The 71604-nt window shown below is 45.2% G+C and overlaps 2 protein-coding genes across 2 annotated transcripts; one reads left to right on the plus strand and one right to left on the minus strand.

The window, feature by feature from the left end:
• Positions 1–2728: 2728 nt before the first annotated feature.
• On the plus strand, positions 2729–26137 carry ARHGEF5 (Rho guanine nucleotide exchange factor 5; the record flags this gene model as incomplete). The annotated part of the gene is made up of 16 exons (XM_046668985.1): positions 2729–2884; positions 9341–9984; positions 10234–12785; positions 13321–13378; positions 13798–13862; positions 14077–14330; positions 16789–16949; positions 17465–17617; positions 17924–18053; positions 18327–18401; positions 18826–18915; positions 20084–20241; positions 20850–21011; positions 22481–22551; positions 24578–24682; positions 25410–26137. Coding segments are annotated over 16 exons (4992 nt in total), but the record flags the coding sequence as incomplete, so codon positions are not given.
• A 12644-nt stretch (positions 26138–38781) lies between these two features.
• On the minus strand, positions 38782–44415 carry NOBOX (NOBOX oogenesis homeobox). The gene is made up of 8 exons (XM_046668986.1): positions 44294–44415; positions 42233–42834; positions 41667–41846; positions 41280–41415; positions 40920–41005; positions 40458–40689; positions 39829–40109; positions 38782–39083 (listed from the first exon to the last, which is right to left on the minus strand). Exons 1-8 carry the CDS (start codon positions 44413–44415, stop codon positions 38782–38784), a joined length of 1941 nt encoding a protein of 646 aa, XP_046524942.1.
• Positions 44416–71604: the final 27189 nt, after the last annotated feature.

Raw genomic sequence — 71604 nt, forward strand, 5'->3', positions numbered from 1 at the left:
CACTGTTAGGAAAGGAAACCAACCCGTATCAATGACCTTCTGCACTGGGACTAAGGTGATGTCTATACACTACCTTATTGAATCACCACAACAACCCAGTGAGGCAGGTGTTGTTAAATATTATTATCCTCACTTAAGACATTAAAAAACGAAGCATAGGAATATTCAAATGAAGCAAAGGAAGGTTAATATGCCAAATTTTTGCATTAAGTAAGTGGTGAAGGTGGGATTCAAATCCACCCATGTCTGAATTTAAATCTCATCCTCTTTCCGCTGTATCACTCTCTCCTCTCTAGGAGTTTATAGAGGAAATATAAGCCCAGATAAAATTTCAAAATCTCAGGATAGGATGACAGGCCTGGTTAAGAGGCCCACACACTAAGAGTAAGCACCGAGAAATGGAAAAAAAGAAAACAATGAACACCGCAGTTTGCAAAGCGAAGGGAAGAGGAGCCTGGAGTGCTAGATTGGTCCCCATATGCAAACACCCTGCAGACAGGGACACTCCACGGGAAGAGCCAACTCCCTAAGTGGTAAGTTTAACTTTCCTACATCTCACTACTAGTTGAAAAGTCAGGTCAAGTCTTGTATGCTTAACACGCTGGACAAGAGCCCAGGGGTCACTGAATCAAGCATGGTGACTTAAAAAAAAACAAAAATGCTGATAGGCCGGAGTTGGCAGAACAAGAGGTCAAGTCTATGACACCTGACATTCAGAGAAAACAAAGGGATAGAGAGCTGCAATCAAGGAGAAACAAGTGAAGCCGGAGCAGAGCAGAAAGAATAGGCTGGTTCAGGAGGCAGTTGCAGCACCTCTGACCACATTGCCCATTCCCAGGAGGCACTATGGAACATAGCAGAGGTCAGCAAGTTCTGCCCAAGGATCAGAAGTTTACTAACCTTGCTCACCCACTAGAAACTGTGGACAGCGATCACAAAATGGAGTAACATATGTCAAGGCTTCTAAAATGGAGCTGGGGGGCCATTAAGGAAGTGGGGCTTATGCATGCACTCCACATCTCAACCCAGAAGGAATGTAACTTCGGAACTGTGCTTCACTGTTGTCATCCTGACCTTCTTTCAAGAAATATGCTTGCTCCCATAGATAAGAACTTTCTGTTGCTGCCTTAGAGATGGCCTTAGCAACCAATCGCATATAGCCAAGACGGAACAGTTGTTGCCAGCACCAATCATAAATTTTGCAAAACAACCCATGTGATTTCTCTCTTTTTGCCTTTATAAACCATTGCCTCTTTTGTCCTCCTTGGAGCACATTTTGGGTTTCTGCCTGAATCTGAATCTCCAGAATTGCAATTCTAATTTCCCAGATAAATATCTGCTATTTGAACTGTAGTGAATTTTTCCCCAGTCAACAAAATCAAGGGCTTTCATACCCTGGACTGAGTTCTCTCTCCCAGCTTAGAAATAGACAGCTCTAGCTTAAACTTTTTGACTTACTGCTTTTCCCATTCTTAGCCCCTTGCTGAGCTTATGACACATGCTAGTCCTGCCCTTACATACCTGAACCTCTAGTCCCGGTTTTGTCCATTGCTTCCCACACCTTCCATGGCAGCTTAGAGAATCCTGAAGGCTGCTGAACTGTTTAGGGCTTAACCCCTCTGGCCAAAGTAATATGGCCAAAGTAGCAGATTCTTTGAACATAGAGAGGCTTCAGGACTCTACTGGAGAAGAAACCACTCTATCTTAATGACATTCTATCCTAAAGTCCCTTTGGAAAACCTGGTAGGTGTGGTCAGCCAGGACCAATGCAGTAGCCAAAGGGCATAGTAATCTGGAAACGGTCTAAGTGACCAGCTGTTGGGGCTTCTAGATCATGGTATCCCCAAGAACAAAACAGCGAGAAAGCCCACTAAGATTCTACCTGACTTACATCATCATGGAAACCTCTGGAGTCATGACTGGCGTTGGGGGCTGAGCTGACTAAAATGAACATATCAAGGATCTTTGTCCCCTAGGTGAGGGATTCTTACGGTGTGTGTGTGTGTGTGTGTGTGTGCCTGCACCATAGAATATTTTGGCATTCTTTGAAGTCTACGGAGAGGCACAAAGATAGACCCCCTCAGCCTTGACTTCAGAAACCAACAGAACACAGGGTTTTCCTGAAGGAATCAGAAAAAAATACAGGCGGGAGAAAACATACAGGCCTGACACAGAGGCTTAGATACTTAAATACAAACACACACAGGTCCTGGGAAGACCCCAGAAGGCACACATACCCTGAGATATATACTCATCCTCAAATGAACTCCGATAACATAGAGACGCACATTCCTAGGCCCTAAGAGATGGCCTCCTAGGGAGACAGAAAAAGCGAGCAGGATACACCCTTCCTCATATAGGGAGAGACAGGGAGACATCAGGGAAGAGAAATGAACAGCGAGGCCCCAAGGTGAAGACGCACGTACAGACAAACAGAATCTCAGAAACTCAGACACTGAGAGCCACAGACCAGCCAGTGGATCAGATCAGCATGGGCCCGGGTCAGGCGCAGGTGGAGACGTGAGTCCAGGGGCGAAGAAACACCCAGGCGGCCTGCAGAGACGTCCGAAGCCACGAGGAGCCCCGCTGTCCTCTCTCCCGCCCGGCCGCTGGCCCGCCGGCCGGCACTGCCCGGCCCAGACGCGGGAGCCGCCTTCGCCCCGGCGCGGCGCGGCCCGGCGCTGCCGCCCCTCCCCCGGGAAGGTGTGTCCCCGCTTGCCTCACCTGAAACTTCCGAGGAGGCCCAGATCCCTCCCTCCCGGCCGGGCGGGCAGGGCGGCGCGGGTGGGGCGGCTCGGCGGCCGGGCCTGCGCGGGGGACTGCCGGCCGGCGCCTGCGACCCGGAGGGGACTCTTGGGCCGAGACAGCATGTGACACTGACCAGGTGGGTGCCCTCGTCCCTTCGCAGCTCCTGGCTCCGGGCGGCCGTGGGGCCCCGGCGGAGGGAAGGGAGGGCCGGGCAGACGAGGAATCGAGGCCTTGCCCCGGGACCAGCCCCAGCCGCGAGCCGGGCGCAGGCTCCGGAAATGGGGGGCTGGGCAGAGAGGCGGGGTTCGCGTGTGTGACCGAGTACCCTGGTCAGGAAGAGGAGGGAAGCTGGAGGAAATGCTCTTGCCTGGAAAATTTGCTTCCGGCCTGCTCCCCGCCTTGGAAATGGGCACCCTGCCCCCAGATCCCGGGCCAATAATCAGGGCTCGTTCTCCAAAGTTTCGGCCCTGGGGAAAGCTAACCCCTAGAATAAGGGGTAACTGAGATTCCCTGTGAACGCACTCCCTACCTAGAGATGTTTCATTGTCTCCTTCTTCTTAACCAGGCCTGGGCCTGCCTGCCTTTATCTTCCTATGGGTTCGCAGACTGTATGTCTAAGTACACACCTCCCCCCGGGTCGCGGGATACTTTCACCTGTAAAATGACTCCTGCCCCGCCCCCCACCCAATTTCCCCATATGTAGGGAGTACTTCCAAAGCTTCATGTTAATCACAACATTGCATTCCGGAACTCCGGGAGGCCGAAAGGGAGCTTACAGTTTACAGTTTGGGGTTGGGGTGGGGGTGCCAGAACCCATTTCAAGCTCTAGTTCTGAGCATCGTTTATAATTGCCTTCCAGCAAGACTGCCCTAGGAGAGCTGATTCTGATGCCACTTGGTTTTCAGATCTCAATCCCTTCTCCCCTTCCTGGATCCTGGGTTCCCAAGACAGATTGGCTCTCCTGTCTACCTAGGAGTGAACTCTGGTCAGGACTCTTGTCACATTGAGGGGGAAGGGTGTGTCAAACACATAAGGGAGAGAGTGACTTTCCTTTCTAGCTTCCTCCCTGTTTTGCCCCCCCACTGCATTCTGAGTTCTTGCATCCTTGGCCTACTCCAGAAATCCTAGCTCCTCACTAAACAGCCCTGGATATGGCCTCTTTCTCAGATTTCCTGTTCTATGTACACCTGGAGTAGCCTAGGCCCTAGCAATGTGGGATCATTTGTTAACCAATTAGTGGGCCTGAAACTGAAGCCATGTATATTGAGGGGGCTGTTGGGGCATTGGGGAGAGGGAAGGCTGGGGGGTGTCAATTCTGAGTGAGGCTGCCCTGTAAGAGGAATGTATGTCGTTCTGCTAGTGTGGAAAAGAGAGGCATCAGGACGTACGCAGAGGAATCCCTCTTATGAAAAGAATATGGTGCTTCTAAATAGAGGCAAGAGTCTTCTTATCTTAGGGGTCCCTGGAGTGTGTGGCTGCCCACAATGTGGTCTATCTGAGGTTGTCTGTGGCCACATTAAGCATGGCGGCTATGCAATAGACAGGAGCATACCATTCGTGGTGTCTGGCGTGGTCAGTCACTGCAGGGTGTGGACAAGAACGAGGTCACTCACAGGGTCATAGGTTGAACAGGAGGAGTGTTACTCAAATGTCAGTGGTGTAGACCCAAACAGGTAACAACTCGGTGTGGACAGGCACTGAGTCACTCACTGTAGCTGTTGAGCGAACAGGAGCTGGTCATTTACAGTATCTGCAAGGTGGACTGGAACAAGGTCACCCTCATGGTCTGTGTGAAGGACATAAACAGGTCACTCATACTTACATTATCTGTGTGGATGGCCACAGGTGGGCTTGTGAGGTGTATGTCAGCATTAACACTGATGATGTTCTGTGTAAGACCAACGGGTATACAAGACAGTGGATGAGGCGATATTTTTGGACATTTGGGAATAGATAAGAGATGTATATTACAGTTTTCACTGGGATGGCAAGACTTTCCCAAAGTGGGTAGAACACAGGTGTTAGCAATTAGTAGTCCAGACAGTTACTTTTGTTTAGATATCATTGTAGCATTGGGGCCAATAATGTCAAACAGTGAATAAAGACATACAGCTATGTGATGGTGTTATTTTCTAAATTAAAATTAGAACATATCTTTTGATTTGGGTGATGTTTTCCTAAGGTGAGCAGCAGTATAGACGATATAGTGTAAATGCAGAAGTATTATAAGTCTCAAGAATATTCCAGCGATTTGTGGTGCAAGTCAGAGTATTCAAAACACACTGCTGGAAAATCCAGGACACATCGTCCTCAAAAATACACATGGCACTTGACATCAGTTCAAAGAATAAGTAGTGTGATGAGGGGGAGGTGATATCTTTGAATACAGTTTTATGTCTGGTGCCTAGAAATAGACAAGAGCTAAGGTGTTGGGGGTCTCCAACAGAGATATTGAGCTCTGTTACACACTGTCAATTGAGTGACTTGGAGCTTTGTCTCCAAGGAAGTCGCCTGTGGATGGGGTCAGCAGATGTAAAATGTCTTTTGTCTGGAAGAAGACCAGATCACCTTGATGCCATGCTTGGTCCTTGGCTGTGCTCAGTGATTATTCACCCCCAGTGGAGAGGAGATGAGCAGCAACTCTATGATAATGGACGGTGCAAAAAACCTCTCTCCTGATGTCTTTATGTGAGTAAAACTGTGTTTTACAGATTTCCTTTAGCTTTGTCACCTTCTGGGTTTGTATTGCCTGATCTTATTAGTATTACTAGGATGGGATCAAGTATAGGGAAATAGTGGCTGAGCCGGTGACCACCAGTATTTCCAGATGGATAAAGATAGTGCTAGAAATAATGTCAATGGGGTTGCAGGAGACAGATATGCATTGTGTCACTAGAATGGAACTCAAGATGTAAATATAGCACATGGTGTATACAGATATAGCCTAAATAGAGCAGAAACACGCTTATATACTGAGAGGCTGCTTGTTTTGAGGACGTGGCAGTGTATATGGGTACAGGGCCAGGACAGTACAGATGGAGGGGTGAGAAGAGACTACAGGTTTAGTCCCATGGTCTTCTTAGGCAGGTAGGAGCCAAGTTTCAGAAAGTGTTTACAGAGAGCAAGTATATTGTTTAATGTGTGGTTGAGAGAATAGGGTGATGTCACAGATTCATCCATAGTGATTACAGTATTTTGTACTTAGGGCTAGAGTTAGGGAGCAAATCACGCACTGTGTCAATTAACTGGAAAAGGCCGCAAAAGTTATTCCCCACAGGGACACTTATGTTAGACATGGCTCTTTGCCCCATATAGGTGGAACTTGTCGCATACTACATCTGCAGGGTGGCTAGGGACCTGCCTGTTTGGTTATGTCAGGTTCCATTACATAGAAACTGCAAGGGTGGCTTATTGCATGTGTGTGTGTGTGTGCCTGTGGATGTATGCCTGTGAAAGCATGTATGCGTGTACAGTATCTCAGCAGGACAATAGGCATTTTGGGCAGGGGGCTTCCACTTTAAGCCTGGACCAGACAAGAAAGGTACGGGTCCAGGTGCCGCTGTGGGTTCCAGAGGCCCCTGGGAACTTCTGCAGGCTAGTGACCTGCCAACTTTTTACAGCTGGGCTTCTGGTTACTCATAGTAGACTTCAGTCAGGAGAGCTTGGTTTGAGTTCTCCTGTACTATTTGCTTAGGAAATTTGAGCAAGTGACCTTAGTTTCCTCATCTGTAAATTAAGCAAAGTTTTCTGTGTATCTCTAAAGGTCCTTCCAGCTCATAAGTCCTGTTTCTCTCTTACATTTACTCTCTGTCTCTCTCCTCAACAGCAATTACAGTCCCTAACATTTCTATGATCCTTAAAGTTAACAATGCACTTTTTAATGTTATCTTATTTAATCTTCATTAGAACTCCTTGCAAAGGAGATATTTTATCCCCTTTTTAAAGACAAGAAAATGGGGGCTGGCCCCGTGGCTGAGTGGTTAAGTTTGCACGCTCTGCTTCGGTGGCCTAGGGTTTCGCAGGTTTGGATTCTGGGCACTGACAAGGCACCGCTCATCAGGCCACCTTGAGGCGGCGTCCCACTTGCCACAACTAGAAGGACCCACAACTAAAAAATATACAACTATGTCCCGGGAGGCTTTGGGGAGAAAAAGGAAAAATTAAAAAAATTTTTAAAAGATAGGAAAATGGATGTCCAAATAAATGATTTCTACAATTGTCTTAAAATTAGCAAGATATAAAACAGGCAGAACTGAAAATTGAACGACATTCTTTTAACTCTCTGTTCTTCCTTCCTACATTCACACAATAAATCCTTGTTGAGGGCCATTTGAGCCTCTGGCAGAGGAGACTGAGCAGTTAAGATGGCACTGTTTGTGCCCTCATGAAGCTCCTGGTCTAGCCCAGACAATAGACACGTAATTACAAGTGCAATGAGTGTGAGAGAAGAAGCCAAGTGTTCTCTGGGGTGGGAGAAGAGGATTCCAGGCCGAGGAGCAGCATGTGTGAGGGCTACAGATGAGAGAGAGGGAGGTGAGCTAAAGGACGGAAGGCCAATGGGGTGCAGGAGGTCCTGCCACGTGATGAGGCTGCTGGAGAGGAAGGCAGAGGCCAGGTTGTGGAGGGCATTTAACCCAACTGGATATTTGTGTTTGATCCCAATGGCAGTCAGAGGCTACCGAAGAATTTAAACTAGAAGTGGGTCTTTAAGGATCACTCAGGTGCTAGGTAGACAATGCCTTGAAAATAGGGCAAGAGGAGCTGTGTGGAGGCCAGTGGCAACGCTGTGCCCCAGGTGCAGTGGCCTGGGTGGGAGGACAGCAGCATGCACCAGGGCCTAGCAGTGGAGATGGAGAGAAATGGACTGACTTGAGGACTATTTAGGAGGTGGGGTCAGTAGGACTTGGTGACTGATTAGCTGTGGGGAATGTGGGCCAGGAAGGAAAAGAGAAAATTATTTTGTAATTGAAAAAGATTTATTGAGCACTTAGTATGGGCCAGGTATTGTGCCAGGTATAGACAACTGAGCAAGACAGATGTACTTCTGGATCTCGTGAAGCTTACCACCTGTTGTTTGAGATAGATGATAAATCAAAATACACACATAATTGTATAATTATAATTGTATAAATGCTACAAGGAAGAAGTCAAGTGAACTATGGTTGATAAATGTACAAAGAGGAGTACAGTAACCTAGTTAAAGGATTGGGGAACTGAAGGGGTTAAACCAGGAAAAGAGAGTCTCACAAGTAACAAGAAAGAGAGTTTTTCTAATGTCAGTAGTGTCAAATACCGAGAAGAACCCCCAAAATAAGCATCCTAGTGTCTCCTTTGGAGTTAGCAACTTGAAGATGGTAGGGAGGTGGGCAGAGTGGTGCTACTGAAGCTTGCTTGGAGGTAGGTAAGATGTGAGGATATGAAGACAGCAGGTGTGAACAGCTCCTTACACGAGTTAGGAAGATGAGAAAGACATGAACAAGATTCAGTTCTCGTGGGGTGGTTCTAACAGAGAAGGTGAAGGAGTGAGAGAGTTGATCCATAGCATAAGGTCCCTGAGAAGGCAGGCTAAAGAAAATAGCGCTTGGAGAGGAAGGACACCTCTTGAACGGTCAGAGAAGGAAAGACGGAAAGGGCAAAATGCAGCTCACTGTGAATTGCAAGAATCTGAAGCAGTTCCTCTCCATCGGTTTCTAAATTCTTTGCAAATTAGAAGATGAGGTATTCTGCTGGAAGTGAGAAGAGAGAAGGGAAGGTCAAAATTTTGAGAAGTAATGAGAAAAGTTCACAAAGTTGTTGGGGAGAAGGGGGGAGTAATATAACGAGGGTAACACACTTTTATGGACCTAGTCAAAGTGGGTAACCCTTGTATCTACTACAGTTCTAATAAGTCTAGTTATCATTCCACGTTACAACAGCTGCCTCTATAGTTGAATGCAGAATTGTTGACTAATTACAAGGCTCTGCTGGACACTATGGAAAATAATATGTAGTAAAATACAGACCTGTATAAAGGAGATCACACAATGCTTAGTACCTCAGGCATTGGCTATAATGGTCAGGCCTATTTTAATCCCCTGTCAACAGCTTAGGAAGAAGATCCCCCTCCAGACACTGCTTCTCTGGGCTGTTAGGTCTAGGGTGTGTCACTCACAGTGTCTGGGAGTTATGAGACTGAGTCACTCTTGGTGTCCAGAGAGTATACAGGGAGCGACCATATGACATAATACCATCTGGGGAGTCATGACCACTGGGAACACTTGTTACTTTGACCATGGTCTTGTGCTCTAATTTAATTATTTATTATCTGTCTCCCCCACAAGAGTGCAGGCTCCATGAAAACACCATCTTTGTCCATCTGATCCACTACTGAATGCGCCACACTTAAAGGGGTTACTTGGAAAATATTTATTAAATGAATAAATAAATGATAAGTTTTAGAGAGGCTATTGCTTATTTTGTTGAGTACCTTTCATCTCAAAGAATGTCTCTAAATGGAACCAAAAAAATATCCCACTCTTATTCTTTATGGTCTATTCCTCTGATAGGTAAAACAGAATAAGTGATAGGAACTTTGTCTTTTATTCCCCTTTAGGATTCAGCCCTGATTGAGAATGAGGAGCCCCAACATAGAGCCTTGACTTCCATCCCTGACATAGAGGAATTCAGTCTTATCCCTGAAGCTCTCATGAGAAGCAGCCATATCCTTGCCTTGGGACCCGAAGCTCAAGAAGGCCAGGACTTATCCTCTAAGCGGGCAGAGGGACGCAGACTCTTGGGGACCCAGCCGAGAGATTTAAGGGATGTGAATGATTATGCAACTGAGAGTATGACTTCTTTCCCCAAGGAAGCCTCTGCAGATGTGGAGACCAACCAGGACAATCTTATGGCTGAGGCCTGTCACACTCTAGAGTGCCAGGAGACAGTGCCCCAGAACCTGGCAGACAGACAGGCAGGGACACTAGCTCCCTTGGAGCTCTGGTCTTGCCCCATCGAGGGGGACCATCTAGACATGGTCCCCAAATCCAGTGAACTGGGCAGCAGAGTGGAGGTGGAATTTAGATCAGAGCTCACTTCTTTGATGTTGGGAACTGAACAAGCAGAAGAGAAGGAGGACACTTCTCTAGACACCTCTGCTCAGACCAGATTTTGGCCTTCCTGTGAAGAGCACCCTGCAGAGACTAACCAGCTGCAGGACTCTGAAAGTGGAACCATCAGGCAGGGGGAAGAGCTGCAGTCTACGGAGAGGGGAGAGCTACCATCTGCGGAGGGGGGAGGACTACAATCTGCGGAGGGGGGAGGACTACAGTCTACGGAGGGGGGAGAGCTACAATCTGTGGAGGGGGGAGGACTACAGTCTACGGAGGGGGGAGAGCTACAATCTGTGGAGGGGGGAGGACTACAGTCTACGGAGGGAGGAGAGCTACAATCTGTGGAGGGGGGAGGACTACAGTCTACAGAGGGGGAAGAGCTACAATTTAAAGGGGTGGAAGAAAGTCAGGGGAGAGAAGGGGTCATGTGTCCCCAGAAGGCCGAGGGGCAGGAGGAGCAGGGACAAGAAGAAGTGGGAGTTCAGGGGGAAGGAAGTCTGGGGGAGGATGTTCATACTGATGGGCATTTAGGGAAGCAGGAACAGATGGGAGAGCAGGTTAGTGATACAGATGAAGAACAGAGGCAAAAACAGGAGCAGATACAAGATGATGTGATGCTTGCCGAACAAGAAGAAAGAGAGGGCCTTAATGGGGAATTGGGAAGTCTGAATTACGGCGAGTGGGAGACGAGAACTCAGGGCCAGGCAGATCTAGAACAGGGGGCACAGAGGCAGAGGGAGTTGAGCAGGCCAGAAGAGAGTAGGGTGGATGTTCAGTATGAGGAAAATCAAAGTTTAGCGGGGAAATCAGTGAAAGTAACTGGAAAGCAACAAGAGCAGTGTCTATGGGGGAAATTGATGCCAGTTGAGGGCCAGGAGGAGGAGGTGGGGTCAAGTGAGGAGGAACTATGGAATTGGGATTGGGATGCACTGGGAGGAGCGGGAGAAGAAAGGAGTCCAGAAGAGGAGGAAGAGCATGATGATTCTTCCACACTGACTCTGGTAGCCCCTGAGGTCTCTTCTCCCTGTGACTTGTTTCCAGACGCCTGTTATCCCATGAGCAGGATTCCCGGGACCCACACAGAGCCTGGGGCTGAGGAAGTGTCCCCTGTAGCTCTGACTCCTACACTGGAGCCAATAGGATGGTCCCACCAGCCCGTTTCTGTACCTAGTTCCTTTCCTGCTGGGGAGTCACCTGACCAAGAAGCAACTGTGGACGGCCAGCAAGAAGGATCCAAGCTGGGGAAGGGGACAGCATCCAGCCAGAGGACTGAAGTGGTCTCTGCCAGGACATTTGTGACTCCTCCAAGGACACCAGATTCAGCTCCTTCCAGTCCTGCTGAAGTCTCCCCCAGCACCACTGCCTCATCATCTGCTAGCCCGCCAGTTGCCTTTCCCAGGAGGGATCCATCCATTGCTGAATGTTCTCCAGAAACCTCCAGAGCCTCTCTCTCAACCAACAACCCATCTCCCTGTGTGGCTTCTGAGACTCCCCTGGTTTCCCTCCCTGGCTTCCCCTCTGCAGAGGCCACCCTGGACCCATGTGCCAGCTCTGACTGGGCCAGCCCTCACAGCCCCCTAGCCAACTGCACAGGGGCTCTCCAACACGTAAGGAGCAACTCCTTCCCAGGCTCTCATAGGACAGAGCTGATTCCAGACCTTGTGGGACTATCATGTTCCTTCTCCCATTCAGAGTTGCCCCAGAGGCCCCCCAAACCTGCCATCTATGGCTCTGTGATCCCAAGAAGGGACAGGCGAAGCAGTAGGGACTGCAGTATCCTTCCAGAATCTTCTAGGTCATTATCCACTCCAGGGCAGGACTCTCAAGAATTCACCTCAAATCCAGAAAGGCCCAGCAGTCCCCACAGCAACCAGCGATGGGGCTCCCCACATAATTCAGCCTTCGCCCCAGAGTCTCTTGCCTGTGCCTCTTCCCCACCCCTTGTCTCCATAGATATGAGGATCCATGAACTTCCGCCCCCTCCTCCCCCAGAGAAGAGGCACGTCCACCCCTCCATGGTGGAGAGGGATGGCCGTGCAGTGGTCCCCACACTGAAGCAGTGTAGCCATCCTCCTCCATTAGCCCTAGGTTTAGGGCCACATGACCCCCACAAAGGGCCACTTCCCCAAGTTCCTAACTCCCTTGTGGCAAGGCAGTACCGACCTCTGCCCTCTACTCCAGACACTCCCCTCCATGCTCAGACCTCTTTCCCCGCCAGGCTGAGATACAACAAGCCATTACCCCCAACTCCTGACTTGTTGCAGCCCCACCATTCTCCCATTTCTTCTTCGAGTACCGCAAGGGTCTACAGACCTCTACCCCCTGTCCCTATCATGGATCCTCCCACTGAACCACCCCCATTACCCCCAAAGTCTAAAGGGAGGAGCAGGAGCACCCAGGGAGGACTCATGAATTCAGGAGTTCAAGCCAAGCCACGACCTCTTTGTCAAGAGTGGACCATCTCCACTCCTCATTCTGCCGGACGCACTTCCTGGCCCCCAGCCACAGGCAGGTCAACAGACTCTTTGGCCTCCACCAGTAGGAGTAAGAGTGAAGTGTCCCCTGGCATGGCTTTCAGCAATATGACTGCCCTTATAACTCCCTCTCCCCCAAGCACCCCCTGGACTCTGGAGCCCCAGGGACCCACCTCTGAACCAGGGCCCTCAGAAGGCTCTGAGACCCTGGCCAGAGGATCTTTGAGAAGAACATCCCAGCAGGAAGGAGCCAATGGCCTGAGGAGGTCGGATCTAGGCCAAGCAAGGCAGCCAGAAAAACCCAGCCATCCCCATCTGGAGAAGGCATCCAGCTGGCCCCACAGGCGGGACCCAGGGAGACCACAGGAAGGCAGCAGTGGACAGACTGCCATCCCTGATGAGGGCTCAAATAAGCACAAGGGCTGGAACCGGCAAGGCCTACGCAGACCTTCCATCTTGCCCGAGGGCTCTTCAGGTGAGCAAGGACAACAGTGACACTCACTTCAGACCAAGCTTTCTTCATCTCTTACCATCACATCCATCTTCTGTCCCCAGGGCTCCTGCCGTTCCCTCTGCTGGTTTCATTCACCCACATACCCAACCCCAGCATAGAGGGAGCTCCAAGAGCCTCTCTGAGCTTGCTGATGCTCTTCCTTCTCCTTCCCTTCTATCACCCAACCATGGTGTTCTTTAATTGTGCATCTCTTTTTCCCCGGGTTGTTCTGGACCTCCACTTCTTTCCAGTTACCAACACCTGCTTGATGTCCTCCTAGTAGTAGAGAAGACATCTCTACTTGTCCGATTCACGTTCTGACATGAGGGATGGGACGTATCTGGTACTAGCGTCCTCAGATGCTTTCTCCTTTGGTGCTTCCTTTCCTCCCAGATTCCCAATGGAGCCCTTTCATCCCCCCCGGATGCCTGCATCTCCCTCTCTAGATCTTACCTTATTCCGCTGTCTCTGAATGTCCCTCTAAAATCTCAGTTACTTCACCCATTTCCATTTTCAGATATAAGAGGTCCAGCCATGGAAAGATCCCCTGGCCTCTCAGACACCATTGTTTTTCGGTGAGTTACCCTCTCTCCTAGCGGACACACTTGTACTCTCTTTTCTTAGGATTCTGAAATTTCCATCAGTTGGTTCTGGGACTGTCTCTTCTGGGGGTAGGGAGGGGAAGAGACAGACACCAGGATTCCACAGTAGAGAGATCTTTTATCAACGTTGTTCTGTCTGCTGAGTCCGCGTCTCCCGTCCTCCTAGGCCCTTTGGCTATTTACTAAACCCCCTGTAAAAGCTCAACATGACATCCAAAAAAACTCCAAACTATCCAAAAGTGCATCAGGCTACAACTTGCCTCTTCAGGGGATTTGGCCCTGATATCCCAGGCCATGTCCCAGAGATTATAGACTACCTCCTCTGCTGTCACCTGGGGCTTCTCCATATCTAATGCCCAGCAAGCACCCCAGAGCCCTTCTCTATTCCACAGGGAAAAAAAGCCAAAGGAGCTGATGGGAGGCTTCTCAAGACGCCACTCGAAGCTCATCAACTCCTGTGAGTACCTGGAGACAGAAACAGAGACCCTTGTGGGTATTCTGCCCAAGACTGGAGAGGGGCTCATGGCTCTCAGCTGTGGGCTGGTGATATCTAAAGGGAGAGAGAATTGCCAGGAGAGCCAGAGCAGTTTGGTGGCTTCTGTCTGTTTCTGTGGCTCAACTCCCCTGTCTCCCTAACTCTCTCCCTCTCCCATGTTTCTTCACCCCTGTAGCTCAGCTGCTTTACCAAGAGTACAGCGATGTGGTTCTGAACAAGGAGATTCAGAGCCAGCAGCGGCCAGACAGCCTGGCAGAGGCACATGGGCACGCCTCCCTCCAGCATCGCCGAAAGCCCCTGGCCTCCTCAGAGTCGTACCTGCAGCGCTTCTCCATGGCCTCCAGTGGCTCCCTCTGGCAGGAAATCCCCGTGGTGCGCAATAGCACCGTGCTGCTCTCCATGACCCACGAAGACCAAAAACTGCAAGAGGTACTCAGCAGGGCAGAGTGGGCAGGGGATGGGGATACAGGAGGGAAAGCAGCCTCATCTGTTTGCGTCCTTGCCTCCTACTCACCACCACCGCCAAGAGCAGGCTCTACCCACCACACACTCATGCACACCACGACTATCGGTCATCTCCACTCTGATGGATTTGAATTGCTTTCTGAATGTCACCACCATCCCTCCTGTGCACCTCCTCATGCCATGGGCCATTTACTCCTGCCTCTTATTGGTTTGGGCTCATACTAAGTGACCATACCTCTGAATTTGTTGGAAAGGGTGTGGAATTAATCCCAGCACTGCTGCTTCAGGCTAGACTGAAATTTCCCTCGTCAACCAGGGCTTCAGGCTACATTGAAGTTTCCCTCTTCAAACAAGGCACATGCAGGGCTTAGAACCTTTCTTTCCAGGAAGACAATATGGCACCATGGAAAGGGATTAAGGAATAATGTTTAAGTATTTAGGTTCTGGAGCAAATGACCCGGACGTGAAGCCCACTTTAATATTTACTAGCTATTTAACTTTGGCCAAATTACTTGATCTTTCTAAGTCTCTGTTTCTTCATTTGTAAAACTGGGTTACAAAAAGTTACTTGGAGATCAAAAAAAAAAAAAAGTAAGTTCCTAGTACATAATAATCACTCAAAAACTGTGTACTAATTTAATGTCAAGTCATGCTGACCTGGGTTTGAATCCTGGCTTCACCATTTACTAGCTATGTAACCTTAGGCGAGTTATATAACTTCACTAAATCTCAGCTTCCTCATCTAAAAATTGAGGGTAATAATGCCTACCTTTGAGGACTGCTGTGCTGTTTAAATGAAATAACATATCTAGCTTTTAGCATAGCGTCTGGTGCAGAGTGTGGTACATAGTAGTGCCGTACTCTCTCTTTCAGAGATGAGAGGGAGTAAAGTTTTGGCCAGAAAGATTTATGGATAAACAATGCTTTTACCAAGTCAAACAGAGACAGGCATAAATTTTTAGCTATTTTGGAGTTCAGGTTTGGGGGCTCTGTTCCGATCTCAACTTTCAAAGCACGTGGAGGATATTTAGAAAATCACTCATCTGCCCCATATTTATGGACCAAACAATGGGGAGATGACATGAACCCTAGCTCTCTTTCACCAATTCTAGCACACTAGGAAGTCTGCCAGGGCTCCCGGGCCAGCTCTGGTCTCACTTTTCTGAGAAGAGAGACCTCTGCGCCTCAACCTCTTATGCACACATTTTCCTTTCGTGAATAGCACTTCTGGCATCTACAAAGTGCTTTCACTGACTCCGTTGCTTTTGATTGTCACAACATCTTTGTGAGGTGAGGGTCATTCTATCTACACAAGAAGATAAGAAAACTGAGGTTCAGAGGTTAAATGAGGCCCCCAAAGTCATACAGTCAGCAAAAGTTAGAGCCAGGATACAAATGAACCTTCAGTGTCCCTGTTAGTGTTGTTGTGTGCGAGGGTCATCTGGCTGTGTCATCCATTATCTAAGTCATCACCAAGGCATGGGTGTCTTCTTTTTTTTCTATCCATGCATCGATCTTGAAGCTGCATGCTTGGATGAGAAGCATGACCAGCCTAGCTAGAGAAGGACAGGGCTGTGAGTCATTGTGCACCCTGCAGGAAGCTCCAAACAAGTTCTCAAATGCTGGACTATCTCCGTGAAATCACAACTGCATCATCTCATTCCCAAAAATCCTGCTTCTTTTCATTTCTCCTCAAACCTCAAATCACCTTTATTCCTTCAATCTCTTCCTCTTTCAAAGTTCTCTGACTTTGACTCCATCATTCACCTAGTTACTGAACTCAAAAACTGAGGCATTAGCAGTTACTATTCCTGCTCTTTCAGCCCCCATTTCTAGCAAATAACCAAGTGCTTCCAAATCTCCCTCCTCAATAATCACGAAATTGTCCTACCTCTCTACATCCCCTTGGCTATTCTCATCAGGAATCATTACGAAGTTTCCTAACATGGCTGTCTTGCCCCTTCCAATCTTTTTTCAGACTGTGCTCAGAAATATGTTTATAAAAAAGAAATGTAATCAAGTTATTCCCCTACATGAAGTCTCTTTTTGTTTTCCCCATTGTTGTACATTCAAACTATTTTACCTTGTTTGCAGAATCCTCCAGACCTCATCTCTATTTGCCTCTCCAGCTTCCTCTCCTGCCACTACTTTAGTATGCTTGGTTCCAAAATCACTCAATTTCTTTCTTTCTCGAAAGTGTCTTTTTCTCTTACACCTTTGAGGGCTTGCACATGTTCTTCCCTTGGCCTCAAATGCTGTTTTCCTTTCCCTCCAATATTAAGTTAGGTTCTGGTGTGACTGTGAGCGATAAAACAATCTGTCTTGTTCATCGGTCTACCCCTGAAACAATACACAGGGGCTAGCATACACCAGGGACTCAATAAATGTTTTTAATTAATCTTCCTCCTCCCCAACCTCCTAGGCCAAATTTGAGCTGATTGTGTCAGAAGCCTCATACCTGCGCAGCCTACATATAGCAGTGGATCATTTCCAACGTTCAACCCAGCTCAAGGCCATTCTTTCCAACCAGGATCACCAATGGCTCTTCTCTCGTTTACAGGATGTGCATGATGTCAGCACCATGTGAGATTCCTCTTCTCCCAAACACCACTCAGTCTCACTATCTCATCCTATAAACCTTTGGTTGTTTTTTTTCTCTCTCAGAATCTCTCTCATTGCTCCCTCCATGATTCCCAGTGGCCACACGGATAGGGAAAGCAAAGAAAAGGAGAGGGTGTGTGGGTAGATAGATCCACTAATAGATAAGCAGGTGAATGAGAAATGCTTCCTGGGTTGAGGTTTTGGATGTACTGTGGACCACACTGCATTGGAGATGAGATGTGGGAAGCATCTAAAGATCAGAAACCCTGAACAGGATCAAAAGAAGACCAAGAAATGGAATATTAGGACCAGAGAGTTAGATCAGTGGTAAACTGGGGACAGCCTAGTACACAGCAAGGGTCACAGAACTAAGGACAGTCAATAGAAGTTATTTACTAATAAAGAGAAGAAGTCACAAGCTCAAGGTATAGCAGGGGTCAGCCATCTGCTCACTTGAGGCCCACAAGTCTCATGAGACTTGTTTGAATCCTGTACAGGTTCCTTTCAGACCTGGAAGAGAACTTCGAGAACAACATCTTCACCTTCCAAGTGTGTGATGTAGTCCTGAACCATGCCCCCAACTTCCGCAGGGTCTACCTGCCTTATGTCACCAACCAGACCTACCAGGAACGCACCTTCCAAAGACTGCTGTAAGACCCGATCCCCATTCAGTCCGCATGTGGGCCCTGCAATGCCCTTCCACCAAAATCCCCGATCCCTAACCCAGGGTGCTGTCACGAGAGCACATGTTCTTGTGCCTGCTCTGTGATCTCAAGTCCCACCTTTCCTTCCAGATCAGATGCCCTCAGCCATCACATCTGGGCCCCCTGTACATTGGATCCCACCATTCTTTCCTGACCCACAGACATTCCACTGAGTCTCCACTCCCCCTGCCTTCGCTGTGTCCTCCAGTACTCCCCACATCCCTCCTTACCTGAGGCTCGCTGCCCATGCAGGAATGCCAACAGCAGTTTCCGAGAGGTCCTGGAGAAGCTGGAGAGTGACCCCATCTGCCAACGCCTTTCCCTCAAGTCCTTTCTGATTCTGCCCTTCCAGCGCATCACCCGTCTTAAACTGCTGCTTCAGGTACAGCAGATCCTCCCTGGGTCCTCTCCCCTTAACTCAAAGGGATGATGTCAGGAAGCCCCAAAGTAAAGGAGTGTCCATTCTTCTTGCCACTCTTCCACAGCTTGTGGGTGATGTGAGCAGTCTCCCCACTTCCCACATTCTTCTTTCTCAGGGTGAATTTGCTTCTAAAATTTTGTTCCTTGACTTCTCCATTAGCCCACCCCCAATCACCTCTTCCTGTTTTCCCATCCCATCTTTCCATCTGGCTCCTGGCTACTGTTTGTTCTATAGAACATTCTGAAGAGAACACAGCCCGGCTCTTCAGAGGAGGCAGAGGCCACGAAGGCACACCACGCCCTGGAGGAGGTAAGCAGCCACCACCCTGACTCTGATGCTTTGATTTGCCTTCACAGAGAACTCTTCCCTGCCCAGGCCCATGACTCCAGAAAATGCAGGACTCTGCTAATGGCCTTGCTCAGTCACCTCACTGCATCCACCAGACCTCCAAACATGCACACCCCACAGCCTCTTCTCCCACACTGAGGGCACTCCACACCAGGGGACTACACTCTCCCTACCACAATCCTCTGATTAAATCTTAAGTTCACTTAGCCCAGAAATGTTCTATCAGGTCATACCAAGTATACCAGAATCCTAGACGTCAACTTAATGCTGGCTTCATGCAATTCTAGCCTATTAAAACTGATTTCCAGACTTCTTGCAGGGGACCCAAAAGTCAAAGATTCTAACACAGTGCTCTTCCTCTTACCCTACCCTGCTCAACACTCAGCTGATCCGAGACTGCAATAACAATGTCCAGAGGATGCGACGGACAGAGGAGCTGATCTACCTGAGCCAGAAGATTGAGTTTGAATGCAAAGTGAGTTAGTCCCTTGGACCCCCCACCCCCATCCCGCTGCTGCCCATGAAGCTCTTTAGCATATCCCACAGGTCACCCTCAAACATAGAACCATCTTGCTCAAACAATCCTAGTCTCTGACCGCATTTCTGCATGCCTTTTATTCCGTCCTATTTCTGCGATACCTGAATACCTACTTCAGTCTCCATCATATATTGTTAAATGAAAAGGGAAGATAGAGAACTGTGTGTGTTATAATATATTACCTTTGGTGAAAAAGTAGGAGGACACATATCAGTATATGTATTTGCTTGTGTATACATAAAGAAAATCTGGAAGGTTACATAAGAAATAAAGGACAGTGTTTACTTGAGAGAGAGTGTATGCATTTGGGAACTGGGCAGATGAGGAAGAGCCTATCAATATAAGCCTCTATAAAGATATATTTTTGTGGCTAGAACGATTCAGTATTTTATCAAGGCTCTATCTAGTCTAACCAAAGAAATATAAAACTGAATCCAAATATAGGGCCAAAATCTCCTATCCAAATACAAATCTACAATAGACATTCCACACTCAAATTCCATCTCAGAATAGACACCATCGTTAGCTCCCTGGAAGAGAGGGAAAATCCCTTATGCACATGTTAAACATAGTCCAGTACCCTTATCTTTACCCAAATTCCAGCTCTAAGCAGACCCTACCTAGTTCTCCTTACTCTCACTCCCACATGTGATTCCAACTGCTCCTCTCATGTCTCTGGTTATAATCAAAGAAAGAACAGATGTCAGAACTGCTCAAATCTTTTAACTTCTAAGACATACATCATGCTGTTCCCTGCCTTGTTCCTCCACATGCCCTAATTGGGCTCTTCCATCTCTTTTTCCGTTTGGGCTGCTAGGGCTGAGCTTTCTCATATAGTCACTATCCTGGTTGGGACCATAGGTACTTTTCATTGCCTGAGCTATGGACATGAGAGCTGCCCAGCAGTAGACAGTAGTAGTTAGAGGGTTCAGAGAGAAACTGAGTCTAAGTGGATGGGTTATGAGCAAGAGGGAAGATGTGGAAGAATGGGTTGTTAATGGTGGACCTTACAAATAGGAGGCACGGGGAGGAGGGCAGGACTGAGAGGAGGCCTCAAGCTGTCCTGTCTGTGACACTGCCTTCTCTGTCTTCCCCCACCCTGTAGATATTCCCGCTTATTTCACAGTCACGCTGGTTGGTGAAGAGTGGAGAACTGACGGCCCTTGAGTTCAGTGCCTCCCAGGGGCTACGGAGGAAACTGAACACACGTCCAGTCCACCTGCATCTCTTCAACGACTGTCTGTTGCTGTCTCGGCCCCGAGAGTCAGTGACTGGAATGGGAGGCCAGAGCACAAGAGGGAAATGGGATGAGGCAAGAGGGAAGAACTAAAAGGGATAGAGAAGGGTCATGTTCTTAGAGGAACCCTTCTCAGTGGCTCAATCCATCGAGTGGAGGCCATGGCCTAGAGAAGAGAACAAAAGATCCAAAGCAAAAAAGGGGATCCCACCAAATTATGTCATGAGGTCACATAGTAGGACCCATATCATGTTAGAGAGACAGAGCAAAATGGAGCAAATTAGTTTATCAGATTCTCAAATCAGTCGATTTGGGGTTTCTTTGGGCTAGCCTCTGCCTACTGGCCTAGAGGTACTTAGCCAATTCCAGATCTTAACTCTTTGGTCCTAAGGACCTTAGAAATTTTATATTAGTTCTTTCTCTTCAACTCTTTAAAGTGGCAAAGTGTCCATTGCACTACAAATCCCTGGGGACTCTGGAGCTACCATCTTGGGAGCAAGTTAGCACCATCTTATGGTTTTTATGAGAATTTGCAGGCTGCAGATGTTACAACAGGGATTTTGAATCCACAGATATGAGGGTGGCTAAAGCGTGACAACTACAGAATCAGATTGAAAAGCCTTGTATTTTGCAGGGGTAGCCGATTCCTGGTATTTGACCATGCTCCCTTCTCCTCTGTCCGCGGGGAAAAGTGTGAAATGAAGCTACATGGACCTCACAAAAACCTCTTCCGACTCTTCCTGCGGCAAAATACACAGGGCACACAGGCCGAGTTCCTCCTCCGCACTGAGACTCAGTGAGATGGGGCTGGGCAGAGCAGTTGAGGGGAGGAGGGAGGGCAGCTTGGGAAGGAAGTGGGACCAAGGCAGAAAATGGGTCCAGAAAACAGCCACTGCACTATTTCACCCATTCTGGACTGGTGAGCATCCACAGAGAAACCCAAACCCAAACTAGAGCTGATAGACAACTCCGCAGGAGACTAGAGGTGGGGGAGGGTGTAAAGTCACTACCAAAGTTTAGCATCTATTTTATACACTTTAGTCAAGAAGGGCAAAGTCTGTGAGACACCAGTAAGGAGATGGACTGGTATGGAGTAACTAAAGAATTGGATTACTGACATCACGAGCAAATGCCCACGTGTACAGAAATTCCTCAGTGTCCAAGACTGGTGGGCATATACATGCCTAAGACAGGCACTGGGTTGCCTTTAGCTTTCCTTTCTCGCACCTTCCAACCCAGTCCTCTGTTGAGCAGAAATCCATAGTGTTGAGAACTTGGATTTGCTCATCTTTTTAATAATAATTTTTTTAAAAATACATTCACACATACATACATTTGAGAGAGTATTAAAAATAATACCTATAAAATCTGGTACACGTTGCCTACAACATATAATAAACAGCTATAAGACTATAGCTCTTATTGCTGTTATGAAAGAGATAAGAAACGTCTTTTAAAAGTTCAGTATAATATCTGATGGTCTGAAGATCCTCATGTTGTAGACACTGTTCAGTTTTGTCCCACCCTTCAGGGTGGGATCAATAATGCCTGTTCTCACTTACGGAACAGAGGGCCTGGTGCCGGGGTTTGTGTGCAAAACGTCACCTAAGTCAGGTAATCAGATGGAGACTCCTGCTCTTTGCTTAGTGCTTTGGGCAACATCTTCCAGGAACAGTAATAGTGTCAGCTCTCAATTACTCCAGCGTGTATGGAAGCAGAGGCTAAGATAATGCAAAAACCTCCAGATAATTACAAAATTAGGCTTAGATTATATTACATGACCAAAAAAATAGTAGATATGTCTCCCTGATCTAATTATGATTGCAGAATAATTTTCATCTCTGAGATATTTGATTGAAGGGAGGTGGCAGAGGAGTGTCAAGAATTATGCAAATTGAGAGAGGGAATCTAAACTGAGGTGAACATTTTGCTCGGTACAAGTCCCAAAATGGAAAATCTACATGTGTATAATTGACAGTTGACTTTCTGCCCCCACTTGAAAGATACAAGAAGCCATTAGGAGGATAAGCTTGGAAAGAGAAGGGAAAAACAAAAGGTGACAAGACACATTAACATATAGTTCAAGATCGTGTCATACTTCCAACCAAGCAGAGTCCTATGACTTTTGTCCTAGACACTATGGAACTACACAACTTTTCGAACTAGGCAAGTCCTTCCCACAGTCATTTCCCTCTGCCATCATTGGCCCTTATCCTACACCCCCAGAGCTGCAGCTGAAGCAATGACCCTGCTTTGTTTCCTCAGAAGTGAAAAGCTTCGATGGATCTCAGCCTTGACCATGCCAAGAGAGGAGTTGGACCTTCTGGAGTGTTATGGTGAGTGAGGGTCTAAGAGGGACAGAATAATGGCAGGGTCAGAAGTTTCCTTTGGCTGCAGGGGTTTAGGAGGCTGGGTGGTAACTGGGAGGCTTTCTTTTATTGCTTTCATCCAGAATTTCAGGATAGAAGACTGGCGTCTGGAGCTTAAACACCTGAGATGCATCTGCTTAAACTGCTCATCACCTTGGCAATGCCTCCTTCCCATACTCTCCCTTCCTTGGGCAATAGTTTGCTCTTTTTAAATATATGTCTCCTTAAGTCTGTCCTGCTATTATTTTGCTGAGATTTTATCTGCTTAAAGGTCTCAGTCCTTGGTAGTCTAGTGTTGAAGATTTAGCGCTCTCACGGCTAGGGCCCAGGTCTGTTTCCCAGTCAGGGAACCACACCACCCATCTGTCGGTTGTCATACCATGAGGGCTGCATGTTGCTGTGATGCTGAAAGCTATGCCGCTGGTATTTGAAATACCAGCAGGTTCACCCATGGTGGACAGGTTTCAGTGGAGCATCCAGACTAAGACAGACTAGGAAGGACCTGGCCACCTACTTCCGAAAAAATTGGCCATGAAAACCCTATGAGAAGTAGCAGAGCATTGTCTGATATAGTGCTGGAAGGTGAGAGGATGGAGCGAAAAGACTGGGCAGGGTTCCGTTCTGCTGTCCCTGGGCTCACTAGGAGTTGGAATCAACCTGATGGCACTAACAAAAACAAAAATGTCTTAGAGAAATCCAAGGAGAAAGTAGGGCTGGAGTGGGAGTTGCAGGATGATTAATAACATAGTAGATTTGTCTGGACCACACCCCCTCCTGTATAACTTGACCTGAGACCACTACCCCTTACCTCAGGCTTCCACATACCCACGGGCACTCATGCATTAAGAATGCGTCTGCATTCATGCCAAGACTGGACTTCTGAGTCTCAGATAAGCCCCGCAGTTGTCATCCAGCAAGGATTCCTTAATTCGTGTCCAGAGAGGAACTGAACTCAAAGGAACACTGGGCCTGTAGTGACTCAAAAAAACAAACAAATACAAGGAACCCTGGGAAAGGAAGTAGGAGAGCCTGACTGTAAACAGTTCTGTTCTGTAATTTGTTCACTGTGCGATCCCTCTGCTGGCCTTCAGTTCCCCGGCGGGTAAGGAAGGCAAGATAATTCTTCTCCTTCTCTGTGATCTTGTGAGTGGCACATGTGGATGAGCTGGAGAAAAAGATGTGCAGATGATATTAGAGTGTTCTCTTTGTTTTCTGAGAGAACTAGGGCAGTGTGGTAAAGTAGAAAGATAAACCCCTGAAAGATGGAATGCTTATGAGTCAGGAACACTCTGAGACTTGTTATCTTGAGCTTCAAAACTGGATTTCCCCTGGTTCACAAAAATCTAGAAATATGGAAAATCCAGAATTCCCTCAAGAATCATCTTGATCAACCCAGTCATTTATAGATGAGGAAACTGAAGCTAAAGGGAATTGAATGCCTTTCTGAGATCATACCTGGAACCCTGCTGGTTAAGTCTTTTCTAGCCCCATATCTGGTACCGTGAAGAAAATGAAGAATGCGTCACAGACTCAGATTTTACAATCCAGTTGGAGAGACAGAATACATACTTGAAACAATTAGTTAAGATAAGAAGATAGTGATGTGACACAAACAATCACTTTTAAAGGAATTCAGAATCCATTGAGGTCCAAAGAGTCAGGAAAGGTTTCAGAGGGAAGATGGGTCTGTAGCTGAATCTCAAGTATTTTTAATAAAGAGTCACTGAAGGTGGTTGCAACATATTTTGCAATTCATCTTCCCTGGAGAAGTAGCATTTTTGATTCATTTCAATTCTGATCTTTCTGTTTCCTTATCAACCATTTTGTTCCCTGGTAGAAGCTAAAGACTTTTCCAGTTGTGTCTTTTGTCTGTAACTTTCAGCAGCCCAAACTTTCTCTAGCCCAAGTCTTCCCAGCCTCGCCCTGCAATTCCTTCTCCATGTTCCAGTCATTTCCCTTTCCTAACCTCTCCTCACACTCTTCTCTTCCAAAGACTCCCCGCAAGTACAGTGCCTTCGAGCCTACAAACCCCGAGAGAATGACGAGTTGGCGCTAGAGAAGGCCGACGTGGTGATGGTGACTCAGCAAAGCAGCGACGGTAAGAGGGAGACTCCAGCAGCAGGAGGCTGGGCGTTGGAGGTGGGACGCTGCAGGTGGATGTGTTAGTTTCCTAGGGCTGCTTAGCAACGTACCACAAATTGGGTGGCTTACAACAATAGAAATCTATCCTCTCCCAGTTCTGGAGGCCAGAAGTCCAAAATCAAGGTGTCAGCAGGGCTGTTCTCCTCCGAAGCCTCTAGGGGAGGATCCTTCCTTGCCTCTTCCAGCTTCGTAGTCCCAGGTGGTCCTGGGCTTGTGGCAATCTCTATCCTCAATCTCTACCTCCATCTTCATGTGGCCGTCCTCCGGTGTGAATGTGTGTGTCCAAATTTCCCTCTTTTTATAAGCAGGCCAGTTATATTAGATTAATGGCGTACTTTACTCAAGGATGACCTCGTCTTAACTTTACTAATTACATCTGCAACCACCCTTTTCCTTAATAAGGCCACATTCTGAGTTATTTTGGGTTAGGACTTCAACATATATTTGGGGGGGAGCACGATTCAACCCATGAGAGTGGAGAAGGCCCAGGAACAGGCAGCTATAGACTTTACCAGAATTAGAGCAGCCAAGGTTAGTACACTGGGAGGCTGGACTTCCCATACTGTGGGCTCTCCAGTCCACTGAGCCTTAAGATTAGAAAAGTTTCCAGGAAGGAAGTCCAGCAGGAATTATTGCAAGTCTTTCCCAGGTAATTCTTCTTCCCACCCACCTTGTGCCCTTAGGCTGGCTGGAAGGCGTGAGACTCTCAGATGGGGAGCAAGGCTGGTTCCCTCTGCAACAAGTGGAGTTCATTTCCAACCCAGAGATCCGTGCACAGAACCTAAAGGAAGCCCAGCGAGTCAAGACTGCCAAACTACAGCTAGTGGAACAGCAGACCTAGCTGTTCTCTGGGAAGAACACCCTGAGCTTAAGGACCACGTGTTCCTGGAGAGGGCTGGCCCCAGAACCCCGCGACAGAGGCCTTCTGTGCACCAAGAACTAGACCTTCTGAAAACCCACGGACAAAATCCGGCTGCCCATGCTGGTCCCAGGCCTCCTTTTTTGTGCTTTGTGCTTGGTGGGGAAATTTTGAGGGACTTTGCACTGGACTATGGGAACCTTTTCTCATAGGAAAGGGACCAACGGGGTCTCAGCCAAGGAACTTTACTTGTACTACCATATAGTCCTTAAACACTCTCTGCTTCAGAGTGCAGATTCAGAGCTAACCAGTTTCCATCATGGCCACGTGTTAAACAGAATCTGACCTCAGTCCACTGGAGGGAGATGTTGAAGGAGGATTAACACATCAGATGGGAGGGTAAACCTTGTGACCTCTAAGGTATCTTCCAACCCTAGAGATTTTCCGTAATTATTGGTGTGAGGTCAGTGCATGCATCTCTGGAATTTATGTCTATTGGTGGCGATGTGAGGGTAATACTCTCTCACTCTAATAAACCTGGCACTTCTCTGAGTGTTTTCTTTTCAGACTCAGCGCTGAACCAGGTCAGAACATGGAATCACTTGAGGATTTGGATTCAGGTGTCATGAAAGACCAAGATGGTGCCTAGTTTATGGCCGCTGCTGACTCCTGCTTTATCACTCCCAAGAGTTTGGGCAGTTTTTCTGCTTCTTTTGGCCTCAGAGGTTGTATAAGGAACTAGAAAGAATTGAAGGAAGGCTAGTTTGGATGGATTTGGGAATCCTGCTCAAACTTTCATGACTTTATATTTTGACGAATTATTGCGAAGCTATCTTCCCAGCAGTTTCATCCTCTTGGTGAAAGGTAGAATGGTGGAACGGAAAGAGTTCTAGAATCCAAGTCAAGAAACTTGAACTGCAGTTGTACTGCCATGATTCAGCCTGTCCATATCTCAGTTTCCTTAGATGTAAAATGCAGGATTGGACAAGTAAACTCCAAAGTCCTATCCAACTCTATAATGGATGATTCTCTCCCTCCTGTCTGATTGTCCTGCTCAGTTGAAGAGCATCACGCCTTACATTTTGTTCTTATATAGAGCCCTCATACGGCAATAGCACTTTTAAGCTCGATCCTTATCATCCCAGCCTGGACATTCTACTACTCTGTTTTATCTGTAGGAGAACTCAAAAGTAGAATTGCATTGCAGCTTTGTACAAAGGTAAGAATAATACTATAAACTTGTCCTGTGGCCAATTAACAGCGATAGGACATGATAGTATCACTTTTGATCACACATTTTGTTTTCAATCCGTCCTAAAATGTGAGGTAGCTTGCTTAATTTTTAGAAAAGTTATCACTATAGTAATTAAGATGGAGCTAATATTAATTTATCCTAAACAGGTTGACCCTACTAAAAAATCTAAAATAGGGATTGTTTTAGAGAAGTTCAATTGAAGTTTTTCACTATTTTCATAAAGCTAGCTTTTTATTATTAATATATGATATACTAATATGTAAATGTTACATGTAAACTAACTACTGGCCCTTCTTAATAGCAATAACCATAATTATAATCCAAATTATTTGTTCAAACCAGCATTTGAATACTGGCCATATGGCTCAAACAGAGCCATATTCAACCTTATGTTTTCTAGGCAAATTCTCCCTTATTTTCCCAGAGAGATAAAATATCAACTTCTGAATGGTACACATGCAAATAATTTTTTTGGTTGAATGACTGCTTCTTTCCTTGAAGTTGCTATGAGCCCTTTGAAGCTGACTTCCGTAAGACTAAATATGTATTCGTTTAATTGGGTTATTCTCACCTAATCTGGGAAATGAAAAGACAATTGGGATTTACCTGTCCTTGGTTTTAAAAACAAACAAACAAAACTTAGATATGAGTAATCTCTTCTCAATTGAATTTCTAAATTTTCCATACATTGGGTTTCGGAAAATTGGGGACAGTTCTCTTTCTTGTCCCTTCCCCCGTCAGATTTCCAGAATTTAACTCAACTTATTCTTTAATCCTAATTGGCATCATTGTCTTAGAAACAGCAATTTCTTATGCTCGATGGTGAAAACAACCATTAACCCATGCTTTTTGGGCAGAACTGCGTTTTGAGGCATATATGAATATACCTCATTTTATTGATTTTTAAGCAAAACTCTGCACAATGGTAGTGTCTTCAGGAGACATCAACGACGTCCTTTTTTTTTTTCTGAGGAAGATTAGCCCTGAGCTAACTACTGCCAGTCCTCTTTTTGCTGAGGAAGACTGGCCCTGAGCTAACATCCATGCCCGTCTTCCTCCACTTTATATGTGGCACGCCTACCACAGCATGGTGTGCCAAGCGGTGCCATGTCCACACCCGGGATCCGAACCGGCGAACCCCGGGCTGCTGAGAAGCAGAACGTGCACACTTAACCACTGCACCACTGGGCCAGCCCCAACAACATCCTATCTATAGCCTCTCTTCTGAATTGTAACATGCTTGGAGCTTAGAATCTATAGCTATATGCTGAATTATTTCCTCTGTGCCCTCGACCACGTTGAATTTCCATCTATCACTTTCACCTACTCACACAGCTTAGAAAGCTGTTTTTTAAAGTTTATTTTCACCATCAACTGTTCACATAAAGTTAACTATGATCTTAAGATTTTTATTGTGCACTTCTTGCCCTGTCACAGTCATTTATAATGATTTTAACACGGTCAGCCTCCATGTTAATATCTGGAAGGCTCACAGTTGGAGATGTTTGCTTTCCCTAATGTTATTTTCTCTCAAACAACTTCTATATCCATGATATGACAAAAGATCAAATGGATTTGGGTCCTATGATGCCTGATTCTTTTTTAAATGAGCATTTGGGATAGATGTTTAAAAGTCTTTTAAAATTTAAAGAAATTACATTCACTGGCTCCCTTCTTTCACATACATTGATAAACCAAATGCTCTTTTGGACCCCATATTGCCCTACCCATAATAGTCTGTGTGCTTTTAAGTATTTAGGAGTGCCGCCCTTATAACCTCTTCTCCTTAAGAAGAGGTAAAATTAGAAATCCAGTATTTTGCTACAGTGGCCCTTTATAGACACAACTATTCCTCACCCACGCACCCCAAGACACATCACTGAGCCGTGTGCATGTTTGTACACGGTTCTGAAACCTCTATGTAAATATCTTTTGGTGGTGATTTGGGCCTATCACTCATTCCACTCAGTCACCCCAAAGCCACATTTGCTATAAACATGACTCAGGAGCTGCATGACTGCAGCAGCTCCCGGCCTGTTGTTTAATGTAATCTTCCAACTCTGAAATCAGGTGTGCAGAGGGGCCAAAGGTTACGAGTAAATGAGCTAAAGAAAAACAGATGCCACACTCAGCAATGATTCAAAGGTACTTAGAACATTCTCTGTACTTAATAGTTTTTGACCCGCTTCTTTCAACCTGCCCATTTTAAATGACAATTACAGAAGAGAAATTTCTCTAGCCTCTTCCTTGGAAGAAGATAAGGCAAACCATCCCTTCAGTCTGCAGAATTCCCAGGGAGCATTGCAAAAACAAGGCTATGGGCACAAAGAAGACTCAGGGAGGGCAGGTGAGTGGATGAGCGCCCTTAGACAGACGAGTGTTTATGCTTCCTGGGTGGCCTGTGAACAAGGAATGTGTGGAGGAAAGGAGCTGGGCTGGTGTGAGCTGTAAACTTGAGTGAGCTGGTGAGGGTGGGAGTGACTACTGATCCCTGCTGCTTGGGGAATGAGTCATGGGCCTGAAGGCAGAGCCTGCTACAGGGAGGGGCCCGAGTCTGGCCCACAAACTTCCCTGGGAGCACCAATGGGCAGATAAATATTTTCCTGGCAGTTTACCTGAGCATTTCAAAGAGGCAATTATCTCTGAACAATGCAGATGGAAATCCTGAAGCAGAGTGGGAGCTGGTCAGTTGATTGCACTGAGATGGAGGATCTAAATCTGCTCACAGACCAAGGGGCTCCTTAACACCAGGGAGAAAGTTTAGACTCTTCTGGAAAGGGTGGTTGAGAGCAATAGACCATGGGATACTGTAGCAGAGTCCACAAATCCAGCAAGAGAGATGTTAGCCATCACAGAAGCAGACAGTCCTAGGGAGAATAGGAAAATACAGAAGGCAATGGGATGAAAATACAGAAGGATGGGAGGCATCCAGCCAGTTCTAGAGTGTTTTCTTTTTCTTTTTTTTTTTTTGAGGAAGATTAGCCCTGAGCTAACTACTGCCAATCCTCTTTTTACTGAGGAAGCCTGGCCCTGAGCTAACATCCATGCCCCTCTTCCTCTGCTTTATATGTGGGACGCCTACCACAGTATGGCATGCCAAGCGGTGCCATGTCCACACCCAGGATCCGAACCAGCGAAACCCAGGCCTCGGAGAAGTGGAACATGCAAATTTAACCTATGCGCCACTGAGCCAGCCCCTAGAGTGTTTTCTTATTGAGATCAACTTGTGGTGGACTGTTGGAGTCCAAAGAAGCCTAGAGATCTTTGTGTCTCACACCGTCACTTGTCATAATGGAGCCTGGAGAGGGGAGTTAATTTGCCTAATGTCACTCAGCCAGTTATAAACCACAGATTAGAACAGTCTGATGTTCGCCTCTAGGATTTATGCAAGTGGTTTGCTGAGTTTGTGCTCATCATAAAAGGTTTAAGGTGCTTGCCATAAAATGCGAAGACTGAGCAAACAGAATATGTATAGGCAGATTATTTTTGAGAGAGTGGAAGGTCAGACTTGTGGAATTGCTAATAAGCAGGTTTGGGTGATGGAACTGAAACAAAGATGAGGTGTGGTTTTTGCAGCCATTGCACATCAGGGCCTTAAAGAAGTGGCGAGTCAGATGGGGGGAAGGGTGCGTGTGTGTGTAAAGAGGTGGCTGTTTAGATTTAGGGGAGAGAAGAACAAGAGGATCTTTACTAGAAGATAGAATTTATGCAGGAATACTGGGCTTCCTCCTCAAAGTATAAACCATATTGGCATTAAGGGAAAAAAAAGATGGAGGAGGAGTTTTCCAGCTGAAAATCAAGGAAAATAAATGTATCAAATATTTTTTTTAAACATTTGATAGTAGTCCTTTCAGTTGGTTCTGGGAAACATTTTTTAGTTGACTGGGTATGAAAATATACCTGATTTCACCAATTCAAATAATTAAGAATTATAGGAAGTAACAGAAAAGTCAAACACAGGGAATACAGTCACACACCACATAATGACGTTTCAGTCAACAACTGACCGTATACACGACGGTGGTCCCATAAGATTAGTACCATAGGGCCTAGATGTATAGTAGGCTACACAATCTGGGTTTGTGTAAGTACACTCTATGATGTTCGCACATCGACAAAATCGCCCAATGACACGTTTCTCAGACCCCTCCCCATCATTAAGCAACACATGACAGTAATGAGCAAGAACGTGAAATAAAGAAGTGGGCAAATTGGAATGCTTGGAAACATTGTATGCTTGTTATTGATGGGAACTCAGAAGGGAACTCTGAAAAACAGATTGCATCCCTGGCAGGCTACAGGAATATGGATTGGGGTAAGGGAGCCGAGTTGGAGAGGACACATTGGATAGAGTTAGATGGAAAGAATGCCATAAGCAGCAACAGGATAAAAGTGCACCAGAAAAGACCATGGAATCTCTGTGGGTGGAAATTCCATTCTCAGATAATAAAACTGTGGCAGGAGGAATGTTCTTGAGGCAACTTGACCAGAGTAATGAGACTAAGACAAGAAATGTGAAAGCTACAAATGAAGATGCAGAAGCTATAATGCAGAGGCAGAAACCAACTCCTCGGGACTTCCATATTTTGTAAACAGTATTCCTAGATGCCTAGGCTCTAAAACCTGGAGTCAGTCTGACATTCTTTCCTCCTGATCCACAAAATTAAATTCCATTGATATCTTCCTAGCATTGCTCTCGTTGATTGTTTCTCTCTCGTTTCCTTACCATTATTATATTCTGAACATCTCATTCCTGGACACTAGAATGACTTCCCCATTGGTCTATCTTCTCCCAGATTTCACCTGCAATCTTTCTGGTGGAAGGTGCTGTACCAGTGTCAGATTTGGCTCTGTCTTTTTTCCCCCTTTCGTTATCTACGAGGCAATAGGCTTGTCACAGCTGGCCCCCACCTGGCCATCTAGCTCCCACCCATCCCCTCCAACTGTCTCCTTTTCTCACATTGCCCCCCCCCACACACTTCACTTCCCCTCTGACTGTTCTTCTCATATGTTCCAATCCCCCTTTCAGTTTTAGAACATGCAGCTTCCTTTCCCTTTTACCGCTATTTTCTCTTCCCTCTTCTCACTACAATGTCCCTACCTCTTTTTACATCAAACGAAACAGTATGAGTATTTAAGTTATTTAAACACAGGCCTGGGTCTTGGAAGGATTTGATTCTAAATCTAGCCTACATCACACCCATTGTTTGATGACACCCACCCCCACCTTCTGCCCTTCCTTATTATCTCCCTCTAAAACTGTCCAAATACATTGCTTCCTGAAGTTGGCACTTCCTGACATGGGGTTACATCCTGTCCAAAATTTATATCTTTTGCAAATTTGGGTAAACTCAGACACCTCTCTGACTCTCAGATTTTCATTTGTCAAATGAATAACACCTTATGGGACTGTTGTGAAATGAAATTACCTATTAGAGAGCTAGATACACAATAGATGCTAAATAAATGGTTATCATCATCATTAATACTTTGAGGACCAATTTCTGAGTTAGGTAAGTAAGCTATTTTGGGTCTTCACGTGGTCTTGTGAAACACACAAACACACAAACTGGCTATCGTTAATAGCCTTTTACTTGTTAAGGCTCTTTCAGTTTTGTAAATGATAGCATTCAGGAAGCAAGACTCCTTATCTGCATTTGGTGAGGTGGAAAATAAAACAAACTCAAAAGACTTCTACTAGACTTGATTAAGACATTCTTAGGAAATCATTTCAACCTCAGTGTCCTCCTCTGTAAATTGAGATACTTACATCTAATTTGCACACTTATTTGTCTAACCACCTCTCCAAACCAAGTGACCCAGTTGGGCTTTTCACTTTTTCCCCATCCAGCTCCTCCAAGTCTTTCCTCCTCTACTCAGGCCGTTCGTTATCCATCTCAATGCCACCTTTCCTTCAGCCCTTCTGTCCTCTCCTTTGTGGGTTTTTCTGTGAGTCCACCCTAGGACCACATTTCTTCATGCTCCCTGCTCTTCCTGAGCAGTTTGATTTGGTCTCTCGAGCTCCACTAGTGTTTTCTATGCTGGAGAGGCCCAGTGGCAACCTTTAGTCCTTATCTCTCCCACAGACACTGGTTCCATATTCTTCTCCCTAGACATATCCACCCAGAAACCACAGGAACTTTGGCCCCAACATACACAAACAAAATAATCTCCTTTTGCCCAAATTTGCTCCATCTCCATTGCTTCCTTTCTCAGTTATCAGCATTTCCTAGTTACTGAAGTCTTTGTCCTCTCCCCTGTCTCTCCAATTCCTTTCAACTAATTTTCTCTCATATTATACTAACTCTGACTCTTAAATATTTCTCAGATCTGGTCCTCTTCTTCCTTTACACTACCGTACTCTGGGCTCCATCGTCTCTCACTTAGACTAATTCAGTAGCCTTGTCTCGTTTCCCTGCATCTCCTCTTTAAGGCCTCTGATCTCCATTTGTCTTTCTAAAATACAAATCTGGTCAAGTCAAGCCCATGAGTTAAAAATGCCAGTGTCTCTCTAATCACCCGAAGAATATAGCCCAAACATCTCAGCGTTGTGTTTGAGGCCTTTCCCACTCTTCCCTAACCAGCCTCATCTTCCATCACGGTCCCCCCGATCGCCTCTTCTGCATACAAATCCAGCCACTCTGAACTTGTCCCTCATCATCTTTCCCGTGTCAGTGGACTCGCATTCACTCCACCTTCTTCCTGAAATACCTTTGCTTGCCTTCTCTGCTTTTCCAAATTCTACTCTTGCTTCATGAGTAATGCCTCGAGCTCCAAAGCTTCCTTAGCCCCCACAGATATGGCTGCTCCAAGTTTTGGACTTCTGTCACACTTTGTACTCACGGCTGGCCCTGCGCAGCATTGCCATCTGTGTTGTAACTGGTCATTTGTGCTGTCAGACTCCCCCACAAGATTGTCAGTTCCCTGAAAGCTGGAAAGACTTTTTATTTATCTTTGTGTGCACTCAGTATGGTGGGTGCCTGTAAATCCCCACCAAATGGCAGAATGAATGTCTGCCTTTATTTCTCAGGACTTTGTTATGAAATTCAAGCGAGGGGGCATTTTTGAAAGAACAGTATAAACTAAAACACAAACATAAAAAACCTAAATCTCCTAAAATATCTCTTGAACTAAAATAATACCACTTCCGGGTGAATGAAGGAGACACCTCACTTCCAGGAAGTCAGACTTATTCTTAATTAATCAAGACCATTTAAGACTTGGAGTGGAATCAACAAAGGCCAAATTATCTTTTGCAGCCTGTTTTCCTGTGTTCTGTTTATGAAAATGATGTTAAAATATACATTTTAAAAATAAATTCTAATGGACTATCTCAGAAATATATAAATAACCAATATAAAAAATTTAGCTAACAGGAACAGAAAATATAATACGAATCCAACAGATTTCAGAGCATTTTTTTAGACAAGCGTGGAGCCTGTATGGAGGGTTATAATTGCAGGAGGGAGGGGAGTACCGAATGAACTGGCTTTATGCGATGAACCCAGGACTGCTCAGGAGCCTAAACTGCAAGGAAGTTGAGTAGAGATACAGAGGCGAACTCCTGGATGATCTCTCTCTGAATCACAAAGTCATCATGGATGTGGTGTCCTTAGCAGAGCGCTACAATTAGGGTTGCCAGATTTAGCAAATCAAAATACAGGACACCCAAATATTGCAGAAAGCATACTTATCCTAAAAAATTATTTGTTGTTTATTGACAATTCAAATTTAACTAGACATCCTATACTTTATCTGGCAAATGAAGGTACAAACCAAATGACTTTAGTATCTTTGAACCTGATATTAGTGGCTCTAGGGCGTTTTGGAGAAAGAATTAGCGTGAACTTTCTTACTGTAAACAGAGTAGTTTAAGGCCGCAGTGAAAGTAGTGGTAGATTGCCATCTAGTGGACAAATTGTGATAGTGGAAGCTTAAGTTGGAGGGATAGATTTTTGCAAGGAAGGATTCTGGCCCTGCCAACTGCAAACCCCAGAGAATGCACTGTTGAGAGAGCCATGATATCAAGAGGATGGGGGGAGGGGGAGAGGGGAGGTGGGAGGAGTGCTGAAATGTGCTTGCCCTGAGATCCGAGGAGTGGCCTGACCGTGGCTCTCCAGCGTGCAGAGACTTGGCTCCCTCACTTTAACCAAAGCCAAAACAAAAGTGAGAGCTATGTGTGAGAAGCTCCCCATCCTCCAAATGAGGCTGGTGCAGAGGGATGTGGAACCATCCAAAGTGAAGTTCTACAGATGTAACCCCAATTATAATGAGGAACGAAAGGAGTCGTCCAAAAGGTAACAATGTGGCTACAAGCTCAGATTTTAAAAGGGCTGAAAAGGTGTGAAAGTTAAAAGGAGGCACATTTGGACTTCCAAGAATAATATCTCCAAGTGTGAAGCCCAGAAAAAATTCACGCTGCAACACATGCTAAAGACCAATACTAACAGTAACACTAGCGGTGATGACAATAGAACCAAACTTGGAACAGAAAGGACAGGGAAAAGAGAAATGTACTTCTCATGGCAGACGTTATGATGTCAGCAGACGTTATAATGTCAACGTACAGTACAGAGAGAGCAGACGCACTTGACTCGTATTGTAGCCTGTCTTCTCCAGAAAGGAAAATAGTCTAGGAATGAAAAGGGTTGGACGAAAATCGATGGTCTTAAAACCCAAACAAGAGTCTTATAGCTGATTTAAATAATTCTTTTTTTTTTCAGAGCAGAACAGATCTCTAAGATTTAATAGAGGCAACTTTTGTAATTTTCAAAGACATGATTTGTAGAAATGAAAGGAGAATAAATTTAATGTAAAATTCTCACAAATTTCTAGAAGAGATTATTGAAAGATGTTTTGTGAATATTTGGATTAAAAATTATCATAAAAGACAATAGGCGTTCCCTAAGAATAAGCCATGCCGAGCTAAGCTCATTTATTACGTTTAGGTTTACAAGAAGGTGAAATTATTAGAGTGCAATAAAGAGAACATTTTTTTATTTCAGTGAGTCATACAGCAAAGGTTTTTTTTTTACCAAAATCCTTTTCCAAAATCCTGGAGATGGCAAAGAATGGCCCTGAATGATAATGTTGTTGGAGGATTTTTATCTAGTTTGACTCTCTACTCAAAAAAGTGCTCGTTAATGGAGTATTTTCAAGGAAGGATGCCAAAATGTTGTATGCTTGTATTCTGTTTACTAATTATCAGCTATTTGACTATAAAATGTATAAAACATACTGATCAAACTTGCAGAGAGATGGGGGCCGGCCTGGTGGGGCAGTGGTTAAGTGCACACGTTCTGTTTCGGGGGCCCGGGCTTCGCCGGTTTGGATCCCCGGTGCGGACATAGCACCCCTTGGCATGCCATGCCGTGGTAGGCGTCCGACGTATAAAGTAGAGGAAGATGGGCATGGATGTTAGCTCAGGGCCAGTCTTCCTCAGCAAAAAGAGGAGGATTGGCAGCAGTTAGCTCAGGGCTAATCTTCCTCAAAAAAAAGAAATTTTGCAGAGAGAACAAAATTGCAAAAAAATGGCGAATGTTATATAAGGACTCCAAACCATTTAGCAAGCTCAATAATGGGCTAAAATTAACCAAATGAAACTGAACAAGTGATATAAATTTTTGTATATTTAGATTCAAAATGTCAATTCTCCAAATACAAAATGAGAGATAATGTCTTTAAAATAGTTTCTATTAAATGATCTAGGGGTCATAGCTGACAATAAGTTTGTTTTGGGCCAAGAATATGAACTGGCTGCAAAAAATAAAGCCAATTCCTCTCAAAACCCATTAAGAGAAGAGGGTGTCCTATTTGACGGAGGTGACAGTCACACGGTACAAGGCAGTTGACCAGACTGCATTCAAAGTAAGTTTCAGTTCTGTCACCACTCCTACAAGAGACATCCATAAGCTCATCTTCGTTTCAAAAGAGGTCTCTAGAGTGGTAAAGAGCCTGGAGACGGAGCCACACGAGGGCAAGGCTTTGAGGAATGACTTTACAATATGAGGTTTATTCTTTGTAGCACACGGAAAGCAAAACTCAGATCAATTAAACAATATTGACTTCCTCCTAGTAGAAGGAAGAACTTTAAAATAATTAAAGCTTTCAGAAATTCTATAGGCTTTTGTGTAAGGGTTAGCCACCCCCTCCTCTGCAGCCCCCACTGGAAAATCAAGACTGAAGGATCCTTCACCTCCACCTGCAGCAACTCCTGCATTTGTCAGGAGCTTGCACTTGTTAGCCTGTGAGCTTTCTTCCCCCTATAGGATGCTATGCTTCTAAGATGTCTGCACCATTTTCTCTTTGTTTGGTCTATCATTCATTCTTAATTCTCAATTAACTCATTTTGTTTTTGGTATACACTATAAGATTGTCTAGCACTTTTTATCTGAGCGTTGCATGTAAGCACAGACCTTCAAGTGCATCGCCCTTCAATTCTTGGCTTTAGATGGCTACACTGTTGCATTTGCTCCATACCGGGGTGCTAATAATCTGAGTGGCAGGAACCTGAATCAATTCAGATCTGGAGGAGTAAGCATCCAGCCTCCTCACAGAGTTTTGAAAGCAACAAAATGCTGTGGTGACAGAGAGGAACACTGGCGTGTAATTGAAATTATCGTCTTCCACATTTTCCCCCTATGTCTCCTTTTAGGCTGCTCATTTTGTGGGAATCATGAGACAGAATGTGAAAAGATATGTGAAATGTATGCTTTAAAAGACCCAGTTATGGGTCATAATACATTTAATATTTCAATGTATATATTCTAATCCCTAAATTAAGTCTGGCTATTACAATCCTTGAGTAGCAATGAGAGATGATGGCTAGAGTACTAGAGCTGAGCTACTAAATAGTGTTGGTCTATAAGACCCTCCACAGATAAATGGACGTGTGTATTTGTCTAAGAAGTTTATTCTCCATTTCCAATTATTTTTCCTTTTTGGTTCTTGGGGGTTATGACCCTAGAACTGTTATGATGGATATAAGTTTATAATTGCTTATGATAAACATTTTTGAAAAATGTTCTTTCCAATAATCATAGCATTTGGAGGTCCACAATGGCACCCCCACACACATACCCCCTAAATGCACAGCGAAATGGTTTAGATGGACAGCCCTCCATCCTAGCTATTTGGGTGATGTAGGCTCATCAGGCGTGGGGTGCTAAATATATATATATATATATGAGCATCTTCCTCTTGGTTCTCCTACTTCTCATTCCTACCCCAACCGGCAGAGAAGAGCTTTGAGGAAATAAGTCATGGTTCAGACACTAGAGACTTGACTTAAAATATCCTCAGGCTTCTTTTATACTCCTATCCCTACAGGGCCAAATTCCAGAGAGGCCCAGGCTCGGATTTGCTCAGGTTCAGTTCTGAGCTTGGGAATATGGTTTAAAGGCAAGACTGAAGGCAAGGCCCAAGATGCCCAATTCCTCCTCTAGCAGGAGAGATGGGCCCAGGGAGGATGCCAGGCTCCACATGATCATGCCCAATGGACACCTCACATGGGACGCCCAGGACTACATCCAACAACCAGTCAGCTGAGTGGAAGGCAATGAAGGAAATGGAGCTTTGTGTGAGTGAGAAGACACATTATTCAGAGAGAAACCAAAGAGTACACTAGTTTATTGCTTACAGTGGACACTTTGGCTCATTTGTCTAGCAAGGAAAAAAAACAACACAAACTGATAACAACATTCAGAATATAGCCATCCTCTGTCTTCAGGACCACCATACAGAGGTGTGAAGAAAAGGGCAGGGCCAGCCCTCTTCCTTCTCCAATCAGTGTCCAGGAAGATGAGCCTACACAGGGGGAAACAGCCGACTTTCACCCCAGGTAACAAAGTCCACTGTCTTTCCTAACACGTCAACTGCCATCTCCCCAGTGGCACCCCAACACTCTCTCATGGAGCAGCCTCTTCTCTCCTCCGCCCCACAGCTAGGGGGCATGGCTGTTCGTGTCTTCCTCTTGAACCTCCTTGGGAGCTGAGGGCTGCTCCCCAGAGGCGGCAGCCTGTTCCTCTTGTGCCTTGCTGGGTAAGGGCCCAGTTCCTGATCTCGTCCCTTCAGGCAGCGGGGTGAGACCTGGAGAAGGCTGCCTGCTCGTAGCCTGAGCACAGGGAGCCGGAAAAAGATCGGGGAAGAAGCCATTGCCTCCCGGGGGGTGCCCCAGAGCTGGTGGACAGAAAGGACCCGGGAAGGGCAGTTCTGGCAAGCAGGGGTCATTCCACGGGACTGTACCTGTGCGGTCAAAGAGCATAGGAAAGATTAGACAGGATTAAGGATATCAGCCCCAATTCAACATGTTCTGTGACAGAGCTCCCTCCCTGCCCCACAGAAACATAGGTTAGGACCCCATGCAAGTCTGCACGAAATACTAGCACCAGGTGCCTCTTCAGGACCAGGCATGCTCCTGACTCGAGGCCCTGTGGTTTTGGAACAGTCACACAAAGTAGACCACGGGTCAGGCCAAGTGCCCTCTCACACAGGCAACAAGGAGACCAGGAACCAACTAGACACCTCTTTCTTCCCTGTCTACTGGAATTTACTCTTAAGAAGATGGTTGCTTCCAGAATTGCAGAGATCCGAGTGGCCCGTCAGAATATTAATATTGCTGCCATCTACTTCATTGTGCCAAGTACTTCATTCATATTGTTTCTAATCCTCACCAAATCCCTCTAGGATATAGGAATATTATTCCCATTTCAGAGTCCAGGAAACAGACTCCGGAGAGCTAGTAACCGCTGAGCTGGACCTCACCCTTCGGTTTTCCTCACTCCAAAGCTGTCTTGCTGATTCTCACTCTGCTTTGCAGCCTCCAGGAAATTTGAGGAAGGAGAGCTTCGTCAAGACAACCAGGGGCAAGGAAAAGTGATTCACTCACCACCATGCCATGCCTCAGCCTTCCCTCCAGCGAATGAGGCTCTCTGTCCCTTCCCACCTTCCTCAATCACAAAGGGCACCTTCTCTTCCAGCCCCAACTCACTCATATTCCCAGCAGGTGGCTGCAGCGGGATCTGCCCTGATGGCAGGCCTGGGAAGTAGCCCTGTGTTGTACCCCCATTGGAGCCATAAGGCAACGTAAAGAGAGAGTCTTCCAGCAGTGGAGGTGTCAGTGAACTGGGCATGTGGAAGGGGAAGGGATGCAGGTATGGAAACTGGGGCTGTGGCGCCTGGGGGAACTGGAACAGTCCCGGTTGGTTGCTTGGTTGGTAATCCTGGGGTTCCAGCTCTTCCAAGTATGAGCAGGTGGGTGGTGGCGTGACACTGTGGGGAACAGAGGAGTATTTCATGAGGCTCAGGGGTAGTCTCCTCATTCCTCCCACACAGTGGGTGAGTCCCTTCCCCTCACCTCTCCCCATCTCCAGGACCCCAGACTTGCTGCCTCTTCTTCGTCCTCTTCCTGCTCCTAGCTTCTCACCCTCATTCCTGCTCTATTGCTGTGATAGCCTGGATCCTTCCCATCCTAAATCCACTTATCCTTTGAATCCTCATTGCATTTACTACTCCCTGCTTCCTCAGCTAACCATTTCCCCTCCCAAGCTTCATCTATCTTTTCTCCTTCTATACCCCTCCCAAGATAACTCAAGTGACCACCCCCATTAGGTTCTATACCTTGTCCCCCAGGACCCACAGGGGCCATTCTTGTGGCTGCTGTCACTGCCAGGAGTATCCAGCAGCAGAGGCATCAGTTGAGGGGTGTGGACAGGGCCAAGGGGAAAAGGAAGGTTGGCTCTTTGAACTGGTGGAGGGCTGAAGAGTGGTGGGGTCACTGCCACCTTCTGAGTACCCTCACTCAGTTGGCTTGGGGCCAAAGTTTGGTCAGACGTCAGCAGAAAGGGGGGCTCTAGGAACAGAAGTCAAAGAGGCATTGTAAGAGTAAGAAAATGGGGAGGCAGATTTGGGATTGCTGGATAGTAGAAGTGCCATGCCCAGGTCCCCCAGAATAGGCCCCCCATGGACCAAAACAGTAGAAAGCTTTCGCCCACTCCCACATCTATCGAGAGAGGACCCTCTGTCTTTGCTGTCTTCCTAGATGCCATATTCCTCAGATAATCCTCAGAATGGTCAGCTCACCTGGGAGAGTATCCAGAGGGGGCACTTGAGGGAAGGTACCAGGCTCTGGGTCCATGGGCACAGTAGGTGGCAGCTCAGCTGCAGAGCTGGAGGCAAAGAAAATGAAGATTCTAGCTCGAGTGGCCCCTGGATTTAGACCACAGCCTCAGTGCAGGGAAAGGATGCCCTATTCCCAGACTCTGCCTCCCTCCGAAGCACCAGCAACTTCCTGACCCCATCTACCCCAAATCTCACTAAATATTAGCCAACAACTCCAGGCTTCATGCCCAGCCTTCCAATGTTCTCTCTTAGACCCCAGGATCCCAGTTAGACCCCACTTCCTACCTATGGCGAGGATCCAGGAAGAAGAGAAATTCTTACCTGAACTGACTGTGGGCAGGAGTGGGGGCAGGGCCTGCAGGATTGTCATTATTCTCCTTCCCATTCAGTTTCTCCACTTTTCGCCACTTTGCCCGGCGATTCTGGAACCACACCTGCAGGGGAGAGACAAGAAGAGCTTGAGAAATGGGGCAGAGACTAAGAGTCAGGTCCTGACTGTCACGGAGTGAGCTCCATGACTTCAGGAGGTCACCACCACTTTGCTTCAGATGCCTCTCGGTCAGATCAGTTTTATAAAAAGGTTCATCTAGATGGCTTCTCAGGTACTTTCCTCTTCTCATAGTCTAAGGCTGTAGCTGTGCGGACACAGGCTAGAACACAGCCAGATCCAAGACCTCACTTCACCCCTATTCACGGGGATGTTGGCACATGCTCTGCTCTTTGAGAGTTCCAGGTGGTGGATTCTCCTCCACCCTGCAACCAGTTGGCCAGCCCCCATTACCATGATGCGCTGGGGAGTGACCCCCACTGTCTGGGCGATCTCCCGGCGCTTATCACTGTCTGGGTAGTGGTCTTCTTGGAAGATCCTTTCTAGCTCCTCCAACTGGTCTGGAAGAAAAAACTCGAATGAGAACACCAATGATGCGGCAGCAGAGAAAAAAGACAAATGCCTTCAGGATGGGACCACTGTCTCCAACCCAAGGGCCTTCCCAGAGCCTTGTAACTAAATTCTCCATTGGGCTGGGGCCTCTCTCTTTTGGGCTTTGTGGCAGGGAAGGAACCTGGTCCCAATGTCACTTTCTGATAGGCAACCTAACCTTCCCCTCTGAGGGTCAGAGGTCATGGCCCTGCCACAGGTCAAGAAAGAATCCAGGACAAGGTGGTATACATACTAACCACACTCCAGTCTCCTGGGGCTATGTTCTCTGTGCAGCCCACCTTTCCCAGAGATGACACCAGATCTCTTAGGTGTCCTCTCACCCTCAGGGACTTACCTGAGCGGTATAGGGTTCGAGTCTTTTTCCGAACTTGGCAGGTCACTTCCGGGGGCCTCTTCTTCTGGTCTGTGTTGTGGCTGTTCTGGGCCAATGTGCTGAGGAGGTTGGCCAGATGGCAGGGCCCCCGGCCTGACCCACAAGGCACTGGGTTGTGTGTGGCATGGGCTGAGTTAGTGACACCAGGAGATGACGTGGAGGCCAGACCCATGGCATTAGGCTTTTTCTGCTTACTGGGGGCTGGAGAGCAGGACCTCTTCCCTGGCTTCACCTCTCTCACCAGGAGGGAGCAACCCTCCCCTTGGGGCTGGGATCTAGGTGGGACCAGAGTTCTGTCTTTGTGGACAGCCCCCGAGCCAGGGGGCTGGCACACTCTCCCAGCATCAGCCCCCGTTAGTTCTCCAGGGACCTCTGACGGCTGCTTCTCCCCAGAGACAGCGCAGGAGAGGGGCGGTTCCTCACTCGGGGCATCCTGAGAGTCGGGGGCTGAACTCAGCCATGGTTCCTCCTCCTTCAGCCCAGCAGCCAGGGGCTCGCCTCCACCTTCCTGGCCTGTGGAAAGCCAGCAGCCACTCACCTTAACACCAGGGAGAAGGAAGAGCCTGGACAAAGAGGATATGCCACTTTCTGCTCTACAATGGGTCTCCTGTTTGATCGTAAGCTTTACCTTGTCCACTTATCAAATGGGGTAATACTTCCAGGCTTACCTTCCTAACGTGGCTATTGTGAGGATCAAATTAGATAATCCAATTGCTTTGAAAAATGTATGTATATATATGCAACCATGAGGGGTTGCATACGTACATAGACAGTAGGTGAGCAATCCTAATTGGGGGAACACTCACTCTCTCCTAGTTCCTGTTTTTTCCCAGACACTGGAAATGGGAGTCTGAGGAACAGGCGTCTGGTTAGGCCTTTCTAAGCAACAAATGTTGGGCTTGGGGGTGGACTTGGAAAAGAGAGAGAGAGACTGAGATTCTGATTTTGCTCAGACCGGATCTAGGGTCCTGGTGCAGACAAAGACAGTCTTGCTTAGAGTAGGGACAAGGCCAGATTGGATGGTGTCCAGAAGGCTAGGCAAGGACATCAAAAGAGCTAACAGGCAGGGCATCCTCACTTTCCACAGAGCTCACTGTGTCCCTGACAACCCTCCTCACCCCCGTGTCCATCCCCACCTGCCTCCCTGCAAAGCGGAGGCTCACTCAGGGGCCTTGGCCAGGCCGGCCCTCTTGTACAGCTACACACAAGAGGCCCAGCTGGCACTGAAAGGCCCTTATCACTCATCCTCTGAGCTTGTCTCTTTCTTTGAGCTATGGCTGGTTCATCAGGAGCTTACCATATCCCAGGCACTGTGCTAAGCACCTCTCAAAGCTTAGTACAGTGTGCATTCAATCACTGAGCAGTCGTTATTATCATCTCATTCTAACAGATGGAGAAATATGGATTAGAAAGTTGAGTAATTTGCCCCCTATCAAGCAACACAGCGCTCTCAACCACTACCCAGACTGCTTCCCAGGCTCATCAAACCCTCTCCAGTTCACCTCCCCACTTATTCACCACCCCAGAATGCTCAGCTCAAGGAGCTGCTTTATCATTTCCAAGGAAATTGGAATCTTTTTAAATGGATGCTAACCAGTGACTAAGCGGTATTGTTATTTTAATGAAAATTGCATGAGATTCTTAAGGAATGACTTTCTAACGATGTGTAAAGAAAGATGGATGGTCCTGGGCCAAGGTGCTTAGTCAAATTGTTTCCCAGGGTACACATTAGACCTGACTGGCAGGAGGGGGCACGGTTGGGTGTCAGTATGGGGAAGGAGGGCCAGATTCGTACAGCATTTCAGAAGAGCTTGTAGCCTAGCAAACTGGTACACAGCAGGTGCTCAATAAAAGCGACGTATCTCAGTAATAACTGCGCCCAGGTAAGAAAGGTGAGGGGTGTCAGAACCTAGACTGGAGTGGTCCTAGCACTCCTGGTCCTGCGTTTTCTCCTCCCGGTGGAGAAAATCGGAACCCGACAGACGGAGGGCGCGGTGCGGGGCGCCCCTAGCCCCGGCCCACCCTAGGCCCTCGGCCCCCCAAGCTCCAGCGCCGGCTGACACCCCGGCTGTGCGGCCAGAGCCCCCCGACCGCCCCTCGCGCTCACCCCGCGGGTCCTGCCGGAGCTCCTGGGTGCCTCCCATGGCCTGGGCTCCGTCCCGCCGCGGCTGCCCGCTAGCCGCACGGGCGCCGCCTAAGAACCTGGCGGGGCGCAGGTGTGCGGAGCGCGCACGGGGAGCCCGGGCCGGGCCCCTAGCCGACCCGCGGCGAGGGCGAGGCCGAGGGCGGCGGCTGCACGGGCCCGAGCGCCCGGGGCCAGGCCGGCGGCTCCCCCGCGGCCGCCCCTCGGAGGGCCAGGTGCGCGCCGGCCAGCGCCCGCGCTCCACGCCAGGCCGAGGCGGGGCCCCCGACACCCCGGGCCGAGTTGGTGATGGACTTGGTCATGGTTTGGGGCTTGGAAACAGAGACCCTTCCGTGCGATCTGTGGAAGGCGACCTCCGGAGCCATTTATCAAGGGGGCCCCAGACGCTGGGGTGTCCCGACAGCCTGCAGGCTGCTCGCTGAGGTGCCTCCAAGCCTCATCCCAACCCCCCGGGACTGATTTGCATGTCCTTAAATCAGAGCTGCCCTCGGTGACGGTGACAAAGAGCAAGCTGAAAGAACCCAGGCTACAAGGTCAACTCTTTGAGGCGCCAACTTCTCTGATGGGAACAACTGCGCATGTACAGGCTGCAGGTAAACCCAAGAAGGTACCAGCTAGTCAAGGTTTTGTCGTGTGATATCACCCCACCTGACGTCACAGTTTTCTTCTCTGAGAATGAAGGGGAGTCTCATAGGGGAGCTCACAGGGGTGATCCTTGTGACCTCTAGTTCATAGAAGGTTTCTTGCTTGCTTTGTAGACTAATTTCAGAATTTAAAATTCTTGTTGCCTCTTCCTTACATGTGCCCTTGAGTGGGAGGTGCTGGTCAACTTGAAACAGGTGCTTGGAGCTGAGGGTGGGAGGGGGGTCGGGTGCAAGTCCAGAACAGACCCCAGGTGTTTTGCTTTTAGGATTTGAAAGACTCTGGACACCACGTGCTTTCACGCTGTAATCACTGGCTGGTACATTTTCCTGTGCCTTAAATTCCTTTGAGGGGCTTGGCCTACCCACGTGGACTTTGGAGAGTTGAGAGCTTTACTTCTTTCTGAAACATAAAAATATAAATGGATTAACTTCGTGACGATATGATGCAAACTTCGGCCATCTGATGTTTCATTCTGAGTCATTCTTTAAGGCTAATATTCTCTGGTAAATGAGAGGTTTAGAAATAGAGCCCAGTTTCTCAGCTAGATAGGAAGCATTCTTGGCCAGGTGAGCAAGGAGGGGCGGGCTGTGAAGTTGCTTTCTACATGAAAAACCAGGATGGTTTGGTGGTGACACGGTTATAAGTGGAACACAAGTCTGCTTGATTAAACATTTAAAGGCCACCTACTGTATGCCAGGTGATGCACAAGTCACTTCCTTGCCTGCAGAAGCTTCCTGGAGCGGCAGGAGGGGGCGAGGGGGAGGGGATTAGGACAATAACACAAGAGAACCGACAACGTCGGTACGACATGGTCAGTGATGAGTGAGAGGTACGCACAGGCTAATAAGGGGCACAGAGGAGCAGGAAGCTCTCCTGGTCTAGGACTACCTGGTGGAGGGCAGGGAAGGCCCTTAGAGAGGGGGACACAAGAGCTATGAGCTGAAGGATAAAAGGAGAGGCGTGTTCAATGCAAAGCTTACCATGTCACAGCCCTGCATAGGGCCCTGCAGTGGCCCCTGCCTGCCCCTGAGATGAAGACCCAGCTCCCTAAGTGGGCCAGGAGCCTGCCACGTTCTGGTCCTCTTCTCTGGAGCCTTGGCTCGCCTGCTTCCCACACCCAAGTATTCCAGTTTGATTGTCTTTTGACCTAGTGTTTCTCAAAAAGTGTTCCTAAAACCACTTGGATCAGAATTTCCTAGGGAATTTGTTAAAAATGTGGCTCCCAGGCCCCATCCCCAGAAATTTAATTGGTAAGTCCAGAGAGGGACCCAGAAATATCCATTGTAACTAGCCCTCCATGTGACTTTTATTCATGTTAGAGTTTGAGACCCTCCCAGACTTTTCAAAAACAAAGGCAAAACCATCCTAGGGATGGGGGTGGGGGTCTGTGTGGGGGAAGGAAATGACCTTTTGTCCTTCATTGAGGTGTCTGCTGCACTGAAAGCAGGGCACAATTAATTTCATAATAGATTATCCTATTGTAATAATTTAAGAATAAATCATCCTTCTCTGCCATCATTTCTGTTGTATGTCCTCTCACTGTCTGGTTGCCCTCTGCCTGGGTGAAGGTTAGAAAAGCAAAGACTTCAAGTCATAGACTGGACCCAGCCTTACAGAAAACTTTGAAAGACACAGGGTCTAATTGTATAAAAGGGTTTGCTCTGGGACTTAGAGATTTGAAGATATTGCCACGTTCTAAACACAATCAGATTTGTTGAGCTTGGGCTCTGACAATAGAAAAATCCAGATTGGCTGTCTTTCTTCCTTAGTCTCGATATTCTTGGCTTACTGTTGTGTGACTTTTCTTACAAATGATGTAGTTTTGTTTCTTTACATGAAAATGTGATTTAATGGCAACAGGTGAATTTAGCCTAAGAAGGCTTAGGAGAATGCCATGATGTGTTCTGTTGGGAAGGGGTTGTATTTATGATATTTGCTGAAAGTCATCTTTTACAGATCAACTTCAAGGGAAGGAGGTAGGGCAGGGAGACCACATTTTATAGGAGGACAAGATGGTATTGGTTTAGCTCACATGCTTAACCTTGTTTAGAGCGAAGGGTTTTTTATGTTTTTGGTTTCTTAGTTTTCAGAACCAAATTGTAAAACCACCACTACCACCCTCTTAGCAAGAGCCTTTTATTCCAACATCTTTTTATCCTCATGGATAGGAGAATGACAGAACAAACAGAAACATGTCTGATGCTCCTAAAGAATATAATCAATCATTTTTTTCATTCTATATCAAGTTAATCATATAGTTAGGTTTAAGCAAGTGAAATAAGCATTCTTTGTCATTCCCTCTCTCTCTATAGTGAGAAAAATAATCAGAAAAAGGCATCTGATTGAGAAAAGTTTTCAAGGCTGAAACACAAGGTAATTTGTTCTTGTCCTGTGTGCTACGCCTGGGTGTGGCGACAGCAGGTCAATGGAAGACCTGGGACCGGAGAGGCAACAATGCGGTTGTGAAAGACAAATCTGAATCAGCCCTGGGTAGGATCACAGCTGCTGCAAACAGGGAGGTGGAGCCCAGGGAACAAGCAGGAGGAGAAGCACCGGCCAAGGCAGGGAGGGCAGAGGGAGGCCCGAGCCAGCCACGAGTTCAGCCACTGGGACATCGGAGCCTGAAGAAGCAAATGGCCAGATGATCAGATAAACGCTGTGCCCCTGACGACGACAACGCCTGATGGTGCCAGTGACTGAGAGAGACATTGGGAACTACCAAAGTCTCTGTCCGGTGGCGTCCTCCAGAGATCCCAGAGAAGGAAGGTTTGAGGTTGCCAGTGAAGGGCATTGAGAACACCTGGCTAAAGTGGCAACTGCCCTGGCAGGGAGCAAACAGGTTCTGGCACAAGTTAGCCTAATCACTTCTAATCCCTGTGCCCCAAACACTCAAGATTTTCTGCTTCTAACAAGAAGGCTGACCACGTTTAAGACACGTGCTTGCTGCTGCTCTTGTTTTTAATAATAAATCGCCATGGCTTGTGTTTTGTAATTTAGGAGAGCTTTCCCATCCATTCGAATTCCTTCCTCCTGAGGCTCCTGTGTTGTGGAGCTCCTTCCTGCTCATCCTAGTCTTCCTCAGGATTGCAAAGCTCAAGACCCCCTGGAAACCTGGCCCCAACTTCCCTGGGACTTCATCCGTGGGTACTCCCCCAAACCCAGTCTCCTCTCAGCCTGTGGTTCTAACCTTGCAGTCCTCTCTCAGGCCCTGGCCTTCCCATGCCTCAGCACCACAGATCACATTGGTTTATAAAACAGCTTCCCCTTCCCCTTTATTTCTGTCAAAGTCGTACTCACACTTCAAAGCCCAACCCAGCTATTCTCTTTGCTGTGAAGCCTCTCCCAGCTTTCCACAGCCAGAATGAATTGTCCCTCCCATGTCCTCCCACTGTGCTGTGTTCGCGTTGATGTTACATCACTTAGCGTGGGCTGACCTGATTAGAGTTCTGTGTGTTCTCCCCTGGATTGTGAGTTCTTAGGTGTTAATATACATCTATTCATGCCAGGCACTTTCTACTTGCTTTACAAATATCAACTCATTGAATCCTCAAAACAACCCCAGGAGACTCTACTGTTAGCCCCATTTTATTGAAGAAGCAACTGTGGTGTAGAAAGCTTAAAAGTACTTTGCCAAGGTCTCACAGCTGGTAGATGCACAGCCAGGATTTGAACCCACGTACTCTGGTTCCCGCCTGTACTCCTAATCACTAGGATGCACTGTCTATTTGATTTCTATTTGCAGCATAGTCCTCCACTGCTTGGCATCATGATTTGCACATGGGGGATTAATAATTGTTCATTGACCAAAAATTGTTTACCATCGCCAGGAGTTAGGGGACGGGCAGTGGGGAGGGAGTTGGGGGGGTGGCTGTGGCTATGCAAGGAGCAGCAGTGATGAACTATTCTGAAGCTTCACTGTGGTGGTGGTCACATGAGTCTACACGTGAGATAAAATTGCATAGAACTAAATATAGACACACACAAATGAGCATAAGACTGGTGAAATCTGAGTGAGGTCTGGGGATTGTACCGATGTCAGTTTCCTGGTGTGATATTGGATTATAGTCATGCAAGATGTTACCATTGGGGGGAAAATGGGGCAGGGTATATGGGATCTCTGTATCATTTCTTCCTACTGCATGTAAATCTACAATGATCTCAAAAAGTAAAAAAAAAAAACAATGATCCCAATGTTTGGACCACAAATTCACTTCTCCTGGACTTGGTTAAATTTAATTCACAGAAATAATATTTTGTATCTTGTAGCACTACTAACCTTTTGTTGACAGTAATTTAAAAACATTTGGATTTAAATTATACCTATTCCTTTACCAGGGCTGTGGCTAGCAAGCAGAGGGATTTATATCTAATTTGTTTTAAAAGTAAAACAACTATATCTCTGTTAAAATAGGAATGTAAATTTATTAGGAACATATTGGTAAATACAGAATGACTAGAAAAGGAAAAAAATACAATTTTCCATCAAACAACTAATCAGTTATTAACAGTTTGGTGCATTTCCTCATAACATTTTTGCCATTATTGTTGTTTTGTGTATGTTCTCCATGATTGTAATTATACTCCTTACACAATTTTGAGCAATTCCTCCCCCTAAATGTATTATGAAAAGCACAGTTCTATATTATTTCAAAGCCTTCAGAACTTATTGACTGGCAATACTGTAATTTAACTATTCTCTACCTGTTGGAAAAAACTTTTAAGGCTCTACATTTTTCAAAATTGAAAAGCAAATTTGAAGTAAAGCTTCTAAGTCTTTTTTCTTTCTTTTCCTTTTTTTTTTTTTTTTTTACAGCTCTTCCAGTTGGTGATTGATCTGATCTGACATTTTACAGTCCCAAACCCATGAGGAGCCGTGAAGTTGTTCACTGGAAACAGAAATAGGCAGGTGGCCAGGCTGGCAAGTGTGCAGCTCAAGTGTTTCATCAAGGAAGGGTCTGGGATTCTGAGGTCATAAACTTGATAGCCTGGCAGGGCAGCTTCAGTGAGAGGAAGAACTTTGAATGAGGTGTTTTTTCCTCCTTGGTATCCTGGGGCTACACCTCTGCCAGTGGCTTGACAGACTTTTCTGGTGTTCGGGTCCAGGGTCCATGGCTCCCGGAAGGAAGTGCTCTTCCGGGAGACTCTGTGTGGGAAGGAGCCCTGTCATCTGGCCAGAGCGTGGTCCTCACAGCTTTGCTGGGGCTTTCATGACATGGGTGCACGTCTTCCTGGGCTTTGAAGCCTTCCTTGTCCCCATGCCCCAGGTGCTGCCAGGTCTGGGGAATAGTGTGAAAGCTGAGGTCATGTCATGGTAAGCAGGCTCTTCTGTCATTCTGGGGCTTCAGACTTTTAAGTCCACTAACATTAGAGTGACAATTCTAGGTCTTTGGACTCGAAGATGACCTGTCCTGTCTTTAAATGGCTCCTCTTGCTTGATATCCATCAAGGGCAAGATCATTAGGGTGGGTTAGAAGCTAGGAGCTACTTCCTTTTTTTGTTTGTTTTTTTTAAAGATTTTATTTTTTTCCTTTTTCTCCCCAAAGCCCCCCAGTACATAGTTGTATATTCTTTGTTTTGGGTCCTTCTAGTTGTGGCATGTGGGACGCTGCCTCAGCGTGGTTTCATGAGCAGTGCCATGTCCACGGCCAGGATTCGAACCAACGAAACACTGGGCCGCCTGCAGCGGAGAGCGCGGACTTAACCACTCTGGCCACGGGGCCAGCCCCTAGGAGCTACTTCCTTTGCATTCAGGAGGGAATCGGGAAATAGTAGGCTTGCGTTTAGTAAGGCGGAGAGATGAAATAATAGAAGACAAGATTGATTACCCAAGAAATAAGTAGGCCTGCAAAACCTGCCATTCAGTTTGTTGGAAAGACAATGGAGCAGTAGAACAGGATAGGCTGCTAGACTCAGTCTTAAGTTTGCAAAAGGCTTCTGATTGTCTCTGTCTTACAAACGGGGTTGCTGCGTGTGTTACTAAATTGGTACAAGGGCGTATGAGGCTTTGGGCCACCTGGAGTTCAGTCAAGCCATCATTCAGAGCAGTCCCAAGGAGAAGGAGGAAAGAGCAACAGAGAGGGGGAAAGCCATATTTGGAATTAGAGATGGACTTGACATTATTAGATCTACTTTAGTCAAACAATCTAATTTCTGATCTGAACACTTAGAGATTCTGCTCCGAGGCCCAATTCCTTGCCTTCTCTGTTGATTTGGGCTCATGAGCCAGGGCAAGCACTGATGCCTCTCAACTGAACTGATTCCCACCCGTAAACTTGTAACACCTCCAGTCCTCCCACTCAACTGGAATCACCTTTGATTCTGCTCTTTCCCTCACAGCTTACATACAAACTGCCAAAATAGTCCTGACAGTTCAACCTCTAAAACACATCTCAAATCCTGTAACTTCTCTCCCTGTCACCTCTCTGATCAAGCCTCTCTCCTCTCTCGCCTGTTCTTCAGTGACAGCTTCCTAAACCCGTCTCCCTGTTTCTATTCCTGTCCCACTATAATCCGTTCTCCACATGTTGCAAGGGAGATTGTCTTAAAATGTAAACTAAGTCGTGCCTGTCACTCTTCTATTTATATGCTATAATGACTTTCCATTGTACATAGAGGGAAATGAAAACTTCTTACGATAGCCCTGCATGATCTGGCTCCATTTACTGCTCCAACTTCATCTCAGCCAACTATTCTTGTCTTTCAAGCACCTTAGCCACATCAAGATTCTCCTGTCTGGAAGTATTTGCATATGCTATGGCTGTGCCTGGAAACTCTTCTCTTGGTTCCTGTTGTGCCTAGTTCCTACTCTGTTCTTGGCTTAAATGTGATCCCGCAATGAAGACTCCTTTGGCCACTTTATCTACTTAACACCTGCCTCCTCATATTTTCTCATTTCCATTACAACTCTTAAGACAACATGTAACTATATTTTCGTTTGTTCATAGATTGTCTCCTCTGCTCTGTTTTAAGCTCCATGGGTACAGAAACTAAACTGGATTATATCTCCAGTGTATTTCTGTGTGTACAATGCATCTGGCACAGTGACTGGCTTATGAATGTTAACTATTTTGTGAATGAACGAATGAGCTAATAATATGGGCCTTTTAGTTGGAAGGGGGGAAAAAGGATTATCAGACTCGTACAAATTGCCATTTCTGGTAATTCACAATCTGATACATAATGGGTATTTTATCAGGCCGTTAAATTGGAATGATTCCTGAAAATGTTGGCCATTTTGCAAACTGAAGAATCCAGAAGCCAGGGATAAAATGTGGCATTTGAGTGCTTGTAGAGAAGACAGCGAGACTTGGCATGACTCTTTGGTAAAGTCCATCTTCGCCGGAGGCCTTGCTTTTCAGGGAAGATGCAGGAGGCAGAGCTGCAGCCTAGTAGGGCTGGTGCACTTCAGAGATGGACACAAACACTTTATATTTAAAGTGGGTTTCTGGTAGACAGCATATAGGTGCATCTTGCTTTTTATCCAATCTGATAATCTCTACCTTTTGTTTAGGGTGTGTAGACCATTTACATGTAATGTGATTGTTGATATGGTTGCGTTTAAATCTGTCATCTTGCTATTTGTTTTCTATTCATCACATCTGTTCTTGGTTCCTCTTTTTATACCTTCTTTTTGAGTAATTTAGTATTTCATTATGATTCAATTTTATCTCATTTGTTGGCTTAGTAACAATAACATTGGTTTATAACATTTGTTGACTTTTTTAGTGGTTGCTTTAGGACTTATAGGATACATGTTTAACAGATCACAGTCGCCTTCAAGTGACATTATACTGCTTCACTAAACTATAAGAACCTTACACCTGTACACGACTTTGTCTCCCTCCTGTCCTTGGTGGTATTATTGTCGTTCATTTTCCTTCTGCATATGTTATAATCCCCACAATTCGTTATTTTTATTGCTTTCAGTGGTCAATTGTCTTTAAAAAATATTTTTAAAATAAGAAAAGATAGTATTTTACATTTATTTACATATTTAGCATTTCCAATGTTCATCGTTCCTTTGGATAAAACGGATTTCTGTCAGGTATCATTTTCCATGTTAAAGGAATTCCTGTAACATTTCTTGTGGTAAAAATCTGGTGATGAATTTTTCAGTGTTTATATGCCTGAATGATCTTTATTTTGCCTTATTTTTGAAAGTAGGGCGTAGAATTCTAGGCTGACAGTTTTTCTTCCTTTTAGTACTTTAAAGATTTTAGTCCACTGTCTTCTATCTTGCATGTTTCTGAAGAGAAGTCAGTTCTCATTTTTATCTTTGTTCCTCTGCACATGTGACTTTTTGGTCTCTAGTTGATTTTAAGATTTTCTCTTGATCACTGTTTTTAAGCAGCTTGATTATGATGTACATTAGTACAGTTTTCTTTATGTGTCTAGGGTTCATATAGCTTCTTGGATTTGTGCATTTATAATTTTCATCAAATTTGGAGACTTTTCATCTGTTATTTCTTCAAATGCTTTTTCTGTCTCCCCTTTTTGTCTTCTCCAAGGTCACCAATTATACATATACCATCCTTTTGTAGTTGTCTCACAGTTCACTGATGCTTTATATGCTGCTGCTTCTAGTTTTGTTTTGTTTTGGTGGGGGCCAGGCTTTTTCCTCTCTGTGTTTCATTTTGGAGAGTTTTTATTGCTATGTCTTAAAGTTTTCTAATCTTTTTGTTTTTTCAGTGTTTGCAGTTAACTCCATTCAGTTTATTTGTCATCTAAAATACTGATTTTCTTTTCATCTCTAGAAGTTTGATTTGGGTCTCTTTTATTTCCTCCCTGTCTTTACTTAACATACACACATTTTCCTTTACCTTCTTGAATATATTGAATATAGTTATGCAACTGTTTAATGTCCTTGTCTACTATTTTGGGATCTGTTTCTACCAATAGACTTTTGTCCTAATTATAGGTCATATTTTACTGCTTCTTTGCATGCCCAAAAATGTTGTATTAGATGTCACATGTTGTGAATTTTCACTTTATTGTATATGTAGGAGATATGTATCTAGGTAGATAGACATATCTGTATCTATATTTATATCTCCCATGTGTATAATCTTGAACCTTGCTTTGTGTTCTGTTACTTAGAAATGCTTTAATCCTTCTGAGAGTCACTTTTAGGTTTTTTTACGTAGAACCAGAGACGCCTGTAGTCTAAGGTTAATTTTTCCTCCTACTGAGGCAATACCCTTCTGTGTACTCCACCCAACATACCATGTGTTACAAGGTTCTGCCACTCTTGTTTGTAGGAAGACAAACCATTCCTGGTCCTGTGTGAATTCCAGAGATTGTTTTGTTTTTCCGTTGTTTTTTTCCAACTAGGGTAGTTTCCTCATACATGTGCAGTGATCAGTACTCAGCTGAAGATTTGAGGGGAATCTCTGGAGCTCTCCCTGCATCTCTTCTGAAGTACTCTTCTCTAGATGCAGCTCTCTCCTCTCCATGTAGTTCTCTCCCTTCCAGTACTCCATCCTGTGAATTCTAGCTACCTTAGTCTCCCTGAATTCTCAATTCTATCTCCTCAACTCAGCAAGACCAACCCCTGCCTTGCAACCTGGACATTTCCTCCAGACAATAAGCTGGGGTCATTGTAAGGCTCAGAGCATTTGTTTCCTTTTTCTCAGGAGTGACTGTCCTGCATTGGTTGTTGTCCAATTGTGAAAATCATTTTTTCATGTTATTTTGTACATTTTGACTTGTTTAAGATGGTAGGGTAAATCTGATGTTTGTTACTCCATATTGACCAGAAGTGGAAGTGCCCACAAACTACTTTATATATTTCAGTTAACTCTTCACTACCTAGAGGATAAAGTCCAGACTCCTTAGTATCATACAGTCAGTCCTTTACAAGCCAACTTCGTGACAACCCCCATCTCCCACTCCACCCACTTTCAGTAATTCAAAACAATTTGTCAAATCTTGACCATATCCAAACTTCCATCCTCAGTACGTTGTACATGCTCTTATCTCTGCCTAGGAAGACCTCCTTCCAGAGTATCCCCCATCTGGCCACGGTCCACTTGTTCTTTAGGACTCAACTCAATTTTCAATTCCTCTGCTAAACTCTTCCAGACCTCTGTGTTAGTTGCTCCTGCTGTGTTCCCACAGCACTCAGGATATGCCTCTGTTATGCACTTAAGACACTTTTATGGAGATTCTTAGTTTGACTTCTACACCTGACTGAGGTCTCCTAATCTCCTTGAGGGTAATAACCTCTACATCTTATTCACATTTTCATCCTTGGCCCAGCCCAGTACCTGACTTGTAGTAGGTTCTTGGCAAATGTTTGCTTAATGAATGAATGTCCCATCGCAGTGTATAATCTTGCTTTCTGAAGATAGCATTGGCTTTGCTTATTTGAGGAACCTGGGAATGACAATTAAGAAAAACTAAATACAACTTGGACTAGAATGGCTGCCATTGTCAAGCAGGTGTTCTGCATTATGTTTATCAGTGAAGATGCTGAGCAGGTGCTGTTCCCTTCTAGGATATTATCCCACAGTTAAAACAGTTCATAGCCAATAGTTTGTTTTTTTCTTTCTCTCACAGATGGTAGAGGTCTGTGACTGATTTCCATGAGAAATAAGTGCAGGAAAAGTTATTCCTTGGCAGTTCCCTGGGGTTAATATAATATAATCATTTTCAAAGCATCAGCTTCAACTCTGAGAGATCATTGAAATCAGGGTACTTCTGGCATGACTGAAGGCCAGTCTTCAACACTTATGACTCGGATATCCTCTGAATTCCCTTGGACACGTGTAGTCAGGATAATGTATGTTAGAGATCAAGATTCTTGACTGTTCTGACAAGCTGACAATTTAGGAAAGAGCGAAAATTTCAGAAGCCTACCTGTATATTCAAGATGGGGAAGGGTAATCAGGTGTGTCACCAAATAAAACAAAGCCCACCAGAATGATGCAGGAAAAAACCCAACAACCTGAGTTTGTTTACTTGCTTGCCAGGCAAGGGAGGACCCAACACTGAAGAAATTCATTAAATAGTTATCTGGGGCATGGGTGGAAATGGGGATCAAGGGGCTTTATCCACTAGAATGGGCGCTTCAATGTAGTTATGCTAAGTAATGATTGAGAACTTCCTCTCTGAATGGAACAGGATGAGTCCGTAAGTCTATATATGATTGGCTAAAACAAGCCCATTGGTCAGAAAAGAGTCTATAAGGGTCTGACATATCAGATTACTCAAAATTCTAAGTCCTGTGTCAGCTTTGTTTGGATGATGGTTTGCTGAAAATTCGTGGTTGTTGAACAGATTCAGCTGGTTGGAAACAGTTTTGGTGAAACTCAGCATTCAATTTTCTCTCTCCTAGGCATGTGTCGGTAAGTGGAAAATTTTCCTTTTGTAGGTATGATAATGTGATTTATCCCACGTAGAATTTTGGGGGGGGGGGGCACGCCTGATTTAGCTTGGAGAAGGGTAGAGCATGAGCTCTATAGTGGTAGGGGAAAATTAATGATGTTACAAAGCTAGGACTCTCAATGGTAAAATTTATCAAAAGCTGAAGAAAAGAACTTGGGCTTTGCAGTATGGGAGGCTTGGTTTGCATTGCAATTTAGCCACCTCTTCGCTAGAGGAATGCACCGAAGTCTCAGTTTTTTCATGTAAAACAGAGATAACGATATCTCTTTCATATCAGTTAACAGGAAGATTAAATGAGATGATGTATGTAAGCCACCTCCCACAGTGGCCCTTTCCACAGATGTGCCCTTTTATTTCTCCCTTCTCTTCTCAATACATCAAGTACTATTTGCAGGCCCCAAAGATGACCTTTATTCATATTCTGCACTAATAAATTAGATTATAACTTCAGTACAGCATTCCTCTTTCTTATAAAATTCTAAATGCCTAGTGTTGGAAATTGAGCTGCTTTTGGGAAAGGCAAATAGTCAAATACAACTGCGAAGGAGGTTTAGATCTGGGAACATCAGAGAAGCAGCAACTCAGATGCCCAGAACCACTGAGTATGTCCCCTTTCTTCCCTCATCCCAAACACAGGGACCTATATGGCCTACAGCATAATCCTAATTTTACTCAAGCAGCAAAGAGCTTGCATGACAGGTCTCAGAACACCTTGGAACATGTGATACTCATTGAACAAGGCTGGGCGGTCTCTCATTCTTTCTGGTCACAGGAGAAAATGGTCAAGTTGTGGGAATTCTAGGAGACAGAGGAATTAGTGGGATCATAAACTAACAAATACCCAAGTTCCTGTAGAACAAGGAGAAGAACTGGCTATCTCATTATATCAAAGGAAATTATATGCCTTTGAAACTTTATGAGACTCCTGGATTACTGGCCCTAAAACCTGAGAGGAACTGTCAACTTTCTCCACCATTTTCTTACCGCGTCTAGTTTGACGCTTTCCCGAATGCAACAGGAAGAACTTTTCTAAAGGAGTAACAAAATGCATGGTAAGCAGTGACATGGAATGACTGCTATGTTGTTTTGCAACTTCTTTAGGGAAGTTTGAGACTCTAATGTTGATTGTACGGAAGGGGCCATCCGTGAAAGATGGGTAAGCATGAGCCTTATCAAGGGAGAAAAAGAAGATTGCAAAGTGGATGGGACAGGTTAGGGTAGGGTCAATTATGCTGCAATTAAAAAAAAAGGGGGGGACTGACCCCGTGGCTGAGTGGTTAAGTTTGTGCGCTTTGCTTCGGCAGCCCAGGGTTTAGGTGGTCCGGATCCTTGGGCGTGGACATGGCACCGCTCATCAGGTCATGATGAGACAGCGTCCCACAAAGCACAACCAGAGGCACTCACAACTAGAAAATACAACTATGTACTGGGGGTCTTTGGGGAGAAGACGAAGAAGAAAAAAATTAAAAAGAAGAAGATTGGCAATAGATGTTAGCTCAGGTGCCAATCTTAAAAAAAAAAAAAATCCTTTAAATAGTTTCTCTAAAAAAAAAAAAAAAAGATCCTGAAATCCTAGTGCTTTGAAACCACAAGGCTTATTTGTCACTCATATTGCATGTCCAGCCCTGGTCTGAGCCCTATGGCATTCTGCTCCATAGGCTCAGAGACCCCAGCTGACCATCTTATGCCCCATAATCTGGAAGGTACATCCTGTGCCTCAGACCTGCCAGCAGAAGTGAGGGCTTTTCAACTGTTTCAGCTTGGAATTGGCCCATCCCTTTTGCTCATATTTTGTTATCCTGTGCTAGTCAGGTGGCTCCCATTAATTGCAAGGGCACTGAGAAAAGGGTGAGAAATGGAATATTTAGGGGAGCATTATTGTGTTTAACTTAGCCTGCTCTTCTGGTCACCAAATATCCATCTGCTTCCTTCTTCCCAATTTCTAGAGACAATCTAAAAGTTCTATTTTGTCAATGCATCTGGCACCACTTGCAGGCTCACTGAGTGCTGTGCAGTAGTCACATCATCCAGTTAGGACCTAGCTCCTTTCATCTGGGAGATCTAAGAAGTAAGAAAACAAGTTATCTCCTGCCCGCATAGCTAGTACACAATGGAAGAACAAGAACAGGTTAGCTGTAATAAACATATCTTGTGAGGTCAAGAATGGGAGTTCTGTACATTCTCTCCTCTTTATGGCCTCTTCTTACCAGAAAGAGAGGGCTTGGCTTCCATCTTCTGGTTTTTCCCTGCTGAGAGGGGTCTCACATTTCTAAATATAATTTCTTCCACTGCATAATTAATCCAATTCTTCCCATTTCTCTAAGAACTTCTGCCCACCTATTTGCATTGTTAACCCCTCTTTCTCCATTGATTTCTTCCCTTCTACTTGAATTTTAATGTTATATGTATTAAGAACATTAGATGTACAAAGTATGATGCTGAGGTCACAGAGTAACACAGATGAAGAAGACCTTTGATTCTTGCAATCTCATGAAAATAGGTAAGAGAGATGTTGGAAGATAACTTTTTGAGATATTAATTTGTATTTTGTTCATTATATTTTTTCTTCTTTCATATTTCAGACAAATGTTTAAGCCCTCTGAATTCCCTTGACTCAAGAATTTTTGCAAGGCAGAAAGCCAAAGAAAGCTGCTTGAAATCAATGACTCTTCCTACCTTTCTTAAGGTGAAGGAGAAGGACATGACAGGGTCTGTGGGAGGAGAAAGTCAAGGAGAGAGTGCCTTTGAAAGGAGCAAGCCAGGACACTGCCCAGCTGGAGAGAGGCTGCGGCAGGACTCAGGCACTGCTTGGCACCCTCCCAGGGAGAAGGGGACCATGCAGGGCTGGCTTAGTTGGTGTCTCAGGAGGCTCAGGGGAACTCCCATTCTGCGTGCTTTACTTTTTTTTGGTTCAATCTTTCCTTTCTTCTTCCCTGCCTTCCTCACATATTTCCAGAGCACCTGCTGTGATCAGCATAGGAAATGCCCTGTGGATGCAATGGGGGATAAGCGATGGTTCTTACTCTGGTGGGACTGACAGTTTACTGGGGGGACATAATTACAATACAATTAACCATTATCAATATAACATTAATTATTATAATTATTAATTCTATTTAATTAATTAAATTAAATTAGATATTTTAAAAATTAATTGTTATAATATAATAAGTACAATATAATTCTTAAAATAGGAATGTGATCAAAGCAATCTGGGGGGATAGAAAAGAAAATGCCCAACCCTCACATATCAGTTTCTTCTCTTTCTTCGGTGAACTCTTTCTTAATTTCTATGATATTGTGTTCTCCTGAATCCTTATCTCAAGCAGTGCTTCGACCCTTTGCTCTCGGAGTGTGCTTTCTCTGTCTCACATCTTTGTATTTCTTACTCTCCAATTATCTGGAAGATTGTATCATGGGTTTATTTTTGTCCTCTAGTGTTCTCCGAACCTTATAAACTTAGACAGAAAAGGAATTTATTGAAAAATATATGAGTAGCTCATACATTTCGGGGGAAGCTGAAAAGTCGTATGTGTCAAATGGCTCTGCAGAAATCAAGTTCCCACCCAAAGAAGAGTCTGCATTGGGAATTGTCCTGGGCGCCTCGACACTAGGGAGACCATTGCTGAGAATCATTTCTTAACACTTTCTGCATCTTTGGGTTTCTCCTTTAAAGACTCAAAATCCTGAGGCAGCAGCATCTAATTGACCTGGTCTTGATACATCCTCACACTCCAGCCACTAGAGGGCAGCAGAAGGGAATAGCTGGCTTCTTGGCTCCCATAGTGAGAAGTGGAGCCCTGCTCCCATCAAAATCCCCACAGTAAGGCTTCTTCCTAAATAGGGGGGTATTTGGAAGTTGAATATATAAACAAACAACATACCTTTCCAAGTGTCACTACCTGCCTGTATTTTATCAGGAAATTCAGATTCATCCCAGATCTGTAACTCTAGTTCTGACCCTCTGCCCCTTCTGTTTCCTGTCTCTCCAGTCGCATTCAGAGTCTTCCTCTTGGGTGCTCCATGGCACTCCAAACTTACCTGGGATAAAGACTGGCCATGGTTCTTGTCCTTCTTGTGCAATTTCTTTCTTCAAAAATCACCTTGGGAACTAGTTAAAAAAGCAGATTCCCTTGATTCACTCCTCACCCCACACAATTCTGATTTTGCACTTCTGGAGTAGGGCCCTGGAATCTGCAGTTTTTAGCAGGTGGCCCAGGTGATCCTGACACTTGTAATGGCTGTTCTCTTTGAGCAAAAGGGTTCTCGTCTCTTACAAACTCTTGCCAACTTTTTCTCTGCCATCTCTCTCAAATCTTTCTTTTCTTCTCTCCAAAACAGTATGCCTTCAGTATTACAAAGTCTGTTTTCAACCATCTTTCTCCATTATTGGTTTTGTTATCTATCTGTCCCGCCATCGCTAGTGTGGAACTTCTCATAGGCATCTCTGCTTATTCTGTGGTGATGCCATCAGGGAGGTAGGGGGACACTGCCATCGACTTTCTGCTTCTCTTGAGAGTTGGCTGTACTACCAGAAATTGGACTCTGGGTGAAATAGTATCAGATCCCTGGGGAGACAGGCACTGACCAATCAGAATGGACGCTGGCTGTGAACAACGGGTACCCGGCCCGAATCCTGCTAATCAGAAACTGTAACTCTTCTGGCTTGTAGTCAGCAACCCAACAGCCCTTCACTAAGGCCACACCTCACAGGTCACAAGTTAGATGTCAGAGTGATTTCTGGCTCTGCTTGAGAGCTGTTGTGCTGTGTTCTGAGCATGACCTACTGAGAATATTTACTCCCTCGTTTGGGCACATTATGATCAAAGCCTCTTGATTTCCTTTAGAAATATTTCCTTTCAAACTGAAGAGTGTCTTCAAAGGTTTGTTTTGTACCACAGAGATATTTGTATAAAATTAATGCTGAGGAGTCTTCCATTACTTACTACCTTGGCACAAACAGTACAGCTTTACTGCCTTTCTTCCCAGTAAGCAAGGGGTTAGAATAAAGAGGCTGCTTCTCTCCACATGGAGGGTTTCTCATTAAGAGTATTATACAGTTTTCTTTTGTCTTGTACTTTATATATTGATGTGGTTTTATGTCTGTTCTCACCTTGAAATTTTCTTTGTAGATTTTAATTTAAAAGTTGAAGAAGGAGGTCTCAATTTCCTTGATTCTTTGACCTCTGAGTTAGAAGATGGTTGCAGTGAATCCTTAGAGGCAAAGAGGTGAGAACGTACCGTTTGTTCTGGGAGCATTCTACATCATACATTTGACCTCAGACTTGCAAGAATTCTAAACACCAGAAGAGACGCATACGTGATCTCTATTCCTGATCTTGAGAGAGGAATAACATTGTCCTGCACAGCCTGTAAGAAACGCATTGTCCCTTGTCTCTATATATTAAAGCATTATGCTTCCTGGACAGATCAAGAGACTAGCAGTACATGCAACAGCTCAGTGGAAACGCTGAATAAGTACAGAAACTTACCCTGAGCGCTTGCAATTTATTTAATGACAGTGGCACAATACGAATCCAGGTTCATACCCTCAGATATGTGAGAAATAGCACCTTTCTTTATGTTCTTTAAGTTATTCTAATTTGGATCCTCAACATCTATCTCTTTAGGCTGCCGAGAAATTCAACATGTCATTCTAAGGGTTTCTCCAAGGTTCTGGGCCTCACCATCTAGTAGAGACCTGCCATCTGTTCATACAGTGCATCCCTGAGACCCCTGTCGTCCTTGTCTATGCATTCCCTTTAGGCCTGAGAGCTCTCTACATGGGAGAAAGGGCTCTTTGACAAACTGCATCAGTGGTCCTGTCTCTGTATAAGTCGCAGACTGGCCTTTTCTCTGGGGTCTTGCTGCTTCCTCCTAACACAGTCCACCCCCTCAAGCCAGGGACAGCTCTTTCTGCCTCAGATGAAGCTCCTACCTGTTGTCTGCTTCTCCAATCCACTCTCCTTTTTCCTCAAACCTTGTTCTTAGACTGAATTATTAGCAACCAAAAATTTAGTTTACCTTTCCTTGAGAACATGGAGGACAGAGGCTAAGAAAATGAGGGGGAATGTTTGCATCCTGTCTTCCCAGTGTAGCAGAGAAAAAAAATAGAGAAATCTGATATTAGAGGTCTCATATGCTAAACCCTGTGCATTTGTTCAGTTCCTACTTGTATAAAATTCAGTACTCCTTCTCGTGAATTGGCTCTGATTATATCTTAGACACTCTCCTATGCAGTGAAGGATATTGTATTCCTTGCCAACATCAGGCAGTGTTGTAGGGTGCAATCAACAAAAACCAATTCTTGCAAATTTAAGCAAAAAGGGTCTGGAGGCCTCAGGGAAGTCCCCCTCCAAAAAAAAAAAAGAAAAGAAGGAAAAAAGAAATGATGTGGAGTTAGCCAGAGAAGTGAGTTGTAAAAATAAATGGTGAGAGAAGAGACTGAAGAAATAAGTAGGGGCCAAGCACTGGAGAAGGAGAAAGGGATACAAAGATGGATAAGGCCATTTCTGTCCCTAAAGGACTTTACAATTTGGTTAGACAATGGACCTCTACGCACATAATATGAGGAAATGAATGAAGGGAGGTGGAGCTTAGTTACAGTTCCGCTTGGAAGTGACTAACTTTGGTGTTCCTGGAAAGAAAGTTGGTCTTGAGCACCATGTAGCCTTGCAGTGCTAACACCTTGGTAGAGGAGATGATCAAGTCCTTCTGCACGGGGCGAGGGAACAGGCTGTCAGGCATAAACAGTAGAGCATCCTGAATGGAGAAGCCATTGAAAATTCTCTTCCTTGCAGCCTTGCTTTGTCAGTGGTAAAAGGTCATACCTGAGTTTGGAAGGAAGCATCAGATACCACATTGTTTACATTGTTGATATTGAACATCTTCCAGAGAATGCCATTTCCATGGGGTCAAACTCAAGTCAATAGAGACAAGCATGTCCATATGCAATTCGATCTTAAAGCTATTTGCTTTTCATTGATCAAGCAGTTACATTGACACACTGTATTTTAGTAAGGCTTGGCTGCCACCTGGTGGAGGAAATTCTCCAATAGGTACATTCACTAGTGAAGAAATAAGTAAGATGAGTGTGCCATTAGTCAAATGTGTGTTTGGATGCCTGGAAAAATATTGTGCAATAGCATGGGTGCCTCAGCGGAATTTAAAGACTTACGTGGGTATAACTGGGTCCATGGTATATATGTGGAGTTCAGGGCATGTATGTAGAGTCCCGTCTATCTGCAAATAGGATTACTCATTAATCAAATGAGCCTTGAGCACCAGAGTCAATGTCTTCTAGGGTTCTTTCTAACTCTGAGGTTGCGCAAGTCTCTACCTAGCTCTGAGGAACAATTTTGAGGGCAGAATTATTAGGATTCTTACTGTCAGCTGGAGCTAGAGTAGAATCCTCCCAATACTAGCCCAGGTGTGAAAACTAGAAACCAGCCACTCATGGAAGATGTCCCATGGAGCAAATTCAAACCGAGAAGAATCCCCATTTCCCCTTTCCAGACGACAGCCTGTAAGTAAGGAACGTGTAAAAGGTGAATGGAAAGCAGGCAGGGTAAAGTTTAACAGTGCTAGGCACTTGGTGGATTTCCTTAAGTTGATTTCTTCCTTCCCAATGTCTAAAAGGACCATACAAACCAAGGGAAAGTGATCTGTTTGCCTTTGGGTTCTGGAACCATCTAGGATATAAGAAAGACATCTTGATATTGTAGAATGATTAATATAATAATATATTGGATCAAATTTATACTTCTTCCCAGATTTCCATGGCCTCTTTTTTCCAGGCCACTGGCTGCTTGGTCCAGGAAAGTCCCCCTACCACTGTCCCCTCACCTAACACCACTGTCCACCTTGCTCTCCCCCAGGGTGAAGACTGGGTTCTAGGGGTCTGGTCAAGTCAGGCATGGGTGCTAACGCTGCCCTCTCCCTGGGAGTGGCCAAGGCAGACCTCAGTGAAGGGCCTGGGATTTGGCTTCCCTAATGGCTGCCTGGAAAGCCAGGGACAAATCCAGTGGAAGTACAAGGGGTAGGTTCTGGGTCATAGGCAGAGGAAATAGCTTGGATGAAGCCCTTGAGAGAGCAAAGAGAGTTCAGTGGGAAGCCATGTACAGAAAGGTTATACAGCAGGTGTGCATTTTGAGAAGATTGCTCAGGCTGCGGTGTAGAGACATGATCGGAGGGAGACAAAACTTAAGAAAAGGAGACAAGTGAGGAAATGGTTGGGGGAATGGAGGCTGCAGCTGATGGTGCCAGTTGATTGCAGTCAGGAGACTAGAGATCCTGTTCTGGCTCTGCCTCTAACTCTGGGTGAGATATTTCAATCTCCTGATGCTCCATTTTCTCACCTGTGTGCTGGAGTTAAAACTGCTTGATTCCTAGTCTTATTTTGAAATTAAATAAGATCATGTGAACACACATGCTAAATAACAGATGTGAAGGGTGTGAGGAAGGAATGGCACAGCTGCCATGCCCATTAAGCATGGCCACAAGAAAGTCCTTACTAAAGCAGGCCCTAGCTTCCCTTACGTTGAGCAACACAGGTGACTTACCTGGACATAAGGAGGCTCATCTGAAATACTCTCTCTCCTGGGTTAAGGATGGAGCCAGAGCTATTGCTGGTAATAGAAATGTCAACACCAAATGGCTGGCAGGCCACTTGAAACAGCAGCATAGAGACAGGCCAGCTGGCACTTGCTGCTCACTGTTCTGTGCATGGATTAAAACACAGGCCGGTAAACAGTGTAATTAACAATCCTGGAGTGACGGTATGTTCATACAGTAAAAACAGGTGATGGATTTGAAATGCAATTTGAACTTAATCATTTGGGTGAGGTTATTTCATAGTTGACTAATTTAGCAAACCATTTTTAAAGAGTGCTAATTAAAAATTGCCTGAGGTTATCAATTTGCTGCCAGAACTGCAGAAAAATGGGCATGGAAGGGTTTCAGTCCAGCTAATTATTGCGTAAAGCATAAGACTTGATTACCATGTCAGGGGAAGTTTTTTAAATGGAGATATTTTCATTTGGAGCATGTCTTTTTACTTAGGGGAGGAGTTATTGCAAGACTAGAATGACGTAGTGTCTGAGGTGGTTTGTTTTGTTCATCATTAATTATATCTAGTGTCATTAGGGCAAATTCTGGTTTGCATACTAGGCTGAGGAACCTTGGAGTCCTGGTGTGTAGTCTCTCAATTGCATGGGATAGAGTTGAAGCCTGAAACCCAAGGCGCACAGTTACCGTGTCTGTTTCAGTCATTGGATTCCGCTGGTTCAGCTGAGCATTTACAGTGCTGTGAGGGTGTCTGATGCAATCCTTCGTGATGCTTTTCCACTCCCTTTTGAAGATTCTAAAAATTAGCTGTCTCCAGGAAATAGTAAGAATTAGACTGTCAGCTCCAAGGGGGCGGGCAGCATGTTTGTCTTAACTCGGCGCTCAGTTCCCAGTGCTTGCACGTGGTAAATTCTCAGCGTTTGTTGAATGTGGGAATCCACCATGTGCCAGGCGTTGCTCTAGGGGCTTGGGATACGTCAGCGAATAAAACAAAAATCCCAGCCCTCTTGGAGATTACGTGCTAGCAGGAGGAAGAGATAACATAATAAATAAGTAAATTGTATGGTATGCTAGAAGGTGATAAATTATTTGAAAAAAAAAGTAAAGCAAAGTAAGAGGGACTGAAAGTGCCAGGGATGGGGAGGGGTGGAGTTTGGTAGTTGGGCATGTTTCTTTATTAAATAGCATGCTCCATGTAGGCTTTGTTGAGAAGGTGAGAGTTGAGAAATGATTTGAAAATGACAAGAGTGCTAGCCTGGCGGATGTCTCGGAGGAGCAGTCCTGACAGACAGAACAGCCAGAGCAAAGGCCCGCAGGCAGGAGTGTGCTGGGTGTGTTTGAAGAATAGCAAAGAGCCCATGAAGCTTGACCGGAGTCAGCAGGGGGAGAGTATAAATTTAGAAGGAGGTCATCGGGAGAGTGGGCTGGATCATCTGGGCATTCTGGTCCCTTGGAAAGACTTGGCATTTTCCCAAAGCCACTGCAGGGATAGAGAAATGGCATGACTGGACATGGCAACTGTGCAGAGAACAGTCGGGGGAGGAGGACAGTAGAAGCAGGGACAATTGGTTGCTGATTGTGATGATTCCCGTGAGAGAGAATAGTAGCTTGGACCAGGGTGATAATGGCAGAGATGGTGAGAAGTGGTCAGATTCTAAATATGCTTTGAAAGTAGAGCTCGCAATTGTGAGAGAAAGAGGAGACAAGAATGACTCAAGGATCTGGGCCCGAGCAACAGTAGGGATGGGTCTGCCATCACTGAGATGGGAAGGTAGTAGATGGAGCAGGCTTTTGGGGAACAGCACAGGTTTGGTGATGAACATGTTGAGTGTGAAAAGTCTCTGAGATATCAGAGTGGAGATATCAAGTGGACAATTTAATATGTGGGTTTCCATACAGATGTTGTCTGAGGTGGTAAGTACTAGATGAGATCACTAAGAAAGCGAGCAGACACTGTGAAAAGGAAAAGAGTGAGGACTGACGCAGGAGCTGTACATTGAAAGGCTGGAGGAAAAGTGGAGGGACCAGTACAGCATACAGAGAAGAGGCACCAGTGAGGCAGGAGTAAGACCAGGAGAGTGTGGTGTCCTGCAGTCAAGGGCAGAATGTGATCAGTGTGTTAAATAGTCCTGATAGGTCAAGTACGTGAGGACTGAGGCTTCATCATTGGCTTCAGCAACAGGGATGCCATCGGTGTCCTTAAAGACAGTAGTTTGGTGGAGTGGTGGGGCCACAGCATCACCAGAGTGGGTTTGAGAGAGAAATGGGAGGAGCAGAGTTAGAAAGAGTGCATTTATTTAGACAACTTTTAAAAGGAGAGAATTGCAAAGGAGAATAAAGAAATGAGGTGGTGGCTGATAGAGGAAGTGGGGTCTATAGAAGAATGTGTCTATTTGTATAAGAATGATCCAAGGGAGAGGAAAAATGATGATGTAGGGTGAATGAATTACAAGTGTGTAGTATGATTGCCGGGTATCGTTAGGAGGCCACTTACAGAATGGTATGCATGCATGTATGTATATATTGAATTTCAAGTGAGGTCAGTCATCATGGTTGTGTTTTTCTCCAGCTGTTTTCAGGTGCAGAGGAGGCAGACAGTTGGTTTAAACAGAATTTTGGCTTTGCCAAGTGAGCACAACAAGAGACTTGAGGGTATAAGTAAGGGTGTGATTATAATAATTGAAATGGAATTTAAGAAGAAGATCCTCGATAGTGGTTGTTGAATGAATACATGACTGACTGAAAAGCTGAAATTTTGCCTATAAAGAAAAAAAATTTGCATTTTGGAATAATAAAATAAATGTTTTCTCTCAATGTCTGAGGAAATACGGAATGGATCAGACGCTGAGGGTCTCCCTGCTGGTGGATGTCACGTGAGTGTGTGAGTCTTTGCCCGCTTCTCTGTCCATCTGTCTTCCCAGGCCTGTCTGTCTGTGTACTCATATTTATTAGTGCCTTTGGGAATCTCACTGCGCCTGCATCTCTGTGTCTCTCTGGGCCTGTTTGTGTGAATGTCTTTATAATGTCAGAAAATGTTTTTATTAAAATGTGACGATTTAGTTTTTCTTACATATAGGGATTTTAGTGGATTCATAAAAGTCCATTTTCTGCTGTGCTATTAAGAGTTGAAGATAATGTTCATTAGAATTCCAAATGAGTTAGAAAAGAGAAGCAAACTGTCCTCTCTTTTTCCTCTCTTCTTTCCCCATCTCATTTGCCCAAAGTGAATGTCCCATTTTTGGCCTCTTTTTGCAGTTTTTGTTGTCTCCATTCCCATGTAGCTTTCCTTTTTTTCTTCCTTCCTTTTCCCCACTTCTCTCTCTTGTCTCTCCGTCATTTAATTATAATGTAAGCCTGTGAGGGCATCACTGTACCCCAGTGTCTGCCTTGCCGTAGGCACACAAATTTGTGTTTAAGGACAGCAATATGTCAACTTGGAATCTCTCATTTCACTGGGTTTTCTGCTTTATTGAAAGTTAACTCATTGGTGAGGAAACAGCACAGGATTAGTCTCCTGCTCGGACTTTGGAACTCTCATCAAACCAGGGAAATTCATTTCACCTACATTCTTTGTCTTCCTTCTTCCCCGGGTCAAACGCGTCACCAGCCGCAAATCTGCAACCTAGAAACCTGACGAGCAGATGTGATAGCAGTCAATTTCGATGAGGCCCTAAGAATGCGTTTGTAAAAAATACAAAGTTAAGAGTGCTTCTGATGATTTTAGCTGAGGAGCACCAATCTAGAAGGCAGCACCTATCCTTGCCCTCTAACTTCACTTAGGTGTAAAATGTTGAATTTCCTGGGGAGTGACTCAGCGTAGAATCTTGGGGATTAATTTGGAGGCCAGATCCCACAAGTGTTTGTCCAGCCTTGGACTGAACACCAGGGAGCTTGCCATGTCAAGAGGGAGTGGGTTCATTTTGTGGTTGCTGGATGGCAAAATTGTTGGGGGATTCTTCTGTACATTAAGGGGAAATGGGCCTCCCATAAGGTCTGCAGAAGGTCCTGGTATAGGGGATGTTTTGAGTAGGCTAGAATCTGAGTAAGTGGAAACTCCAGTAACTTGGGGCTTCATAATAACTCCTGATTCTCTGTAGTCAATCCATTCGGCTCATCCCCTTATTTCAATGCTATGAATATCAGCGCTAGTACATTTCACCTCTACCCAAGAGAAAGGTTAAGCCTTTAGAGCAACTTGTGGAAAGCTCTTCATTCCTGAAAACAAGAATGAATAACAATAGCATCAATGTGACTAACATTATTTGTGTATTTATATGGATACACAATTACTAGCAACATTAATCTAGAGAAAATATGAAAATGATTTACATATCTTCTTAAAATTTAGGGCAAATTTTTCTTTCTGTGGAAAACTGTTTCTGCTAAAAAAGTCTCTATCTTACCTCCATTTAGCCTTAAAAAGAATATACTGGCATCTTCGTGATTTAATCTGTGACTTTTTCCTCGTGAAACTCATTGTTCAATGCCACTGGCATACAAATATTCAAAGTGACCATGTTGCTCAATTCCTTGCAATAGAATTGAATAAAAACTTGGATTAAAAGGTCAACTTTAAAATATGCATAATAAATTCACTGACTAAAAGCTATCCCAACAACTTTCTGCACCATTTCTCATCTCATTATTCATGTAGGCTTCCCTGAATTTTAAGGAGTGCAAATAAAAAGGCAGAATGTGCTGACCACTGGGACCTAGGAAATTTTCCTCATGAATAGGGAATGAAAAGGAGAGTGAAAAGTATTTCTTAAATTAATGAAGTTGATACAGTAGAGAGAACTGATAGACATTTAATATTTCCTATAGCCAAAAAAAGTAAAACCTCTACATTATTCTAAGAAATCCCTTACTCTATGTCCTTCACATATTTTGGAGAAGTTTTTTGAATGAGATAAATTTTTTCAATAAAAAGTGAATTCTTTTGTGACCTTTATACTTTTTAAAAAGTTAGTTAACAGGGCGATTTATTGATAGAGAACGCTTAATTAAAATCACAAATAATGAGGTTTAGTGTGGCTGATTCAGTTGGAGATAACATTTTTTTTATGGTTTTAGACTCCTCAGGCTAATATCATATGCATGTTAAAGGTTTAATCTGAGGAACAAATAGATGTAAACACAAATAAACAAAATATCAGAATCAAATGCCATGGTCTTCAAGTGTTTGAAAACAACTCTTATTTTTGGGGTAGTCTGTATCAACTCATGACTGCCAGGGTCATTCCTTGAACCTCCAAAGGTGGAAATAGCTCCAGCTACAAGATTTCCAACTCAGAAAAATTTCTTTAACCTCTTATTTTTGCGTTTTCCCCAGTAAGTCAGGCCAATCAGATGTGCTCTTCACATTTATTTTGATCTTGATTCTTTTAGTCCATCCCAATCTCCCAAACCTCTGTCATTACTCGCCTCATGGCTTTCATTTTCCCTTATCTGTGCATTTCAAGCCCCTTACAATTTCTTGGCCTTCTGATTTTCCTTGATTGCTTACTTGCTGTAATTTGCCTGGAATGACGTCTTTAAGCCCAGCCTTGGTGCTGTGAACATTACTTCCTTCTTCAGAAATGTGAGTGAGCAAACATATATACCAGTCTATCCATCTAGAATGAGGGCACTTGGGAAACTTTCGCATATCTGCTTTAAAGCCTGGATAGTTAGGGATGGAGGAAGGAAAAGAGCAATCATTTCCAGGGACTAGGGAAGCCAAACAGTATAGTCCTTGGGCCTGGGTTCAAGTGGGGAGGTTAGCTAATGTACCAGTGGTACTACATGAATATTATTTGCACATGTGCTGACAACAGGGCCCTATTCTAAGAAAGAGGATACAGCAGATAACAGGAAACATGAAGTCCATGCTCCCAAGGGGTTGATATTCTGGCAGAGGATTCAGAATGTTAAGCAACTATGCACAAAATTAATTCTGCCATTCAGATGAGACTATGCTCAGTTCCTGCAGAATTTTACACTCATAATTTCCCATGTTTATTGTTCAAAAATATAAACTGACTATTAAATACTCACTAGTCTTTTGGGTTTAAAGGTAATTTTAAAAGAAAGAAATATTTAAGGTATTATTTGTAATCTTATTGATTCCTTTTGCTGTTAGCTAAAAAACCCTTTTCAACCTTTGGACTAACACAGTATTATATATCTTAGATTTCTTTGTTCTCAGGGATAAGCTATGGCTCTATTCTGAGAAATTTCTTGTCTCTCAACTGTGGGTATCTCAGGGCCCTGTTTATGTTTTTCAAGCCGTTGGGAGGGATGGTATTAGTTTTTCTTTTGCTGTATACAAAGCCCTTGCTTTCAGTGGTGGAATTAAGTACACGGGGAACACGTCCTTCATTCCCCCTGAAGAAGAATGATGTTGCCATGACCTCTTTCCCAGGATGGAACTGTAGGTGTTTTGTGTACAGTGGCAGGATCTCCCATTAGCTCTGAGCCACCAGGGGTGCCAAGCCAATGGAGAATAATTGATCATGGCTGCCTGGAGAATTGTTTTGAGATGAGGCACAGGCTGCAGCTAATCAAAAAAGAAAACCATGATTGATAAGTGAAATCTGCTGTGGGCAAGGGAGGG

This window comes from Equus quagga, chromosome 8, assembly GCF_021613505.1.
Source record: "Equus quagga isolate Etosha38 chromosome 8, UCLA_HA_Equagga_1.0, whole genome shotgun sequence".
Classification (NCBI taxonomy): Eukaryota; Metazoa; Chordata; class Mammalia; order Perissodactyla; family Equidae; genus Equus; species Equus quagga.

What these genes read in the sequence shown, in the direction of transcription:
- NOBOX (XM_046668986.1), bottom strand. Translation starts at nt 44,415, where the DNA reads ATGGGAGGCACCCAGGAGCTCCGGCAGGACCCGCGGGGTGAGCGCGAG. An exon ending in TGGGGGGCCGAGGGCCTAGG is followed by an intron (nt 42,835 to 44,293) that starts GTGGGCCGGGGC and finishes CTCTTTGTCCAG; the next exon opens with GCTCTTCCTTCTCCCTGGTG. An exon ending in CCCTCTGGATACTCTCCCAG is followed by an intron (nt 40,690 to 40,919) that starts GTGAGCTGACCA and finishes TTCTGTTCCTAG; the next exon opens with AGCCCCCCTTTCTGCTGACG.